This window comes from Eurytemora carolleeae, unplaced genomic scaffold, assembly GCF_000591075.1.
Source record: "Eurytemora carolleeae unplaced genomic scaffold, Eaff_2.0 scaffold754, whole genome shotgun sequence".
Classification (NCBI taxonomy): Eukaryota; Metazoa; Arthropoda; class Copepoda; order Calanoida; family Temoridae; genus Eurytemora; species Eurytemora carolleeae.
In genome coordinates, this window is record NW_019396640.1 from 1 (window position 1) to 72,089 (window position 72,089).

The 72,089-nt window shown below is 30.6% G+C and overlaps 4 protein-coding genes and 1 long non-coding RNA gene across 5 annotated transcripts; 3 read left to right on the forward strand and 2 right to left on the reverse strand.

The window, feature by feature from the left end:
• Positions 1-1,661: 1,661 nt before the first annotated feature.
• Positions 1,662-6,559, forward strand: LOC111706741 (fasciclin-1; the record flags this gene model as incomplete). The annotated part of the gene is given in 9 exon segments (XM_023479665.1): positions 1,662-1,704; positions 1,774-1,819; positions 1,939-1,998; positions 3,266-3,334; positions 3,445-3,505; positions 3,801-3,839; positions 4,895-5,002; positions 5,442-5,525; positions 6,193-6,559. Coding segments are annotated over 9 exon segments (711 nt in total), but the record flags the coding sequence as incomplete, so codon positions are not given.
• Positions 6,560-9,211: 2,652 nt separating this feature from the next.
• LOC111706743 (uncharacterized) lies at positions 9,212-9,915 on the forward strand. The gene is made up of 3 exons (XR_002766300.1): positions 9,212-9,274; positions 9,697-9,734; positions 9,830-9,915. It is a non-coding gene; the product is annotated as an uncharacterized LOC111706743 (long non-coding RNA).
• A 9,603-nt stretch (positions 9,916-19,518) lies between these two features.
• On the forward strand, positions 19,519-39,301 carry LOC111706737 (unconventional myosin-IXa). The gene is made up of 21 exons (XM_023479662.1): positions 19,519-19,939; positions 20,046-20,121; positions 21,599-21,734; positions 21,838-21,919; positions 23,472-23,578; positions 23,950-24,096; positions 24,577-24,690; positions 26,375-26,509; positions 27,326-27,535; positions 27,696-27,895; positions 28,489-28,660; positions 31,262-31,402; positions 32,900-32,999; positions 34,117-34,269; positions 34,546-34,659; positions 34,819-34,904; positions 35,021-35,121; positions 35,235-35,326; positions 35,514-36,445; positions 38,072-38,171; positions 38,622-39,301. Exons 1-21 carry the CDS (start codon positions 19,846-19,848, stop codon positions 38,768-38,770), a joined length of 3,441 nt encoding a protein of 1,146 aa, XP_023335430.1. The 5' UTR covers positions 19,519-19,845; the 3' UTR covers positions 38,771-39,301.
• Positions 39,302-41,212: 1,911 nt separating this feature from the next.
• Positions 41,213-58,378, reverse strand: LOC111706745 (uncharacterized). The gene is made up of 19 exons (XM_023479670.1): positions 58,142-58,378; positions 57,120-57,170; positions 56,212-56,243; positions 55,854-55,900; positions 54,924-55,001; positions 53,949-54,038; positions 51,085-51,122; positions 50,848-50,893; positions 50,616-50,679; positions 49,510-49,554; positions 49,150-49,393; positions 47,770-47,855; positions 46,802-46,929; positions 46,192-46,318; positions 46,011-46,059; positions 45,151-45,217; positions 44,846-44,916; positions 44,208-44,277; positions 41,213-42,485 (listed from the first exon to the last, which is right to left on the reverse strand). The coding sequence occupies exons 1-19, from the start codon at positions 58,150-58,152 to the stop codon at positions 42,252-42,254; spliced, it is 1,578 nt and encodes a 525-aa protein (XP_023335438.1). The 5' UTR covers positions 58,153-58,378; the 3' UTR covers positions 41,213-42,251.
• A 10,438-nt stretch (positions 58,379-68,816) lies between these two features.
• LOC111706736 (uncharacterized) lies at positions 68,817-71,703 on the reverse strand. Its single transcript, XM_023479661.1, has 4 exons — positions 71,568-71,703; positions 70,756-70,900; positions 70,551-70,703; positions 68,817-69,019 (listed from the first exon to the last, which is right to left on the reverse strand). The coding sequence occupies exons 1-4, from the start codon at positions 71,591-71,593 to the stop codon at positions 68,963-68,965; spliced, it is 381 nt and encodes a 126-aa protein (XP_023335429.1). The 5' UTR covers positions 71,594-71,703; the 3' UTR covers positions 68,817-68,962.
• Between the last annotated feature and the right edge of the window lie 386 nt (positions 71,704-72,089).

Consider the following 72,089-nt stretch of genomic DNA (forward strand, 5'->3'; position numbering starts at 1 on the left):
ATTGTTTAATCTCTGGATAAATGGGATTGAAAAAAATTCAAGAATTTTACTAAGATATAATTTATTTTTTACACTGCAGTAATATAAATGCAATCTATACCGTCGCATCATTGAAAAAATTAGGTAAAAATAATATTTGGCCATTGAGAATTATTTTCTTTAACTTTTCTCGCAGTGAAAATAAAATCCCTCCGGTGATCTCCAGCAGAATCGAAATCTTACTACAAACTTCTTTGAGTCCAATCTCTTAGATTATTGTGTTTATTGGTAAAAGTTTAGTTCTTTAGCTAACATTGCGTGGTATATATATTTGCACGTATTTGTACAAACTCTCAGCCCCGGGTTCAGGAACATTTTAAAAATTTGCTAATATTGTATGAACGCCCTTTTGACTAGTATTTGCTCGCCTGTAGAAAATTTCTAACGTGTCTCTAGGTTTCTTTAAAATCTAATTTAAAAATTAAGCAGTATTGAGATATCTACTTTACACTGTATCCCAGTATCACAGTATAGATCACTGAAGGTCATTTTCAACCATTTAGAGATTTATTTAGACATTCTATTAAATAAAGCAAATGATTTTCAAAAACAAAATTGTGAAATTTTTTTCCAACAATTGTGTATATTATTGCTTTATTAGTTGTGAATGTTCATTGTTAAAAAAGCATAAAGCAAAAAATAAGAATGATTGGAGGATTTAAAATGGGATTAAATAAATGAATTTTAATATAAAAAGGGTATATACCATAATTCATTCATAAAATATGATAAAAAATACAATATAAATTGTGTTTAAGGAGGAGTTATCTAAAAATCTCCAAAAATACTAGCCATGAGAATATATTTCCCCAATTGTAGATTTTTATTAATGAAAAACCAATTTAGAAAAAGTAGGCTTATATAATATATATATAGAAACAGAACGACCATATTGCTTGTATGTATAAAAGTCTCTCGTTCAAAAATATATTTTATTTATGTCAGAAGAATTCTGACTAAGGCTATAATAATAGTTTCCCCTGGTAGCTTTACGTCTCGATAACATTTTGCCTAGATTATATTTTGTCTATATAGACTTTTCTTAGATAACAATAGTTTGCCTAAATAACATTTAGGGTTGTTAATCGTTTTAGAAAACGATCGTTTTTGAAAAAAAAAATTATGTTAATGCTCGTTAACGAAACGACAAACTTTATAAAAACGGTAGTTTTTGGAAAAACGATCGGTTTTGAAAAAAAATGCACCTTTATTGAATGTCGTCTTACATAAAAATTAAACATTAAACTCGTGAAAATAAAAACTTCTGAAATACAAACTCCATAATATCAAATTTTAAAAACGCAGCAAATTATATCAAAAATCAAGACGACATTCAAGTCGTCCTGCATACTGTCATGTTTCGTGGGACACCCTGTAGTACAATAATTATATTAAAAATAAAATTTCTGACAATCTTATCTTGTTTTTTTAACTTGAACATTTTGAGAAAATAAGAAAACTTTAGAATTGTTCTACAAAAAAATAATATCATGGCTAAAATTATCCCTCTATCTTGGCAAAATCTTTGCAAACTGTGTGTACGCAAAATAATTTCTATTAATAAACACTTCTTAGATGTATTGATTGTTTAAACATTAGATTAATTAGATACAAATTTTAAGTCTTTGACCGTCGAAGGAAGAGGTGTCAACGCATCAGTTTTAGGTAACAATATCATATTTTCAACTTTCATACTAGCCAACCATTCTAAATGTCAAAATTTATTTAATTTAGAGAAAGATATTGGAACGGTGAATGGAGTTATACATATTATAGACAGGAAAACAGAATTATCATAAAATTAAAACTATGAATTAGTTTTTCATCAAAAGTACATTTTACCGTAAATACGTTGAAAGTGTACCTTACTTAATAAAAAAGAATAATTCTTTTAATAAGAATACTTGGTGTTCCGTTTCAGTCAATTGGAGATAAGATGGCTGCAGACCCTGGAATGAGGTAATTACATTGTTTAATCTCTGGATAAATGGGATTGAAAAAAATTCAAGAATTTTACTAAGGTATAATTTATTTTTTACACTGCAGTAATATAAATGCAATCTATCCGTCGCATCATTGAAAAAATTAGGTAAAAATAATATTTGGCCATTGAGAATTATTTTCTTTAACTTTTCTCGCGCACTAAGTACTAGAATACTGTTTCATGGTTCATCAAGCTAGGACAGAAAGATTAAGAAAATCGGGTTTATCATTCTATACTACTTGAAGAGTATAAAAAACATAATGTGAATTTGTTAATTAGCAATGTGACAAATTAAACAAATGTATACGTTCTTCTTTACATATCTCTAGACATAATAATTAGCTTCAACTACAAGCAAATAGATAAAAAAAAAACCCAGCTTAACTTGAAAACCTCAAAATCTAATTGAGACATCACGTTATATAGATAGATACTTAGATAATTATTTGTTTAATTGTTTTTCAATTGAAAAATCCTTGAAAAAAAAATCCTTAAAAAAATTATCATATATTGTGCATATATGATAATTTTTTTAAGAAAAAAATTATATGACCTTTAAAATACAGTTGCAATTTTCTTTAAACCTCCCAATAATCTTACTTGTTTCATTTGAATTTCATAAATAACCTGGCTTAGAATGAAGGGAATGCAGTAAAAAAGAAGATTTTTTGATTGAAATACAACTTTACAAGAATCGATGAGCAGTTAGTGAACTTTACTGTGGATACTGGATATGCCAATACAATCTAACACTTAAAATACATCGAAAATAATACTTTGAGAAGTTTGTTTTATGCAGATTACTGCATAACATTTTTATTTCAATATCTTTCTTTGTCTAAGGCTTTGAATAATTCGATAATTCGATAATTCTGGAATTCTCACTAATTCTTAACCAATTATAAAATCGATTTATTCCAAAAATTCGCAGAGTTTTGTTTTATAGCTCCTTAATTCGTAGAGACACGTAGTTTTAGAGAGAAATATAGTCCAGGGGTTGGGTACAACAAAAAGTCATAATTTTCATTAGCCCCGCAATATGACATAATTTTACGCCGATTACATATTTTGTTGCACATTTTTGTCTGCATTTTTCGTGCAAAATACGTTGCCATGTGCCAACATTTTTCTGCGTAAACTACGAGCAAATTTACGAAAAATTTGATGAACAAAATTGATTTTACATTTCATGCTATTTCAAGTTTTTATTTCATTGAATTATCTATAACTTCTTTTATTTAGTCATTCTTGGAGTTTGGCAGTAGCTACACGTCTTTCTAGTTTACTTTTAAGAAACTCACCTGGGGCCAGGTAAACACAACGCATACTATTGGGGGGGGGGGCAACATAAAAATGGTTCGATACCTTTAAATTATTTGAAAACATACCACTTGTGTGAATAAAATACAATTTTCATTAAGGATAACTATGATGGTTCCAACTAATGCTGCTTGGGAAAAGGTTAAGAGAGATTTTACGCAGGTATAATTATTGCCTTGTCTTTTTTTCGGCTTGTTCAAAAAGATAGAAACAACTGAACCAAATTGAGCACAATTTATTTCTATTGGTTAAGGAATTAAGATATGGCCTAAAAAGTATTGTCCTTGGAAACTTTCTCAATAAAAAATGCAAAACTAACATTTTTCAGCGTCGTTTAACATTAGCAATTAATGGTTTAGTAAAGTGCCAATTAATTTACAAAATTGCATTAGGATTATAATATCCTAAAAAATCTTAAGTTTTATATTAGTGTAGATATAAGAATTTGATATTTTAGGCATTTCGAAGCTTAACAGACATAAACACACCCGACTTCGTAAGTATTTGTTTGATAAAAATAAAATATGTTGTTAACTCTATTCCTATTTTTCGCCCCTTACTTAAGTCTAAAAGCTGAGCTTTTATACTTACTGTATGAGCCCCCTAAGGCAGTAGGTATAAAAACTGAGCTTTTATACCTACTGTATGAGCCTTCAGGCAGTAGGTATAAAAACTTTGTAAAGAAAGGTATTGAGCTTTTGTCACAAACTCTGATTTTCTTATCCCTATATCTTTGCATTTGAATGTCGGTGACCTTAGATATTTCAAACTATGAATCATTTTAGATCAAATAATGATATTTTGAAATATCAAAGGTTTGCACCATCAGGTTGAAAAGATATGGCGATTGTAAAATCATAATTTGTGGCAAAAACTCAGTTCCTTTTGAACAATCATTTGCACTGCAGACTGCAGAGTGCAGACGCCACGATTTGACCTCCTGGAAATAATTTCTTAAGTCCACATCAAATTGTCATCAATAACCCTATTTATTAAAAAGGTTTGCTGGTTGAATTTGGGACTTGTTGTACAGCAAACCTAGATTTTAAATTGTTATGTCTCAAATCAAGTCTCCAAATTTTTTTTTTGTGTCCGAGGACTGAATAGTGAATAAGCATTTCTTGAAGAGATCTGTTTGATGATAATGAAATGAAATTTATCTAACCACGCATATCTGAATAATAAAACTTAAAATTTGAAACTTACGAAAAATTTAAAATTCGGAATTTAGCCACAGTTAAACCCAGAATTTTGGAGTCATCAAAAGAATTATAAAATGGCGTCTTTTTTAATGGGTTTTAACTTTTATACATAGATCTTAGTAATTGTAAAAATAAATAAATATCCATGAAATATGCGGAAACAGTTTTAAAGAGCTCCATATAATTATTCAATTAGAAAAAACTAAATATCTGCAGCATTCCATTATTAGTATAATTGACTTAGAATACAACATTTTATACATTCTTTTCGTTGTCTCCGATGTTTTGGGTTAAACTGTAGTTAAAAAAGAATTAATATACAATATCACATGCAAACTCTTTTTTATAGGCAACAAGAATTCTACAAAGGCACTTGATTATATCAGATAGAGACTTCACAATAGAACAGTTAGTGGAAAGAAGTCTAAGAAATCCAACAACTACAGTTCCAACGGAGGTTGATAATTAAATCTTAACAGTGCAAGGGTTTTATGAGGAATATGATTAAAACGTAAAATTACTAAACAAAGCCATTTTTGAAATTCGTAAAATGGTTTTATACACAAAAATTACATTTTTATCAGAAATTGTAACTGAATCTCTCATTCTAAGCTAAATTGGAACAAAAATATGAAAACATTTTAATTTGAAAAGTTTTGTATTTGATGTGGTTTGGTTGGATAGATTTGATTTGATTTGTATTTTTGGTTGTGGGATAAAATTGATGAAATTGTAACTGTTCAAAAAATGTGATTTAGGCTTCTATTGTTAATGTTTTCTGTTTTCTCGTTATTCTCCGGAACAAAATTTACCCGCTCAACATAGAAAACCAGCTGTTATGGCTGTAAACTTTAATAGTTTTATCATTGCTGGAAATCGTACGATAAATATTACAGGGTGGAGAGCTGACCATAACAGGAGTAGGAGAATTTCAGTTTAACGCATACAAAGATTGGTATGTCTCATGGGACAAAATAAAGGTAATATATATATATATATCATGCTAATGAAACTGTTTAATGATTAAAAGTAAAATAATTACAAATTCAGTCAACTGAAAAAAATGTTTGAAAGTTTTAATATTGATTATTTAAAACAAAAGATTATTGAAATTCCTTCAGGATGTAATGATAATCCCGACAGCAGCGTGGCCCAAGGATTTATCATTGAATCCCAAATACATTCCTATATAAAAAGCTGTTTTTTATTGCGTAACAATTTTAAATGAATCCAGCTTATCTAAAATAGTTTTCATGCACTATAATGCAGGTTCATGATGAGTTAGAAATGTATCATTAACTCTCAGAAAAATTTTAATTAAAGGAAATTTAAACCCAGGGATTCTTCACCCTAAAAGGATTTGAGTCTAAGCCCCAAACTTAGATTTTCTTGTCCCTATATCTTTGCAACCTAATGCCGTAGACCTTATATATTTCAAACTGAGATTTCTGGTAGATCAAATAATCTAAGTTTTGAAATATCAAAGGTTTGCACCATCAAGTTGCTAAGATATTGGGGTTAGACAATTTGAGTTTGAGACAAAGACTCAATTCCTTTATTATTGAATTTCTAGGTTGTTTATATTTCAATTGTTTCTAACTTTCTGAAAGTAAATAATACATTATTAATTGAATTATATTGTTTCAGGGAAAGGTTGTAAGACCAAATATAGAGTGTATAAACGGTTATATTCACCTCGTGGACACAGTTATGATGGATGAGCGTCAAATATTTGAATTTCCCATGACTAGCGGAAACAGCCGGCCGGTCAGTTTGTGGCCAGTTTTTCTCTTATTCTTTGCATTCTCGATGCTATTCTCCCATTCCATTGACGTAATGTCAAGTTAAATTATCACTTTTTATGATCAAAGATCGAAAATACTCATGGATAAAACAGAAGTTCAGAAATTATGATCAAAAACTAAAATAGAAAAGATAATTAATATAGTATAAAACATGTGTAAATAAATAAATATGCAAAATGAAAATATACTGCAAATTACGTTGTTTTCTGTTTAGAACAAGAAAAGATCTTTTTAAATATTCCTGGTTTCATCCACTGTAAATTGAATTCCCATCCAGTTTTCAAAGTGCCTTCATTTTTTTAAGCTCAGAAAGTCTGACAATAATGGTTTTTACTCATTTGACATGTTGAATATATTGTGAGAACCAGAAAACTCTGGAATAGGAAGGCGACCCTAAGACTCAAGTCATGGTTTTAAAAAGTGCCATAAACATGAGACATAGCAAATGACCAGAGTAACAGACCCATTTTATTTGAAAACTGATTTAAACAACTACAAGTAAGATATTTGCTTATTAACAACATCAAGTTCACTTAATTTTCACTTTAATGTCGTCTTCCTATTCAATAGTTTTATGGTTTTCACTGTAAAAATGTTGAAAATTAAAGGTAAGGAATCACGGTTTTGAAATTTGAATTTGAATCGGTTTAAGATGAATTATATGTTTCTGTGTACCACTTTTAAAACATTGTTTATAATTGTTAACTGAATATCTTATAAAGGAAAACTGCAGACTTTTATATTTTACCCTAATATCCTTAGATTTGTACAAACGATTTATGTTCATCACGAATAACGAAATATCCTGCAAAACTTCTGCAAACACAAATCAGAACTGGTATTACAACGATGCCATTTAGTTTGTGCTGCTTTGGACTAGTAATCTCTGTTTTTTTGTATTTATGTCCGATCATAACACTTGAACCCCTGGACCGAATTGCCTTAAATTTTATTTGGGTAACTTAGGAGAGCCACGGAAATGTTCTTAGCTTGGTTTTGAGATTCTAAGTTGAATGGGTCGACATTTAATAGTAAAGAATATCTAAAATCGTAATTTAAGACCAGGTGCGGTTAAACAGCGGGAGTAACTATGAGTGCACTGGGCAACGCTGGGTTCCCAAGCTAGTATCTTTATAAATAAAGTTGTAATCTCTTTTCGGATGTTTGGATGTCCGATCATTTGCTGAATGTATACCATAAAATCACTATACAAATAACTTTGTAAGTAAATCTGAAAGTCGTCTTTGTTATACAGGTGTCGATTCCTTTAGCGTTTGGTTGGTGATATAAGCAAATAATCAACAATGATCAATTTCATAATATTTTTTATCCTTACACTTGTTAAACTAGACTTCTTAGAAATTTTGTAATTCCACAAACATTAAATTAGGTTTATATTTTATAATTATAGTTACATTTAATACTGGGAATATAAGTAATATTAGTTTTCAAAACAAATGATTTTAATGAGAGATTTACAAGCCATATTTTCTTTGCAGAGATATTACAGTGAAACCCTTAATAACGAATAAATCGAAAGAATTCATCAAATGTCGTATTCTTCACTTTCTGATAATGGAATGTTGCAGATATTTAGTTTTTAATAAAATGATTATATGGAACTCTTTACAACTGTTCCCGCATATTCATGGATATTTATTTATTTTCGCAAATGCTGAAATTTAGGTGATATAGTATAAAACTCATTGAAAAATTGTCAAGACGACATTTGATAATATCTTCCGATGTATTCGTTATTAAGGGTTTCACTGTATAATTTTGATGTTGATGTCGATATTGATGTTTTTTAGAGAAGTATTTAGAATTGACAAAGCTATGTTATCTGTACAAGATAAAATGTAGGAAGACTTTTAAAAAAGAAAATTTATGATTAATTCTTCATTGAGTGTTGTCTTGCCAAATATTGCAAGAACTTATAGGATGATAAACCAATATGTAACAATTATAAAACACAACTTTGATGCAATGCATGGAAGGTCGGGATATAAAAACAGAAGTAAAGCAAGTGAAAAACAAGAATTCCAAAGCCGTCACTTGAGCCTTGCTTCTAGTGATCATTCCAGGAATTGACCATGAACCAGCATGTTTGTAATGGGCATTCTAGCTGTTTAGATCCAGTGATGCAGGATTTCATTTTTATGATATTTTATCAAAGAAAAGTGTATTTGTCCTTTTTGAGTCTATTAATTATCGGTAACGGTTCTTTAATCTTTGTGTCCTTTTTGTTTTTATTTATTTTATTTAAAATCACTTCTTTATCAATTAAATCGATGTCGAATGAAGATTATTAATAGCCAGTTGTAAAAAGAGGAGCCAAGCAGAAAAGCAATTTTTAGATTTTGATTTTTTTCTTACTCTAACTGAAAGGCCCACTCCATGAAATTGAAAGGTAAGCTTGATTTGGAATCCACAACTATCAACAGATTGGTTTATACGTACTTATTCATGAATCACGAAATATACAGAATGTCTCAAAAAAACGGGGAATAAGGGTCTACAGATTCGTTATAAAACTTCAGGAGCCTACAGTGAAACCCTTAATAACGAATACATCGACAGAGTTCATCAAATGTCGTATTCTTCACTTTGTGAGAATGGAATGTTGCAGATATTTAGTTTTTTTAATTAAATGATTATATGGAACTCTTTAAAACTGTTCCCGCATATTCATGGCTATTTATCTATTTTCACATATTTACGTAAAATAGTATAAAACTCATTAAAAAATTGTCAAGACGACATTTGATAATATCTTCCGATGTATTCGTTATTAAGGGTTTCACTGTATAATTTTGATGTTGATGTCGATATTGATGTAAATACTAATGATAAATATTTCTAGGTTCGCTCAGCTAATTAAAGATAAAGGGGGGCTTTTCGGCGAAACTATTCTTGAAAGCAAGGTTAGTATCAAAGAAACCTGAAAACCAGTCAGGAATCATGTTTGCAGCTTTCACTAGTTTTCTTTAGTTTAGTGAAAACCATGCAGTTCAGAAACAATTTTCCTATTAGTTGATAAAGAATGCGAAATGAACATCCTCCAATTTTTTTTCGAATGCAGAAAAACAATATACAAGACAATATACAAACATGCTGCAACTTGTAAGTCATGTACTAACATATTTAGCACATTGTGTAAATCCCGTAATTAAAATTGTTTAAATAGTTTGTTAGTCATTTTCTAAACTTCGCTCCTTCTTATTTGAAATTAGATAAAATTAGTGAATGTTCATTGTAATCACTATGCTCATAATTTGAATTGAAAATGACTAATATCTCTAAATAAAATCTATAATTTTAAATAAACAATCCAAAATATTTGTAGGATGGAACCCTCTTAGCTCCCTCAAATGAAGCTTTTAGGTATGTATAAAACTTATTGTTTGCTAAGAATAACAGAATTAAAGATAAAGTTTTAGATAAATATTTTTAATTTGTTTTTGATATTGTTCTCTTAGAAATGTTGACATGAACAAGATGAATTATATCCTCGCTCATCAAGCATTGAGGGAAGAATTTTTTGGACTTCATTTTACCAGGAAACTTAGAGATACTTTTTCTTTTGACATATCTTTCCATTAAAAAGAATTTTTAAACATTTTGATTGAATAAAGTAATGATTTGTATCTCTATTCGCCAGAGAACGAATAAGCTCCAACGAAATTAAACTGCAGAGGTAAAATATCAGAGACACATTTTGAAACAGGAAATAGCCCTCTAAATCCTAATATTTTTGAAACAGAAAATAGCCCTTTATATCCTAATATTTTGAAACAGGAAATAGCCCTCCATATCCTAATATTTTGAAACAGGAAATAGCCCTCTATATCCTAATATTTTGAAACAGGAAATAGCCCTCTATATCCTAATATTTTGAAACAGTAAATAGCCCTCTATATCCTAATATTTTTAAACAGAAAATAGCCCTCTATATCCTAATATTTTGAAACAGTAAATAACCCTCTATATCCTAATATTTTGAAACAGGAAATAGCCCTCTCTATCCTAATATTTTGAAACAGGAAATAGCCCTCCATATCCTAATATTTTGAAACAGTAAATAGCCCTCTATATCCTAATATTTTGAAACAGTAAATAGCCCTCTGTATCCTAATATTTTGAAGCAGGAAATAGCCCTCTATATCCTAATATTTTGAAACAGGAAATAGCCCTCTATATCCTAATATCGAATCGGCCCGTCTTACTCTTACCACGCGACCTTAGGGCTTTACTGACGGCCTTTATTTAACATTGACGATCTTTAAAGTGCAAAGTAACACAGATGACGATGACATGAAGGACCCTCCAACCACAGTAAGTATAAAATGCCCGTTTTTCAACTTTGAACTGTGTATCCTTCAGGAAGAGGGTAGTGCGGATAACATTTTTATCATGCTTTCATTGTTAAATAAAATGCAGTACAATTATATATGTATGACTTTTTTCCTGTATAAAACCGTACCGTAACTTTAGATGACAATTCATGACTTTATTTCCTTCAAACCAATTCAATACATGCTATGACTTTTTTCCTGTGCCTAAATAAACTTTTGCACAGAGTTTTGGACTGTTACAGACAAAACCAAAACCAAAAATGCGTATAAAATTATTTTTAAACTGAAAAAAATAAGCTTTAAATTATTCATTTTCTGTTTTATTTTATTTTCTTAAAGAGGAACCAATTTGTCCATGTGTCCAATTTCATAATGTTCAATTTGCAATCCCCTAAACCTCTTACCTTTCTTGCAAAAATAATGTAAAAAGTAATTATCCATAATTCTCATTATAATTTATAATTAACCAGATTACACGACCAAATACAACACATCTATTTTCAGAAATATTTAAGGTCCTTTGGATATGAAATACAAAACCATCAAAAAAAGACAAAATTCATAAATTTTATATTTTATGTTAAAAGTTAGAGTTATTCTTTAAAAAATGTAAAACTTAACCCCTGAATGGGTATTAAATGCAACAAATGGCGGTTAGATGGCAGTCAAAAACCTTTTGTAGGAGAGTAGGCAGGTCTGTGCAATCCCAGACAAAAATAGCACAATCGGCATAGATATAAACGGAAAATGTTCATGCCAGAGATTTTACAGGTGTTTACATCCTTTATAGTAGTAAAAATAATTTTATTCTTTATCCTTATTTCTGGAGTTAAAAAGGAAACATTAAAAAGCGAGTATTTGTTTTGATGCAAATAGCTTCTCAATAGCTCGTAAGGAAAAAAAACTAGAATTCCAAAGTACCATATAACCCCTGCAGGAAAGAATGAAGCATGTAAAATGTATGTAAAGTGTAAACGTCCAAATGGGCTAAAAGCATATTTGAGAAATACTAATGTAAAGGTAAAAAGTCGTTGTCATTAGTAAAACACTGTAAGAGCGTGATAAGACGGGCCTAATCGATTCCATCTTTTATATTTATCATATACATAAATCAAAGAAACTAGAAAGTTCCTTTATAAAGTTCATTAACGCTACTTGACATATGTTCCTTGGTTATAGGGCTGGGCAAAGTTTCGTAAACAAAACAGAGGTCTTCGAAAATTAACGGTTAATTTTTAAATCGTTTACGAAACGGAAGCAATTAAAAAAACTAATATGTTGAAAACGAAACAAAACGAATTTTTTAAACAGTAAATTTCTGATTAAAATTTCATTAAACTTCTTTAAAATTAAATTACGTGTTTTGAAGTTTTTAAATGTCGTCTTTTGTGTTCGCAACTGTCAAAAATTTTATAAACCGTCGTTGTCATTTTCATGAAATCCCTAACGGTTGTTAAAAATTTTCCGGTAACACCATTAATAAAAATTGGGATCGTTAACTACAGTTCAGTAACTTTAATAAAAAACGAAAGATGTCGTTAACAAAATGAAAGTTCCGTTCTAACCTTCAACATTAATGGCTACCGGAAATTTTTCTTTTTTACAGATGGAACTAACCTATAACGAAACGAAAGTTGGAACGTGCCCAGCCCTACTTGGTTATAATAGTCATTGTACAATGTATTTACATTACACAACAAACATTTTCTCAGAAGCCAGGATAGAATGTACTCTGTACCTGCTTCTTGGGCTACAAATAGACTATGGTTTCACTATTCGAAGCCTTTACAGGTATGATGTCGAAAAATAAACTTCGAAAAATAAAACTCGGATGAATTTGAGCAACGTCGCTAAACTACCAACAATCGGTTTAAATTTGAACCACCATAATTCAAAGTTAAAGATTCAGGAAGGATTTGAATCGGTGATTCAAATTTGAACCGGTGGTAGGAAGTTCAAATTCATTTAATTCTATCCATTAATTTTTTATTTCCACTTTTTCCGTCTTTATTATAATGAAACTTTCTGTACTTTCTTTACACAAGAGAGGTGTTTCTTCTTCTCAATGCAACAATGAATGAAATATCAAGAAATGAAATGAAAGTAAAAAGATTTCTTTTAAATCATTTTTTCTCATAGATAATATCCTTAAACTAGTTCTTTATATTTCTAACAATTCTGCAATCTCTTGAGTCACGGAAGTTCGTAGTAAGATTTTGACTCCACTGGAGACCACCGGAGGGAATTCATTTTCACTGGAGGGGTTTGAAAAAATGCTTTTTACAATTTAAANGTTTTTGCGTAATATGCGCAAAACCAGAAGTATTGGTTTTTTATTTCAACGATTTGAAAATTAACGGTTTTTGCCGTTTGTTTCTGGACTCTTTTGTTAATTTTCGAAAAATGCCGTTTCGTTAACGGAACTTTTCCCAGCCCTACTCGAATGCATATGATTGAAATATCAAAGGGTCTCACATGAGATATATAGACAACCCTGAGTTATCAAATTTATATACAACCTCAACTATAAACTTTGAAGTTGACCATTTATTTGGATTGGTATAAAATAAAAATACTTTTAAAATGTCTGATGCAAGTGCTACAATTCAGAAAGTACCGGAAAACACCTTTTACGTTATTTTCGACGGATTTCCTTCATAGAATTTGATTAGAATTTAATTTACAAATAGCCAAATCATTTTATCAAACGAAAATAAAAGCGATTAGTTCAGGTAGATTCGCAGAACATGAAATTTCTCACGAAGATCTCAGTTAAAAAAGATAGAATTTTTGTTCTCATCAAATTCCACCACCCTTTTCCCCTGGCATTTCAAATGTCTTCATTTGGTACAGGGACACCATAGGCCCGTTGATTCTATTCAAAACCCATACTTTCAAAGAGAGAAACCACTTATTTGGCTATTTGGTCAATAAATGCACTGGAACCATTCAATTACTTTCATTTAAAACATCTTTCAGATGAAAAAAAAACACATCGAAAATCTACCCACCCAGTTGTCAGTATGACCTAAAATACAATATAACTAAACCCCCTCCCATAAACGCTTCTTTTTCACTTACATTGGTCCTTATGCATTGACGTTTGTATGATCATTCATCATTGTCCACCTGATATATACATTTTACATAGCTGCACAATATACATTCAACACATGAAAACATGCAGTGTACATAAAGAAATCTACATATACACACTTGCACATTGCTGAGATCTAGCTTAACAGACTAAGAAGGTTTAACGTTAAAGTGTTTTGAATTGCGTAAGAAAATGAATAATTTAGATAAGCCTTTGATGGTTGTAGCGAGGTCATTATATGATTATGTGATGGAAGAAGGGTCGGATCCAAATAACCGACTATACAGGTAATTCTATTTTATTTCAACAATTATGGGAAATATTTTGTAGTATTTTAGAGTTGTTTTGGGTTTAAAGGGAGTGACTGGCAATGTATAGTAGTTGAACTAAGATTGCAGAATTATTGAGAAATGTTTTAGGACTCATTTTAGACGTTTTTACGGTACATATTTTTACAGCAAGAGCGCAAATTCAATATTTAAAATCTTCATTGATTGTCCATTTTGGAGGGATGATTTTGAGGATCGGTTTTATGACAATTTTTCAAAAATGACGCAGAAAAATGTAACAACATTTAACTAATTAGTTGTTTAGGAACATAAATTTTATAAGAAATTTGACAATAAATCAATGTTGGAATCAATTGTTTCTTTTTATACTTCTAAAATCAGGTTGACAAATAAACACAGCAATGTATATCAAAAATCAAGACGACATTCAAGTCCTCTTGCATACTGTCATGTTTCGTGGGACACCCTGTATATTAGCTATACAAGATAAAATGTGGAAATACTTTTAAAAAAAGGAAATTTATGATTAATTCTTTATTGAGTGTTGTCTTGCAAACTATTGCAAGAACTTATAGGATGATAAACCAACATGTAACAACTATAAAACACAACTTTGGTATAATGGAAGGTCGGGATATAAAAACAGAAGTAAAGCAAGTGAAAACAAGAATTCCAAAGCGGTCACTTGACCCTTGCTTCTAGTGATCATTCCAGGAATTGACCATGAACCAGCATGTTTGTAATGGGCATTCTAGCTGTTTAGATCCAGTGATGCAGGATTTCATTTTTATGATATTTTATCAATGAAAAGTGTATTTGTACTTTTTGAGTCTATTAATTATCAGTAACGGTTCTTTAATCTTTGTGTCCTTTTTGTTTTCATTTATTTTATTTAAAATCACTTCTTTATCAATTAAATCGATGTCGAATGAAGATTATTAATAACCAGTTGTAAAAAAGGAGCCAAGCAGAAAAGCAATCTTTAGATTTTGATTTTTTTCTTGCTCTACCTGAAAGGCCCACTCCATGAAATTGAAAGGTAAGCTTGATTTGCAATCCACCACTTACAACAGATTGGTAAATACATACTTATTCATGAATCACGAAATATACAGAATGTCTCCAAAAAACGGGGAATAAGGGTCTACAGATTCGTTATAAAACTTTAAGAGCCTATTAAATTGTAAATTTTGGATCTACAAGCCTAAAATTGGTCTCATTAAACCAGAAATTGTAAATAGATTTTAAAAATGGTCTTAGTCTTGAAAATTGGGTTACAAACGAGTCTTTAGACCCAATTATTCCCCGTTTTTTTTTTGGAGACACTATGTATATTCCGAAATTTAATTTTATAAGAAAATTCAGGAGGAAGTTGGCACTTGGGTATTAAATGGTCTTTAAAAAAACAACGATGACAAGAATGATTAAAATAAATATGTTTTGTATAATAAAGACGACTTTTCTATTCAAGTCTTGATTTTTTAAATTTACAAGTTATGAAGTAAACCAAGGGAAGCTGTATATTGACAGTATATCTTTTTTCCATGTTTACGTGTATCTGCATGCTGGTGAAAGCTTGTTTTAAGAGGTAAAAAAATTTACCTCTAAGTCGTCTTCATTGTATTGTTATATATACGACAAACCAGAAATTGTAAATAGGTTTTAAAAATGGTCTCAATCTTGAAAATTATTCCCCGTTTTTTTTGGAGACACCCTAGCTGTATATTCCGAAATTTAATTATATACAAGAAAATTCAGGAAGAAGCATGGCACTTGGGCATTAAATGGGCTTTAAAAAAACAACGATGACAAGAATGATTAAAATAAATTTGTTTTGTACAGTGGTTGGCGTTACTTTTAGTACAATAAAGACGACTTTTCTAATTAAGCCTTGATTTCTAACAAGCTTTTTTAAATTCACAAGTTATGAAGTAAACAAAGGGAAGCTGTATAATGACAGTTTATCTTTGTTTCCATGTTTATGTGTATCTGCATGCTGGTGAAAGCTTGGTATAAGAGTTTAAATTTTTTTACTCTAAGTCGTCTTCATTGTATTGGTATATACTACAACCACTGAATAATCTATACCTAATGATTTAAGAAAAAAATCAAATTTATAAAGAAATTAATGTTAAAGAAAAATGTTTTAAGCGAATCTTCCAGCATATTAATCTGAAGATTCAAGCACTAAAAAAGTTTGTTTTTATGAAATATTATTAACAAAAAAAAACATGTTTTTAAAACAAATCTTTTAGTGTATTATTTTAAAGGGTAAAAGTGTTTTGTATGGCCTTTCTGTAAATCAGGATTAATTGATCATCATAATAAATTCGCATTCAACATTTTTTATCTTAATAGCATACCATGTGATATTAAAATAATACAATACAGTTAAACCCTAAATATTAAATACATAGAAAGAATTTATTAAATGTCGTCTAGTAGTAACAATTTTTCAATGGGTTTCATACTGTTTTACGTAATTCTAAGTATTTGCGAAATATAGCCATAGCCATGAATATGCGGGAACAGTTTTAAAGAGCTTTGTATAATCATTTAATTAAAAAACTAAATATCTGCAACATTCCATTATTAGAAAGTGAAGAATACGACATTTGATAAGTTCTTTGGATGTATTTAATAATTGGGGTTTAACTGTATAAAAGAAAGGTATATGCCGGAACTTTTAAGAATAAGTATTCTAAACCTTCTTATTCTTCATGCTAACTTCTTTAGACAACTTTAGGGTTTATTCAAAAATGTTTAGACTGAAGAAAAACCTTAAGATCATCATCGTATGTCAAGTGTCTAAGCAAGATCTGTATTCAACTATCGTTTCCAACTACTGTGTTTATAAATAAGTCTAATGTTGTACAGTAATAAAATATGCCTAACACATTTTTATCTTTTATCATTACAAACAATGATCACAACTAAGGTTAGGATCGATAAGTTGATATTATAATATGCCTAACACATTTTTATCTTTTATCATTAGAAACAATGATCACAACTAAGGTTAGGATCGATAAGTTCATAAACAAGAACAAAGATACAAAAAATGATCTAGCAAACTAGTTGGGATTAAATAATTGAGACTTGGGAGAGTGAAAAGTAAAGAATTGGAAACGATAAATTAGGAATATATTATAACAGAATGATTGTGAATGGATCCAATGAATTGGGAGTTAAATAAGAAAGATAAGAGGAGGTATAGATAAACTATAGAAATAAAATAATTGGTAAGATAATTACTAATTGGGTATAGGCAAAGCACATTAAAGAAATTGTAAGTGTAATTTCAAGTAACCCTCTTTTTAAGGCAATGCCCGATTTACAACGGAACCTTTTAAACCTTTTACTATTCATTGAGCACAGAGAGCTTTTTGTTTAAATATCTTGAATACCACTTGAATCACTCTAAAATGCGGTGTACGCTGTGTACAGTTTGACCTCAAAACATAAAAAACGGTTTCCAATAATACGCAAGAAAATATTTATTCTCTGCCAATTCTAGAAAGTTAATATTAATATTTTAAAAACTTAAAACAGCTTGAAAATTTAGTGTACAACAATTAAACGCGTTTTTATAGATTAATGAGAATAAGTCGGCCAACATGGATCAGTTGAAGGATTTAAGGGTACCGTTGTGAATCGGGCAATGCGATCTTTGTATGGAGAGTCACATGAAATTACGCTTACAGTCCCTTTAAAGGAAGTGTTTACGAAAAATAATCGCTTTTAATCGCTACTAATCTTACTTCTATCTGTTGCATCTATCAGGAGATAATTGTTAAAAAGACTTTACTAAAGAACGTAGCGTCCATACAAATTCAGAAAATTACAATATACGACTCGGATCATAAAAAAATCAATTTAATTTTAAACAATTCATTCAGATATTACAACCTATAGTTATCGATTATTTTTCGACGCATTCGTATATAGTTAATATGATTTGTATAAAATAAAACTTTTAGGTTTAGAAGGTTAGAATTTATGTTAAGAAGTCGTAATTAGAACTCATATTACAGGCTGAGTCAGTGGTTTGAATTGTATATTCTAGATGGGAAAGTGATTGAAACTAAAACGTTAGGGTGAGCATTGGAAACATATTAATTTCATAGAGCTTTTGAAATAGTATCCCAGGCTTAATTTTTAAAAGAAGAAGGTAAAAGTTATGCGACATTACCATGGACAATTGATGGCGTTTTAATCAACAAAATGATCAAAAGGCTAGATAAAAATTAGAAACTGTTCAAACAATTTTGAAAAGGGACTGTAAACGTAACTTTAAATGACCCTCTTTAAAGAGGTGCATGTCCGTTTTACGATATGGTATCCTTTAAACCTCTAAAAGCATACCTCAAACTCCCTTTTCTCTTCTCTTCTCTTTCCCTTTCCTCTTTCCCTACCAGAGTATGCATATTGCACAATGATGATAAAAATATAGGGCTTGTGAAGGTAGAAACTGTTCGTTAGAATTTATAATCTTGGAGATTATAACAAATTACTACAACGCTCAAAAAAATATGTAATTACACGTTTTTTTGGAAAAATTTAAAGCTAATTTCAATAAGATTTGAAAAATGATATGAAATTGAAAGCTCACCCTTTCTTGATTTATTTACTAGTTCTGGAAAATTATAATCTTTATTAGTAAAAATATACGATTTTTTAAGGAAAAAAAATCGTAAAATCTTTCAGACCCAATCCGTCCTTATTTAAAATTCAATTTCAAATACTTCTCCACATCTTCTTTATATGGCATCACTTAACAACTCGTATATGACCCCTTCTTTTATTTTGAGATAACAAACATCTAAAACGGCCTAATAAAACAGAACTTTTTATTGATAGTTTCACCACTGTCTTATAGTTTTACTGAATAAAAACAGCTTTTGGTAGACATAACTTTAGCATGTCTATGGAAATTATGTTTGTATATGTAATATATGAATGTTATTCTTGGAGAGTTTAACTCCCGGCCTATCTCCCGGTAAAAGTACAGGGGTAAATATTTTCTTTCAAATCAGATTATCCAAATAAGAAGCATGGTCCACTATCTTAAAATAGTGTCACAACAAAATTTTACCGAGAATATCAAACCTTAAAAGACCATTCCCGGTAATAAACGGCCCCAAACCATTCAACAGGGTCTAGGAATAAATTCTAGGGGAGGTATATGATAACCCTTTTCTTTTTAAACGCTTAATATTTTGTTTCAATTATAAAGAAGTTTTTAGCTTTTGGAAAATTGGTCAAATATCCCAAATCTCAACAATATTGAGTTTTTTTTCGTTCTTGGGCCTAGCACTATGGTCATCCTATATGATTTTCAGTGTTTTTAGGTATTCAAGAAAATGTGTTATACATATTTTTTTTAGTTTTTCAAACATTTCGTTTAAAACTCTAAAAAATTAAATAATTGTAGTTTCCCCCTGTTAATGGTGAGGTAGGTACCCGGCACCGTCTCCTCTACTGGACTCCTACCAGTGCCCAGTTGTGCAGTGAAACTAAAGCGGGTACAAACCATGATGCGCTAACCTGCTCAAAAGATTCTAGACTATGTCGATTTTATAATTATTATTATAAAAAGTCAAATTTAGCAAGTTTATTTTGGTGTAAAGTGCTGCTTTGGAAGCTTGAATGTCCTCCAGTTAATCATGAATTCGTGAAGATAACTGTTCATTTAATAAAATGAAAATCATATATCTGTTGTCCACCAGCAGTGGACGAGGTTAATATTAATAATGAGCTCAGCAATGGGGACAAATAAAGTGTTTATTTTGGATAAATATTTTAATGAACTGCAGAAATTTTGGGATACAGAAAAACGGTTACAAGGTAAATACATATGCTTATGTTTTCTATTTAAATATCATAAAATATCATTTTATATATTTCAAAGTTGAAAAATTTATTAAAAGTTTGATGAAAAAAGATTATTTAGATGCAACTTCCAGTGGTGAGGCTGTGAATCTTCAAACCAAGTTAAAATCCCTTTCTTCGGAATTGGTTACTCTAAGGCAAGTGTTTTTACTGGAATTTCCCTTGCACTATGGGATTAAAAATGTCAGTATTGATTGCTTTAATTCAGGGAGTAAGGAATAGAAGGGAGATATAACTGACACGGTTCGCCCTACCATATGATTACACATGCTTTGCAGACGGGTACTTCATTTGTATATGAAATATTTTTCTGATGTACATTTACGGCGTATAACCTATTCTGAATATTTCATATACAAATGGAGTACCGGTCTGCAAAGCATGTATAATCATATGGTAGGGCGAACCGCGTCAGTTATATCTCCCTTCTGTTCCTTACTCCCTGCTTTAATTCAACTTCTATGTATATATAAAGTTGTAATCTCAGTTTATTTGTCTCTCTGTTTGTTTATCCGATCATAACTCAGAAACTCCTGGACCGATTTGCCTCAAATTTTGATTATGGAACTCGACTTAGCTTGATTTTGAGATTCTAATTTAACTAACGTTTAGTAATCTGGGCAGCGCTGGGTTCCCAAGCTATTACTTAAATAAAAAACTACATATTAAGAAACTTTACTAGGTTTCACAAATTATTTGATTTGTAATTAGTTTTTAATCTCGCAGTAAACAAAAATGGTAAGAATGGAAATGGTCAAAAGATATTCATTGATTTTGTCAAAAATGATGCCGTATGACCCTAAAAATAGTCTTTTTGACGCTAAAACATTGGCCTGCAAACATACGAACAAATTTTTTCTTTACGATTGTTTCTTAGTATCTCAATGTTTGGTATTATTTTGCGTCAAGAAGGTTTCAAGATACTGAAGGGCATCGTTTCAGGCCCGTTTTTATTTTCAAGGTTTTTTGGCTTTTTAAAGGCTTAACAAGAATATGTCAAAGTTACATTCTGGACAAGTTTGCTTTTATTGCAAACAATAAAATTTTTACTCTAATTTAAGATATTGACCAAAACGATTTTGCTTTGTGTAAGAAAAGAGAAATTGTCTAGCATGCCATGCATTTTAAAATAGAATGTTTATTCCATTTAAGAATCCGCAAAAAAAGTTTTATTTTTTAATTGGTTTTGATGTCAAAGGCTGAAAATAGGAATGCATCTGTGATTATTATATTTAAATGGAATGTTTAATGTGACTTAATATTACATTTTCCTAATCCCCTAAATACAAAAAAGAGAATTGTAAGTTTCAGCATAAAGTTGTATTTTTTGTTTTATCTTCTTCATATTTACTTTGCTTGTAAGTTTTGGTATTTGTTTGTATTTCATAAACGTCTAAACGGCTGAACCGATCGGGCCCAAATTTTGTGTGGGACCTCACATGGCCACGGGGAAGGTTTTTGGATAACCCAAAGTCCCAAAAATTAGCTTCCAACAAAATTCGATCATCATTAAATTTTAAAAAACCCCTACTCCACAAGCGTTTGTTAACAATTAAAGTACAAAATGCAAACTTGTAAATCTAAATTATTCCTAGTTCTAAATCTGTATTGCAGGAGTAGATTACATGTACCAGGAGAAGGCGAACAAGCCAAACTGTCTTTAGAAGAACCACCCCTTCCTTCTCCAGGGAGAGGATACCTAGATACTACTGCTGACAATCCTCCACCTCCTCTCCAATTTTACGACCAGGTAAGTGGTTGTAAAGTCCAGATTTTGGTTATAAAAAGGATTAACAATATTTATGTTTATATGTTTTAAGGTTTTCCTGAAACGTATAATCTTTTTTTTTCAGCAAAGTTTACCAAGAAGTACAAAATATTTTGCTGGGGGTGTTAACGCTGGACTTCAAAATTCCTTACACAACTCATTCCGTGGTAAGTTTTTTTTCACTGTTTGAGTACATACTTTTTGATTTATGTTACGCAAACCAAAATTATCACACCAACCGGACCTTCGCCTTCAAAGCTCTCCTTTAAATTTCTGCCAAAAACTTCAAATTTGGAAAAAGTACATTTTTTACGAATCCAGTTATTGAGAAAAAATGTGCAAATTCATTTACTTGAAAGGCGTCTTTGCTAAAAGTTGTGCAAGATCTATTTACTAAAATTGTAGTGCAATCTATTTCCACCATAGTTTCAGTAGAAGTCAATATTTCCATTTACTGATAGCGCAGATTGAAGGATTCATAACTATAATTGGATAATGAGATAAATAGAAAGATAGATATGTTACCGCCATACTATTTCTATTGGTTCAGAATAGACAACAAACACATGACTGAACCCTGATTGGATCAGGCGCTAATGAACTCTGCATACAGGAGTGCGTCATAGACTTTCCAAAGAGCTGTAAAATTTTGAAATCCAAATTCATTGACGTTAAGTGGGTCTAAGTATAAATCTAGTCTGGCGTAGGTAAAAAAAACTTTCCGTCATCAATAAAAGTCCAGCATAGCCATGAAATAATTTTTGAATTATGTCCATAAAACGTTAGAATCTAAAAGGGTTAACTTATGTATCTCCCTTGTCTAGAAACCTGAAATTCTGATTTTCGGATCCCCTACGTTTCTTTCAACCTGTGGGTCTACCCAGATATTTTTTTATTGTGACGGCAACTGGAAAATTTAACGGTTTGGCAAAGAGCGTAGAAGAATGGCTGATGTAATTTTAGATTTTGGCTTGAGCAAACCATGTTTTGTTCCTTGCTTTGACCTGTTTCTATCCGGATGTGTGTTTATCTTTAAACGAATTTCTAACTGACTTTAATATTTGAAACATTTAAAAACTTTTTGCATCGTATTTAAAAGATGTTCATAGTATGTATTTCTTATCCCTCTTCCTACCTGGCATACCTATAATTTACCAATAACGCTCTCAGAGCGTGTTGAAACTTAGATCCGCCCAGATCCTAGTTTCAGTCGTCTGTAGACTTACAGCAGGGATGCAGCCATCCAATACTTCTTGAATACAAATGAAGATTCATAATGGGAATTTATTGATTCAAATGTACAGTATTTCTGTCCTTAATTGATTAATCCTTTTAAAAGAGTAAGGGACTGTTAACTATTATAATAATTGATTGCTTAAGTTTAATTTGAAAAAAAAACAGTTTTTTAATGTTCAACCTAACTCCCTTTTTTAAAGGTATTTCTTGGGTCTGTGATATATAAGCTTGTTTTGACGCAGATTTTATAAAAAAAAAGTTTAACCTATCTTTGAAACATGTGGGTGGGGGATTATTAAAAAAATGTGCGGGAAACTTTTGAAATCAGTTTTTATTGAATAATTTTTGGTATTTTTAATTCATACTCGTAAGTCAGACCATAATGAATTTAAGTTTCACATTCTTAAAGTTTAAAATTATTTGATAAAAAATATATCAATTTAGCTAAAACTTATTTTTATATAAACTTAACATTTTTTCTAGATTTCTCCACCCTGCAAAGCGGTGGCACAAACATGACTGGTAGCTTGCAGCACAACTATTCTAATATTCAAACAGGGATCTCGGCACCTTCATCCATAGTATCAGCTGTAAGTTTAAATTAAAAACAAGATAAATGAAAATAGATTCAGATTCAGAGATGAGTGCTAATAATTTTTATAAATATTAATTTGTGACCCTAAACAAAGCAAAAATTAAATTTTCGGATAACATTTTTGTTTTAAATTAAGAAATACTTTTAAGCCCCCCCTTTTTTCTCTCAGACTCACACACACACAATCCTTGGGCATACTTTTGATGAAAAGATATAAAAGTCTGATTTTGGCAGGCATACTACTCTACCCCCTGCAGATTCCTAGATATAGAATAGATGTTTCTATTTGAATGAAGTTCATATTATACATCTCATTCAGTAGATATGATACTTCTATCTATTCATGTATCAATTTTTTATTTCTAGGTGAGTATTCCAAGCTTATCCTCATTTCCTCCGCCAGTGCCATCCTCCTTACCTCCCTCGGAGGGAACTATTCGAACAATTGCCTCCGCTCCTCGGACTCCACCGTCTGAGAGACAAAGAAGAAGAGAAAAATTTATGATAGACGAGGTAATTTTTCAAAAATCTTGTCAACTTCTCAATTATAAATAATTAGTTTTTATTACTAAGCAATATCAATGGCCAACGTTTTACGCGAGCAGATTAAGTCACAGACTTTTTTTAAGATCTGTATTTGTTTATTCTCTTTTGGTCGAAATTCGAAAACAGTTTCTTAATGGTCTCAAAACATTATCAAACATGCCTCGCTTTTTTTGTTTTATTTTCCCTCCTTAACATGTTCTTCGATTTTCTCAGATAAAAATGCCGATTTTTATATATTTATCAGTTAGACGTTGCATATTTAATAAACAGTGAACAGTGAACACTGAACATCCATTTCGCTTTTTCTGATTGTTCGAAAATTTATCTTATATATTACAAAAACATATCGGTTTATAGAGATTGGCGTTTTTACTGTAAAATTGTAAAATCACATTAAAAAAATTTGTTCTTAGTTTTTGTCAGTTCTGAAAATGTTGATTAACTTAGATGAAAAAGAGTCGACTGGCTGATGTTGATGATTTGATAAGACTTGAAGGACCTTTAACCGAGGACGCTGTTCTGAAAACCCTTCAATCACGATTTTATAATAGAAAATACCAGGTAATAAATATTTTATAATAGAAAATACCAGGTGATAAAGATTTTATAATAGAAAATATAAGGTAATAAAGATTTTATAATAGAAAATACCAGGTAATAAAGATTTTATAATAGAAAATACCAGGTAATAAAGATTTTATAATAGAAAATACCAGGTAATAAAGATTTTATAATAGAAAATATCAGGTAATAAAGATTTTATAATAGAAAATATCAGGTAATAAAGATCGCTGTTAGCTATCTTTTTATGCAGGTATTTGCGTATCAAATTATTTATGTTAACGCAAAGCGATAGTTAACAATTCATAAACCATATTTAATAAATTTTAAATTTTGCTATCATTTTTCACGTTGCAGTTATGAAAGAAAAATTTTTCAAATGTAAACTCTCTTAAAAAGTTAGCCGATGCCACTTTTACTCCTCTACAAAACTCTCAATACAATTTTGATATTTTTTTTGGATTTAGCTAAGAACCCACCTTTTCATGTCGATCTGTATTCGTGTTAGCTCGTTTTTAGAATTATATTTATATAAAGAGAGACAAAAAGGAGAAATATGTTTTCTTTAAACCTTAAAAAGACTCGAGTTGTGGTTCTTCTTGTTTTAATTTCGGAAGAATTTTTTAATTATTTTTTTTGGCGTAGAATTATGCAGTGTCGAATATATAAAATATCTGAAAAAAATGTGAACAATTAATAATTCTTAACATCTATATATAAATTTGGCTTGTCTGTCTGTTTGTTTGTATCCAATAAACGTCAAAACGGCTGAACCGACCGGGCCCAAATTTTTGTGGGACATCACGTGTCCACAGGGGAGGTTTATGAATGATAAAATTTTTTTTAAAAATGTGTTTTAAAGGTTCTTAATTTTGTAAAAAAAATTTAAATTCTTGAAAATCCGCGAATTTTTTTTTTTTAAATCCGCAAAAAAATTTTCTTCTTTGTTTTAAATGTAAACAAAAAGAACACGTTCACAATTTAAATAAAAGATGGCGTGAAGCGCCCTAAAAGCCTAGTATAATATAAATTGCTATAAATTGCAGGGAAAATAAAAAATAATGAAAATACATGATTTTAATACAATTAAGTTTATGTTTTGAATTATTTCTGAAAGGAAATAAGTGTTTGCTACAAACTCCGATTTTTTTTAATCCTTATATCTGTGTAAACACTATTAGATATTATAAACTATGAATTCTGTTAGATCAAATAATCTAAGTTTAAAATAATACGCCATCAGGTTTCAAAGATATTTAAATTTGCAAATTTTAGTTTGTGGCTAAGACTTGATCAATTCAATTGCTCTCATGCAAAAATTTACTTTTTCCAAGTTCCAACCAGGAACTTATTTGTGAGGGGGTTGCTGAAATCTTCTGTTTTCGGTTTCTCTCCAGATCTCTGGCGTTTTTGGAGTATACACTAAAATATTTTCTTAGCATGATTTTTATTAAATACTGGTTTTCAGAGAGGTTTTTTACTATTCGATGTAGTTGCCGAATTGAATTAAAGCATTGAATTTAACAACAACAAATTGCTGAAACGATCCCTTCCCTTCTAAAATTTAAAACTATTTTTAGGCACATTATTGTGCTTTTTAACAGGTTTTAACGACTCCCTATTAAAACAGATTTTGGAAACTGCATGGATAAAATAATTAATTTTGATGACATCATTAATTTAGACTAACATTGGTCCCATCTTGGTACATGTGAATCCTTACACAGACCTTAAGAACCCAATAACCCTAAATTCAACCTTGGAAGCCGCAAGGACCTCTCAACTTAGGAGGGTAGCAGAAGAAGCCATAAGAATTCAGGTATAGATATGCAGGAAGAAAATTTTTGCTTCAACTCACAATTACACTGTCAAACTTTTCTGAGACCAATTGTTTGCGAAAGATGTGAACTACCAGCGCTTAACAAACTTGACTCTCCTAGTTGTGAACAAAGGAGAATAGAAAACCATGGAGCTGAGTTGTTTTGGATTATGATAATTGATTATGGATTATGTTTTATAGAGACATATACTGTAGACCAATTTTTTCGCACCCCAAAATGTCTTTATTTTGCGTTATTCAGCATATTGTTTCTATATAATGTATATAATGACCTAATCAATGTGTCCAAAACTATGTTTCATCATTTGTCTGAGAAGATTTACAAAGGTTTTTTTTCTGCAAGAGACATGCATGTTAATAAGAGATGGAATATAAAGATTTCTAGACAAAAATGTTAAGCTTTGTTGATAAAGAATCTCCAAGGAGTATGAAATAGAAGGGAGATACCACTGACGCGGCCCTCCCTACCATATGATTATACATGCTTTGCAGACGGTACTCCATCTGTATACAAATTATTTGTCTGATGTACAATTACCGCGTTATGAATATTTCTTATAAAAATGAAGTAATGTCTGTAATGTAGGGCGAGCCGCGTCATTTGTATCTCCCTTCTATTTCATACTCCTTGAGAATCTCACACAGGGCAAGATCGGTGAAAAAAATCTAACCTTAAAATTTAGAACTTAAACAGACAAAAGCGTAAATTAGAGCGGGATTTTTTGGATCAAGAATTTGTTAAACTTATTTTTTTCAATTTCTATTTCTTGCTATTATATATAGTTGTATTTGTAGGGAGACACAGGCTATCCGCAAGCTATCATACTGTCAGGAGCATGTGGGTCTGGCAAGACGTATGCCAGCATGGTTCTTTTGCGCCAGCTATTTGATTTAGCTGGCGGAGGTCCAGAAACCGATGCCTTTAAGCATTTAGCCGCAGCATTCACAGTGCTACGAAGTTTGGGGAGTGCTAAAACAGCTGCTAATAGAGAATCCAGTCGAATTGTAAGCTTTTCAAAGATAATTCATCATTATAATTTCTCTAGCTTGTGAGTAGTGAAATTTTTTATATTGGTCATATGATTTAATTGTTTTTGAATTTGTTCGAAAAAATCCGTTTCCATTTTTCCCATGTGATATAAACCTGCTATTTTTGTTCATTTAGGGTTACTTTATCGAAGTTCAAGTGAGTGAAGGTGCGCTGTATAGAACGAAGATTCACTGTTACTTTTTGGACCAGAGTAGGGTTATTCGTCCTCAACCTATGGAGAAGAATTATCATATTTTCTATCAACTTATGGCTGGGTTAACGGGGCCAGAGAGACGTCAGCTCGGTTTAGCCGGATATACAATTAGAGATCTCAGGTAGTTTTTTTTTTCGGTTTTTAGGGTACTAAATATCTATGATATAAATATGCAAAATATTATTCTCTACAAGTTTTGACTGTGAGAAGATAAAAACAACTGTATAATATGATAAAATCAAACGATTGTAGAGAATCAGATTTTGCGATATTTATAAGCCTCTTTTACAATTTAAAGTATGTATATTTCTAGAAATAAAACAGTTTTAAACCACCACCAGTTTAGAAAAATATATTTTATCTAAAAATATTTTGGCATAGATATAGTATAGATTTGATTTGATTTGATAACCAACTAAAGGACTTTATGAATATTTAGTATTTTAATTTTTAATTTTTTTAAATTGTCATTCTATCGCTCCTTCCCTCCCCCTTTAAACTCCATTTAAACTAAATTATCTTCGGTACAGATTATTGCAACATTGATTTTTTAACAAAATTTTTTTTGTATAATAGTAAAAATACCCAATTCGAAAAAAAAGACGGCACTTCAAAATATTCTTTTCTAAATACAGGACGGGGCAGCAAAAAATAGAGTGGTTGGCAACTCATCAGAGAGACCTAAAAGTTACTTTTAAAACCAATATATTTAAGATACCTAAACTGTGGAGATACAAGGACGGATGAAGTTGAGGATGCAGCAAGGTTTGAGGTCTGGAAGGGAACTCTAGGTATCCTTGGTATACCTTACATGGATGTGCTGAGGGTCCTTGCTACTATACTTCTACTGGGCAATATAGAGTTTGTCGAAGGAGAAGGGTTAGAGGTAAAATTTAATATGTTCAATATTATGCTTACAAAGGACTTAGTGCCAAATTCAATAAATACTAAAGGGAAAGAAACTAAGTAAAGACGACTGGTTGGGCCATAAGCCCTTATTTGGTTTGGTAAACTTTCAAAGTTATGGTCTCGTTGGCCAGGGCCCTAATCAAGAAGTAAGGGCTTTAAATGGTCTACGAATCTTATTGTTTTCTTGTTATAAAAACTTGCAATTTACCGCACCTCAAAAAAACCCTCATTAAATTTGATATTATATGCATTGACGATATGCAAGTTTCGTTCTTAGCTACAGGTTTCATCATGTTACTCATGTATAGTTTGACATCTTTTAACTCTCTTTAACGATTAATTTGGCTTCTGGAATTCGGTGTTTGGTCATTTCATAGAAATATATTTCATAGAAAGGACATTTCATAGACATGACAATTCATAGACATGACAATTCATAGACATGACAATTCATAGACATGACAATTCATAGACATGGCCATTCATAGACATGGCCATTCATAGGCATGACAATTCATAGATGGGACCTTTCATTGATAGGACATTTCACAGACAGAGAATATTTTTCATAGATTTTCTTCCAAGTGATCTTATCTAAACAATCATACCCTTTTATTTCTACGATCTCTCTGATGTTTACTTCACATATTATTCATAATTTTGCTTTAAACTGATAACATATTAGTGTTGATTTCTTTTTAGTCACATTCTCTAAAATTGTGACACATTTTTCACCTACCCCAAAACTTAAGTTGTCTCTGAAAAAAAAATTAGTTTGGTATAATTGAAATTACCTATCTATGAAAGTTCTTCTCTGTCTATGAAAAATCTACTCTGTCCATGAAATGTCCTGTATATGGAAAATCTTATCTATAAAATGTCCTATCTATGAATTTCTTTTTCTGTAAAATGTCCTATCTATGAAATTTCCTGTCTATGGAAAGTCCTATCTATGAAATGTCCTATCTATGGATTTATTTTTCTATGAAATATCCTATCTATGAAATGTCCTATCTATGGATTTATTTTTCTATGAAATATCCTATCTATGAAATGTCCTGTCTATGAATTGTCCAATCTATGATTTTTTATCTATGAAATGTCTGTACATGAAATGACTTAACACGGACAAAATCACAAGACGTAACATGGTTTAATTTTCTCACTACTAAAAAAACACGGATATGTCTTAACAGAATATGCACTACAAAAAGAAACAACAATTAACATATCTGTGACTGTGTTGTCCAAGTCTTCGTACTTTTGTTTTTAACATTTATATACTTCATTTATTTGAATATCACGCAAGTGCACCATGACTCCTGCTTGCTAACGTTTGTAAACAAATGGAGTCCAGTTAACTTATATTACTACTGTACACGCAGATTTTAAGGGCTATCCAATTCCAAATATTAGCTTGGACCACTGTATTAATCATTCACTTTGGCCTAGTGCACCTCTTAATACAATTTTTAGTAATATTATTAGACTTTTTGTTGCTGTTTTCATAATTAACTCGTGGCGGATTTTTCTGCTCTGTTCGTAGATTTACAAAAACTTTTTGGCAATGTTGGCCCAAGGGGTTCATATAGTTTTATGTTTATTAGTTACAAACTGACTAAAGGGACTGTAAAGGAAAAACGAAAGGGGGTATAGGATAAAACCTGAGAATCTCAGGCGTTGAACGATACATATAAGACATTCATCTGATGTTCCTGTCTCGAGAAATTGATAAAAAAAACTGTGTCAAAATTATACGAAAATCCATATATATAAAATTTTGTATAAAAGTAGTAGGTTTAAACAGATCATATTCAGCAAATACGCAAACAATCTGAAAACGATTATATCCAACAGAAACCTGAGAATCTTAGGTTTGCTTCCATTATAATTTTTTAATTTTTATTTTGCATTTTTATAAATAGATAAAAGATAACATTATTTAAAAGTCCGTATTACGTCACAAGAACTTCCGCCAATGAGAGTGCAGTATACTGGTCACGTGATTCCGACGGAAATCACATGACCATCAAACTGCACTGCCATTTTCTGTAGTTGTGGTAACGTAATACCTAATACTATATGTAAAAATATCGATTATATCTATTGAAAATGCAAAATAAAAATTAAGTGATTATAACAGGAGCAAACCTGAGATTCTCATGTATCTGTGATATGGAATATCGTCGTTTTCAGATTGGTTTCGTATTTGTGGAATATGATCTGTTTTATACTACAACTTTTCTACAAAATTGCTTATATATTATTTTCTTATTAATTTGACACAATTTTATATCAATTTCTCGAGACAGAAACATCAGATAGATGTCTTTTAAGTATCGTTCAACGCCTGAGATTCTCAGGTTACATCCTACACCCCCTTTCATTTTTTTTCTTTACAGTCCCTTTAAATTAATCAAGTTTATGCTTCAAAGCCAGTTTTTCAATAAACTCGTGCTTTGAGTTTTCCTTTTAAAAATGTTAATACAAAATAGAAACAGACTTTATATAAAGAAATCATAATAGTATCCATATTTAGTTATTTTTTTTTGAATATTAAAGTGATCTATATATTTAGGTCGAGATAATAGGCACATCTGAGCTTGAATCCGTGTCTGGTCTTCTTGGTATATCTCCTCAGCTCTTAATCCAAGGATTAACGACTAAAACTCATAATGTGAGGGGTCAGCTGGTCAAATCTTCATCTGATGCAAATATGGTAAGATATGGATAAGAGATGATTAAGGAGTATATTTATGTACTGTAGAAATATATTCAAGGTATCAAGTGTTATACCAGATCAACGCTTAATATTTGACAAAAGTAATATATGGGTAAGGAAAGAAAGTAGTGATACACAGTGAGGGGGGCGGGGATTACTTAAACTGACATAATAGAGATAGAAAATAAAGGTATTAGGACTATGGGGGTCTTAAATAAGAAGTCTTTAGGTCTACTAACGACTACAAAGATCTGTGCATGACTATGTTATAGCCTTATAGGCTGTGCAAAGTGCTGTAAACTCTTTACCAGATACTTTTTTATTTGTACTTCATGGGATGCTGCAAATGAGACTGTTCTACTGCTTTAATAGGTGTCAATAATTTTTTTATTAGGCATAACAATTTTACTTCTGTCAAATATAGACTTAACTACTTAAAATTAACAATCTTTACTTTTTGTGTAGATCCATGAAGAGTATGAGTATACATCACACACTAAATCAACGTTAGTCGAAAGACGCAATCTATAATATTACCCGTGTGACATCAAAAAAGAAAGACGAAAATGGATCACTATATTAGAGTGTGTTATGTTATACTGAGTATGTATCTTTACCCCTTTAACCCTGACTGAGCAGTTAAATTGAGTTGTCTTCTAACAATCAAATCGTTTAAACCTTCATTTTTCATATTCAATGCACAGACCACAGTATATGTTCAATGTTTATGCTGCAGCTGCTGCTACAAGGGTACTACGTGTATAGGGTGTCCCATAAAACATGGGAATTAATTAACGACTGCTGTATCGTCTTTGATCCACGCCGCGTTTTTTCGAGAACACAAAAGTAGCATTATTCTAATTAAAACATTAAACAACGGAACCTCTTAGTCTGCTGATTTATGAAATATCTACAGAGAATTACCCCCTGTATCCGCCCCTGTCGTTAGTCCTTCTAATCAAAGAAACTCACAAGACGCGTGACCCTATAAAGACTCAGAGTATTCATTAATCACTAATTTAAAATCAAAATGTTTATGTCGTCTCTAAATTTCCATGTTTCTTTATAGAATTGATTAAGGTAATCATATGATTTATGCTGACGGGCAGATCCCTTATCGAATCGACCCTTCAGCTATGCGCGAGTTTTTATTAAATAAATAAAATGATCAACCATCATTCCGTGGAAATGACTCGAGTTAAGCTCTCCTCATACTGCACCACCTTCACGTCTGACACAAGCTTTCCAATGTTGGGATAACGTCAAACTTTGAGCCCATATGAAATTATATGAACACAAATGAAACTAAATGATCGCATATGAAACTAAATGAGCACATATGAAACTAAATGAGCACACATATGAAACTAAATGAGCACATATGAAACTAAATGAGCACATATGAAACTAAATGTGCACATATGAAACTAAATGTGCACATATGAAACTAAATAAGCACATGTTAAGAATAATTTAGAGTAAATTTTTGTTTAGTCAAATGCAACCCGGGACGCGTTAGCAAAAGCTTTGTACTGTCGAACAGTCGCAACAATAGTCAAACGAGCGAATAGTCTGAAGAAACCAATGGGTTCAGGTAAATCATAATTATAACCTATATACAATATACAATAATACTATATTAATAAAATGTACTCGTTATTTTCTTTTCTACTTGGCAGCAGTTATTTTTAAATTAATATTATTATACTTTATTAATTTAATACTTTTATGATATTTGTTCACTTATTTTGGGAGATGACTCATGAAATTATATTTTCTGTACATTTTTCGTCATCGTTATTTAATAATTTTTTTTAAAATCGGTTCTTTAAATGTTTTGAAAGTCGACTTTACGCTCAAACTCATTAATTATACATCATTAAAAAGTTTTATATGTCTCAAATAAATCCTGAAAAAATTATCCACAATACTAGATTCTCCCTTCAACTACCATACATTGCCGGTCACTCCCTTTAATTTCCAAAAGGTTTTGTATTTTTAACATCAGAGGGTCATTTCTATAGTATGTGCAATGGTTATTGATAAGGCAAAATTCACAGAATAAATATCTGAGACGGAATTCCGGTTTTCCTTAATTTAATCAAATTCGATCGTTTTTGCATCAACACTATGGGTTAGTCTTTTCGTTTTTGTTTTAAAGTCTAATATTTTGATTATTTGCTTTTTTAGAACGTTGTCTATCCCAAAACTATACCTAAACCTTGACAGTAAGCGTTGATAAAATAGAAAGAAAAAACGAAGAGCCAAGTGTTATCTAATAATCCTTCTATATATTATATATATTAATGCAACTTCCTGTAATTTTCTGTTTCGAAATTATGTCTAAAAATATACTTATGGATCATATCTTTCTTAAACGTAATTTTACTGAAAAATTACTTAAAATGTCGTTTTGAATTGTTTTTCTTAAACATTAAAACATATAAATTATACATTACTTTATTTTCATTCTCACACTTACTCAAAGTTAAAAACAGCGGATCTGAATTTTTCTTCGGATTAACGTAAGTCCAAAAGAAAAAACTAAAATTCATGCCAGGAGAGTAGATATTGTTTTACAGTGTAAAGTAAAAAAATCGAAAAAAGTTTCTCAGTGTTTTTGGTTTAATTATAATTCTGTCTTTTGTGATTTTTTTTTTCCATAGGAAGAAAGGCACAAAATTAATTTTTTTTCAACTCAATTTTTGTAGGTTCTATGAGTTCTAATGAATCAGTACATCATGAAGTGGCATCATTACATGCCAGTACGGTTGGTACAGCAGGTTCTAAAAAATCTAGCAAAAGTCTTGCAATCCTCAACAATGCACTCAGACATGCAACAGACGGTTTTATAGGTGTTTTAGGTAAACAATTATTATTATATTATTATTTCCATGTAATAATGCCTTATGAAAAAAAGTTCCGATTTTAAAAAGGATGTGTTCATTAATTTTGTGAAGCCATGCCTGTATTTGTAAAAAAGCTTTAGTTTTAATGATTTAGTGAAAAAATTGTCAAAATCTAGAAATGTTTAGTGCAGATTAAAAAGCTTTGATCATGAGTTAATTGAATTTTGCAAAGTCTTCCTTTATTAAGAGATTTTTTTAATACTTTTAATCAAACAAAATTTTCAAATCTAGATATGTTCGGTTTTGAGGATAGTAAACCAAGCCAATTGGAGCAGCTGTGTATAAACCTATGCTCTGAAACAATGCAACATTTCTTTAATACACATACATTAAAAACATCTATAGGTAACTTAAATATAATTAAGCATTACATGTTATGTTTTTAAATTGTTTTAAGCAATGATAAATTTTTTAGATAAAAAACTTTGATAATGATGTTTATGATCATTGATATTTATTATTTTGATATTTGATGCAACTTAGATATATTGGCAATAATTTCAGAGACCTGTAAAGACGAAGGTATAAGCTGTGACGTAGTGGTGGACTATAATGATAATGCACATTGTATTGATCTCATATCTAGCCTGGTAAGCACAATAAAAAGAAGAATAGTTGAAAAAAATTCAATATTCAAATGTTTGAAAATATCTAAGATGTTATTTTATCATATAATTTGATCCCTTTGCTACTAACTCTTCTTTAGAGAACCGGTTTGCTCCGAATGTTAGATGTTGAATGTTCTGTTCGAGGGTGTCCTGAAACTTATGTACAGAAGCTTAAAGTACAACATAAGGACAACACTAGGTATTAAAAACGTTTAATTCTTGTCGAATTGTATTTGCTGATGTTACAACTTTAAAATATTCTTATTGATATAATATAATTAATAAATAGCGATGATAATTACGAATTCTTAGATTGTTTGAGCCACCTCTATGTGATGTGACAAGAACTTTTGGTATTCAACATTACACTGGGAAAGTAGTGTATGATGCTGCAGACTTTTTAGGTAACAATTGGCAATATTGACATAGTGCAATATGCTGTAAACAAACGAAATATTTAAGTTAAAAGTTAATGTTAATGATTAAAACGAAAAATGTAAAGTTACATATGGCCCGAATGTCTTTAACCTATTTTTATTATTTGTAGCATTTGAGATTACAATCAAACAATTTAACAACTTTTTAATTTAGATACCAATCGTGATGTAATTCCTGACGATCTCGTTTCAATTTTTCACAAGCAATCTTGCGCTTTCGGCTTTGTTACGCATCTTTTTGGGACGGAGATAAAAGCTCTCTACTCAGAAGAAATAGTACCCCGAGGAATCACCTTTAGGATATCTCCTACATCATACTCAGAGCTCCTGAACGGAGATGAACCTGTTTCAACTCTGACCCAGGATTTCCACACTAGGTTGGATAATCTTCTTCGAACCCTGGTTCATGCGAAACCTCATTTTGTTCGGTGTATCCGACCCAACGAAACAGAGTCCAGTTCTGAGTTTAAGCGTGGGTTTGTGGTGGAGCAGGTCCGGAGTTTACAGATTCTTGAAACCGTGAATCTGATGGCGGGCGGATTTCCACACAGAATGCGATTCAAAAACTTTAATTCACGGTATAGAACCCTTGCTCCTATTCGAACCCTCTCGAGAAGTGATGATCAAGCTTTAGAGGATTGTCAGAGGATTTTAGATCACCTGAAAGTATCTTTAAAGTCTTCCGAGCTCGGTGCTATCTCCAAAGACTGGGCTCTTGGGAAAAAGCACATTTTTCTTTCCGAGGGTGCACGTCAGCATCTGGAAAAACTACGGACAGGGAAGCGTGCTCAAAGTGCGCGTCAAATTCAAGCGATTTGGCGAGGGTACTCTCTTAGAAAGAAATGGCCGTCTATGAGATCCACCCTTCAATCACATCTGATAGCTCAAAAATCTTCTAAGACATCACGTCCCCGTCCTCAGCCCATAACGGGAACTCCTCCTCCGGATGCCTCTCTAAATGGACTTTTTCTTGTTAATAGCAAGCATCCTCTTGGTGATAGAGGTTCACCTAACATTTTAAATTCCGGAGATAGATGTGATTTCAAGACAATCCAAAAAACCTGCTCACTCTTTGGATTAGACTTGGTAAGTGTTTTATTCATTGCTAACCTATTTTAAACTTGGCCATCTATATATAAATTTAACTTGTCTGTCTGTTTGTTTGTCTTTCTGTTTGTATCCAATAAACGTCAAAACGGCTGAACCGATCGGGCCCAAATTTTTTGTGGGACATCTAGGGACCCCAGGGAAGGTTTATTTCAAATATTTGTCTCCATCAAAATTCGATCTTCATTAAATTTTTGAAAATTTTGAAAATCCGCGAATTATTTTTGTTTTGTTTTACGATGTACACAAAGAGAACATGTTCACAATTAATTTAGAAGATGGGCGCGAAGTGCCCTCTAAGGGTAGTTTCTGTAAAAAAATCCTTTAAATTTAAAGTTTGATTGTATTGCTGCAAACAACCTAGTAGAAAATATTTGTAAGAAATGCAAGAAAATAAAAATTTTCTCCTATATGGTCTAGGTTTTATGTTATGACAATATCAAAAAATTTTCACCTTAAATTATTTTCATTGGCAATTTTCGAAATTTAAGTTGATTCTTATCAAGTCAATTTTGTTTAAATATTACTCCTGGAAATTAAAACTGTAAAGGAATTGAGTCTTTGACACAAACTCTGGTTTTCTAATTCCTATATCTCTGCAACCCATTGTCGTAGACCTTAGATATTTCAATCTATGAATTCTGTTGCATCAAATTATCTTAGTTTGAAATATCAAAAGTCTACAACATCAAGTTCCATAGATATAGGGATTAGAAAATTTGAGTTTGTGACAAAGACTCAATTCCTTTTGATTAACTTTTGGCAAAGAGATACTTTTTGGAGTCTATTATTTTTTCTATAAATACGATGTGAATTTTAGCTTTTTGTCAGGAATCGGCATTTAAAGACGGGCATTATTTTTTGTTCAAAAAGTTCATATAAGTACATTTAAAATCTAAAATCTTTAAAATTGATGAAAGAGAAAGTATTAATTTTAAAATATATAAATTTTAAAGTATATAAACGTGCACCATTTTATATAAACGTGCACCATATTATATAAACGTGCACCATACCCTGCTATAACCTGATGATTTGCGAGAAATGAAGAGGTTAAGCACTAATCTCTATTCAATATCCTAGACAGTAGCGCAGAACCAATGTTCTACGTGAGTCTAGTTTTTTAAGCATTATGTGTTTTTGTTCCATTTAAAACTAACTACTTCTCCAACAAGCTTTTTCACATTTAACAATCGTAGTTCCTGCCGTATTGCATACATTGCCAGTACACCATTGTTTCATAAAAACTTTAGAATGCTTGCTCAATCTGATCTTCCACATTAAATGCTCAAATTATATGCAGACGATTCTTAAAAAATCCTCGTCACCGACTAATTATATGCAATTTATTCTATGCACTTTCAATTTTTGCACTCTTCAATTTGTATGTTTTGCAGGATCCAAGTATCCCTAGATCCAAATTTCTAATGAAAGGAAAAAACTGTATCCGTATGATTTTTTATTATTTAATTTAAAAATATATGTACACAATAGCATCGTAAAATAGTTGTATTAAATGCATATGAACAATTTTGTACAATTAATATAATCTCGATACGGAGATAATAAATATCTAGATCTCAAAAAAAAATTTAAAAATTTCAGGAGAGACCTCCACCAGTACCACCCAGTAGATCTTATACGGTCCGAGGGAACAGTAAGATTGCCTATCCACAAGCTAGATTTATGAGACAATCCTATCCAGGTCAAATTTAAATTTAGTGCTTAAAGGGAATGTAGACGTAATTCCAATTGATTTCCCATTTTATAAAAGTGACATGCCCAATTCACAACGTTACCTCGAAAACCTCATCTGATAATAGGTATAGAAAAGTGAAAACTCTTGTAATTTCCCCCCTATTTTTGGGGCAAGAAATAATAAGTTTCAAAAATCAAAAACATGGTTTTCTGATTCATAATTGAGCAGACTAAGCTTTATGAGTACAATTGCAATCGTGCACGGCATTCTTATCAATGTAAGAGGGTCACTTGAAGTGACGTTAACAGTCCCTTTAATCGTACGTTTGTTTTGCTTAATATTTTGCAATTTTGGCGACCCCTTACTAAACTCTAGGAAGGTGTGCTAAATCAACTATTTGAAAACTATAGTTAGCCATGCAACGGTTACAATTTCGTTATAAAACTTCTATTTTAGATGAGAAAACCGGAGATACAATTTTATTGAAAGGAGAACAGGTTCTGGTGATCGGAGCATCAACACGTCGAGGACATTTAGTGGTGGAAAAATATAAAAATGCAATGCATGTTCCTTTTCAATACCTGGAACTGAACAACTTAGGATAGATGACCCTTCATACTTTTTCTCTGACACAGAAGTAGGAAATTATTGTAACTCTAAAACTTAAAAAGTTACAGAAAAACTTCAGATAAAAACTTTGATGCATAAAAGTGATATTGTTTCCTATTTACAGTCAGGACCTAATTTAATTATTTTTTATAATATTTAATTATTTTTTGATAATATTTAATTATTTTTGGAAGTATTTTCCGCTCGAGTTATTTTTCCCACAGGTTTTGCCATATTTATAATTGTTATTGATGAACTAGTCAGCACTGAAGAAATGTTTTCTAGACCCAGTGCTTATCAAATAAATTCATAGGACTTTTGTAAGCCCTATGCAAGTGTAAACTAGCAGATGCAATATATGTTATTGTAGTTTTATATGATGGTTAGTTAATTGTAAATGTTATATTTGCAGTTCTACAAAACTAAATTGAAACTTCGTTATTGTTAACGTTATTTAACAGATGAGGGTTAAAATCATCCAATGAGCAAGTTACAAAATCCTGCAAATAAAAATTTCTATTCGCGTAGTTGAATCAAAAAAAACAGATTTTACGTTAAATGAAATCAAACTAAAATGAAAAGTTTGTCAAATTAATCAAAATAATGAAGCGTTAAATTTCAATAACGCGATCTAAAATTTGGAATGTTCTAGAATCTTTTCGTTTTCAAAATAACATTACTTATTTGTTTTACTTTTTCTATATTGATCCAAAAAGATTCAGAAAACCACCCAAGAATTTCTTTCTAGTTTTCTTCATCTTATTTGATATGTAGTGTAATATTTTTAAAAACCTCCATTTTACAGATGAAAAATAGTTTAAAATAAATCTGCATCTCCTTCTTCATTGCATTTTATGTTTTAAAAAAAAAAAATTTATCATGTTATAAGCAAACATTGTGAAGAGACATATAAAATTGAGGGAAAATGTGCTAGATAATAAATTGTTTATTAGAAGGATTACTCTAAAGCATATTAATTTTATTTAATTCCCGAAAATCTATATTGCCAGTTATAATTCTAAAATGAATTAGGTAATTTTGGTAACAACTTTAACTCTTGAACCAGATTAGCCGATAGAAAAAACTTTTCGTCATAGTTATCTTGACTTAATGATTGCAATTAGACCGAGACTTGTTTATAGTGAAGAACAAAGAACTCTATGTGGCAATCTGAAGAGAAACCTTAGATTTAGAGACACCGAAAGAATTTATAAAATGCGGTTTTTCTGTTTCTATTGATAATGACTAATAATTATAAACTTTTAAAGAGTTCATAGTTTTAATTTTTTAAATCTTCTGACATTGAAGAAATATCAACCAGCGAAAGAGTAAAACCATCGAACTTCATTTCCGTATTCCTTTTTTCATGTTTAGCTGCAACTTTCTACGATAAGATATAGATTTGTAAACTGGATTAATATATTGGGGGTTAATAAAGAATCTTGCTCTTGGGCCTGTACTACTATATGAGGCAATCTTTTGTTAACAAATGAAATTTGATAAAGGTTTGAGATAAATTACCTTTATAATCATTATCACTATGAAACTATAGTGTACTTTATCATTCTTGCTCACTTCATTGTCAAATCCATAATGAACGTGCTATAAAGTAATCATCGTTCTTTAAAGTTAAATTAGCTCTACAAGGGCGTACGTGTGCTATTAAGTTTTGATTGGTTCCCGGATTTTCTCTTAAAAAAGGATATTTCCAAAATATTTATTTTCAATTGAAATGAAAATAAAATTTAAATCAATTTGTTTCAAAGCTTATTTGATCTAGAAATAGCCATTGAAATAAGACAAGTACTCGAACGTTTCTTTAAATTACCTAAAGTGAAACCCTTAATAACGAATACCTCGGAAGACTAGTATTAGCCTACGAGACCTAATGGATCATAGCCATGAGTGGGATCAAATTCACGAGAAAATTTTTTGCGAATTAGAAATGTCAACAGAGAACAAGAGAATTTAGCAAAAAAAAGGTATATTTTTGCACCAGACGCAGTTATTCCTCCTTTTTTACTCATCATGTAATATCTCGGTTTTGCACATTTTGAAATAAATTTCAATAAGAATTTGTCAGGCAGATAGGGATAAATCAATATCGTAACTTGTCATCAAACTTGTGAAATTTCTATTAAAAACTTTCGAATTTTCTTTGAAAAGAACAAACATTTTTTTAACATACAAAGGAATTGAAGGCTGCCACTGATTTTCTAACCCCCATATCATAGCAACCCAATGGCGTAAGCCATAGATATTTCAAACTATGAATTCTTTAGACCATTATGTTTCCAAGATATAGAGATTAGACAATTTTCATTTTGTATTCGGAGATTTTGCACTCCATTTCGGAAAACAACATTTTTTTTTTAAACTTAATTTTTATTTTTTGAACTGTAATATTATTGGATAATACTAAATAATATGAATAATAATTATAATTGATTTTTACTATATTTTAGTTGCTTCTATCGGAATAGGAAAAAATTGTGACATTTAAACAACATTTCTGCAGAAAGCAGGAATAATTAAGTCAGAAATTCAGATTGTCCAAATACTGCAGTTTACCCAGCAGCTGTGTACTTCATTAATTTTTATTTTATTTTAATATACTTCATGTTGTTGTAAAAAATCGTGTACTTTATATCGTACACATGCAGTACAACTAAGTGTCCCGATTAACCAGAATCTGCATAATGCAATAGAATTCACTTTTTTATTCAAATGTCAAAACTAAGCCACGAGGTTCTAAAAAGTTTCTGAAAACAGGCATCACATACACATTCAAAGCAATATAATTGACATATCCGCTGTCTAATCCCTTTTCATTTTTTTTTTGTCTTGGCTACGCCACGGTGTCAATTTATGCCAAAAAACATCAAATCTTTATCGAACAACTGTTTTCATAATAATCAATCCCCCCCCCGCACAGATATAGTTCCCACGCCTATAACATATATATTTTCCTTAATTTAGTAATATATTAAGTTCGTACTGAAAATAATCCCATTATTTTATACTTATGTTTACATTCTTTTTCTATACCAAAATTTATTAGAACTATATCCTAAATAGTTTTTTTTTGTTACAATTAGGGTGATTGTTTACATTACTACCTAGTGTTCCCAATGCAGCGCCAGTTTTATTTCGGACAGAACGGTATTAGGACAATTTGAATTTCTTATTAACGATGATTTTTTTTCAAGTTCAACTTCAAACATCATAATATCTCTTATTATATTGCTTGAAGTTGAATACATTCCTAATGCATGCGATGCGAGATCAAAAATTCTACAAATAGTTAATTCTGACAAAATTTGATAAGGCCGTAAAACAAAAGCAAGATCATTAATGAGTATTAATTAATCAAAATTTAGACATTCCGCGCGTACAGGGCTTTTTTCTATTCTTTCTATTACTTGACCAGAATTTAAAATTTAACCAATAAAGAATTGAGAAAATGTAGTTAAAAGGCTAATCACTGTATTCATCAAAAGGGTTAAAATTTATTTTTCTTTTTGGGTTTTCCCTATTGTTTTTACTATATCTGGAGATTGGAGGTGGGACAACTAAGTGAGTTTTAATAAGTACTTCTTGATGCTTTGATTCGGTTGCATTAGAGATTTCAAGGATAGTATCGCCAGGTAGAGGGGAAGGTGAGGATAGGGTTTCTAAGCTTGCCAGGTATCTCTCTCTACTTCGTCGAGCCTAGAAATAATTTTTTTTAGTTGTTTAGCTATTTTATTTTCATGTGCTTAGACTTTTCCTGGAGATTGATTATCTCCACTTTGTCACACGACGAGAGTTTGTAAAATACATTAATTCATGCATACATTTAAGATGAATAATAGGCAGAGCACAATGCATCAGCAAGTTTAAAGTGAGATGTGCAGAGTGTTGTCAGAAGGGGTAGAGAAAGTAAAGACCCCAGAAAAAGTCGGCAAAAATGGTATTTTTTTCAAACCAAATTCGCAAGGGTATGCTTGCCAATGAGTTAGACGTTTGGACATAATATGTTCCAAAGAGGCACTGGGAAGATATGTTAATTTGTTTGCTGAAACGTAGATCAAAATTGTAAAAATTTTCATGGACACTAACCTTCTACAAAAATGATATGAATAAAATTGGAGTCTACAGATGAAACATTTCGGCCAAAAAAATTTTCAGGAGAAAACTTATGGCGTCCAATACAGCATCTGATTGACATTAGCTGATCAGAAAAAATAATCGGTATGAATATAGTGAACTTGTAAATTAATATTACAGGGGTAAGCTGTCTAGTAGCACCCCTAAATAAATTCTAAATAAATTTAAGCAAAACTTAATAAACACAACTAATTTGTTTATAACTCGTTTGTTTATAATTTTATTTTGTATTTGAAAATAAAAAACAATTAATTATATTTGATAATAACATTGATTTTGATTCTAGGCTAAACATTCTAGTTACAAAGTTCATAACCGTGAAAACTGCACTTAACAACAAAAGTTGAAATTTTAATTCATAATTCAAATTTTCACTACCATCGATACATTGATTATATATTTATTGAAAATATCTAAAATAATTATGCTAATTGTTTCAAATATGTTATTTATAGTAAAACTTTAATTTTAAATACCAATTCTGGAATTTATTGAATACTTTTAAGTGTCCAGTCGTACTTAATCAACAAAGTGTTTCGAAGCGCAGCTAAATGCTTTTACATCAATTTCATGTTACAGTAAGATTGGGAGAAACTATAAGATGGTTCTTATTTATTAAAGGGACTGATCTATAAAGATAAATTGAGTGTTTTTAGACAGTCTTATCTTGAATGGTGAAAAATTCTCCCGAATTCTATCTAAAAACCAGGAAAAAAGTTTGTGTGGCCCTTGCTTTTGTGGTACTTAAAAGCAAAGAAATTTCTTCCCTGCATTGAAAACTAAGGTCATGCGGTTCTTTAGAAATAGGTGCGCATTTTTTATATTCCTTTCTAAGATTTGCATTTTTTCAGACCTTAATGAAATTCTATAATACGGTAAAATTCAAAATAATAAACTCAACACGCGAACTTAACGGTTTCCAGAGAACTGCAGACTTTCGATCACTAGTAGTTAACCTATTAAACATTATTATTTCCTATTTTATACGTTTTTGTCGGCATATGCGTTTTGAATGAAAAAGTTTAATAAGACAAGTTTAAAGACTGTTGAACCAAGACAAAGTCCAATTTCAAACTATTATCTCTTGTTCAATTTTTTGCGCTGCACCTCTAATTGATATCAATAGATTGGAAATAATCCATGAAATGTAAAAAAAAAATTTAAAATTTAATCATGGTGAGTGCTACAATGCATAAAAGAGCGTTTTTGGTACACTCTGTGTATGTTGTATAGTTCCAATTAACTTAGATAAATGTTTAATTTGATCAATTTCAACTATCTTACCCCTGTTTTGTTGATTCCTGCATATTTTGTCGTTTTTGAATTTGACTTTTTACTAACAGGTCGGCTGGTACTAAAAAACAATTTGCTTTTTAATATTATGGTAAAATCAAATATTACTGGAATATAAGACATAATTATCAAAACTTAGGTATGTCAATCAAATACAATCTAATGCGATATATAATCATAAAATATAGACTTATAATAGTTACATATAACATTGTTATCAGATATTATACACGAATGATACATATATATTATTTTTGAAGAAAGTTAATCTATAGAACCTAAAAATTAATTGTTAAGTACGATTGATTGATGAATGAAATGTGAACTGAAAAAGTATGTATTTTATTACTATTTTATAACTGTTATCTAAAAATCGCCATTTTTAATCGTCCGGAAATTTTCGCAGATTTTTCTATTTAAATTTGCACATTTTCTAAAATGATAATAGTAGTCACTAATTTCACTTTGCCCAGCCATAATCCTACCCTATGGGGGGAGTGGGCCTGATCGGTATAACCGTTTATTGGATAATAACAAACAGACAGACAGCAAAATATAGAAATATTAAGTAATTATATATGTGAGTGCGTACTCATATTTGAAACAAACGTAAGAAATTGTTTTCATTCCTTGCTTCTCTATTATATTCAGTCATTCCACTAGAATCAGAATAGTCTGATGTTTCACTATGAACTCTTCCCTAAAAAANCGCAAGATTACGATATAAAGATTAGTATTTTTACAAATGTCAGACATTTAAATTAGGTTTGCAATAATTTATTGATACATAATCTTTTTTCTTGATTTTCTCCATTATCCCATTATTATCTTTAAATTCCATTTTGCTGTTCTTTACTTAACTTTTTAAACTATTGCAAGATAATTTTTAACCCGCCAACTATTTTAATTTTCCCAATAAATCGACAGTATATACCTTGCGTGTAGTTTTTTCATTCTCTAACGGTGATGACCGGACAACTTGAACCAGCGGTGTTGTCCTCCTAAAAACATTTTAATTTTACAAAAATTATATATTACGAAGATTTGAAAATATTGTACGCTCTGATATTTTTCACATTTTAAGAATTAGAAAAGCTATTAGCTTGTGCAAATTTTAAAAAAAACATTTTGCAACCATAGCTTTTAAACAAAAAATAAAAATGTAAAACGAGTTACGAGCTTGAATCCATAGAGAAACTATAACTGTAGGGGTATATAACATCCAAAATTCTTCAACCTACTTTTACATGCATTATTCTTCTTGAAACAATCATTACAATATTGAAACAAACATTCAAAAATGTGGTTTGTCTTTTTGTTTTTTTGATATTAAAGAAGAAATTAAGAATTATATTTATTCATCATTAGATATATCTATTAATACTAAAACCAAACTAGTTAAAATATGAACAAAATTCTTTACACTTCCAATAATTGTAAAAGCACAAAAAATACTGACCACATCTTTGAAAATTTTGGAAAAGAAGTATTATGTGATTATTAATTTAAAAATTCTACCTATAAAATTACTGCATATTATTTTAAAGATTAAAGACGACATTCAAGACGTCTCTTAACTGTTATGTTTCATGGGACGCCTTCTAAATTGAATCGGATCTTTTTGATGGATCATATGATCCTGCAATATGATCCTTTCAAAGGTTGGTTGATTCTGTAATCTCAATATCCGATGGATCAGCTGATCCTGTATTTGCTTTCCGAACGAATAAGTTGATGGTGTAGATTACTGTGCCATAATTTATGAGAAAGTACTATATTGACTAAAATATTCACCTAATTTCCAAATATATTTCCTCCTCATCTATCATGGGCTTTTGTCGGCCTATATATAAAAAAATAAATTCATAAATTTTATATAAACCTATAAATGTGGTAGAGTTATTTAGCCAAAAAATTCAAATCTTAAAATCTATATTTCTAAACATCTTTTTTCGTAAAATAGTTTGAGAATAACCTGAAGATGCCTTTCTTCTTTCTGGTGTATCTGTCTTAGATCGTCGGCTGTCATCTGTTCCTATTCTTGACTGTCTGCTATTGTTTGTTCCTGTTCTGGACCTGGGCTTCATATGGTCGTCTTCATTCTGAACCAAAGTGATTTAAATAGCTTTTTTAGTCATATGACAATTAAATTGACACAGTGAAAACTGAACTATCACATTACTTCAAACAGTGAAAACTGAACTATCACATTACTTCAAACATCTATATTAAGAAAGGATTGCTAATCAAATACAAATGTGCGCCATATTACTACTTTTACAAGTAACTGTGATTTCTGTTAAGATACAGTCGTCGTCGCAAATATTAATACAATGATGACCAGTTTGGATATCAATTTTGATTTATATCAAGCTTTTAAACAACATAGATAATAACACACATAAACGTGAAAACAACAAGAAGCTGACGAGTTAAAAAAAAACTTTCTTTGATTACTTGTAAGCTTGTAATTCAAAAAAGCTTGTAAATATATTGATATAATCGCCTTCCACTGTAAAATAGCTAGAAAGTAAAAAAAAACTCCCTCTCTCTTTATGAAGTGTTTACAGTTTATATTTATTTACCTTTGCTGAACTATAATAAGATCTGATGGATCCCAGAATAATAATAAACCCGGCAACTGTTAACAATGAGAGAATGGGTTGAAGAAGAGCATTCTCATCTGCAGATTCTTGAACACCTTTCTCATCGCCTAGAATAATCCTTATTCACCCAAAAGGCAATTAGCAAAAAAGACGTGGTGTCTCTTTGGTCTGTACATTTTTTGTAATTTTTATTTACCTTGACCGCAAGTGTACTTAAAATTAAGCATTTCATTTAGGTTATAAATGCATAGCATTCCAGAGGTTTCAAAAAAGTATTTCAATTTTTTTTTATTAGGGGCTATAAAAAGCCTAAAATCTTCATTCTAGAATGTTTAAAAGCTGTAAATGCCTAATACTAAAATTAAAACGTATTTCTTTAATTCATAAAGAAATATGAATTTGTGTTTTTAGAAAATAATAGACTTTAAATCTTAAGTATTATCAAAGACGAGTTAACATACAGGGTGTCCCAAAAACATGGGAATTCAGTGACGAATTCGATATCGTCTTTGTTATGAGTTAGCATTGTAATACCTAATTTCAACAGCCATAATATTATAATGTCTGCTAGAATTTATCTTATGAAAAGGGTAAAAGACTGTAAAGGTGTGTCTATTATATCTGCGCAAGTTGAGCAGTGAAGACGGACAAGTTTACTCTGTTTGTATACTGCAATTTTCTTGTTTTACTAAGTACAACCGTATGCAGTCAAAACATAAACAACCCAAATGTGAACATAGCAGACGAAACTCTTACAGATTACAGCTTTCTGAGTAGGTATCACTATACTAAATCAAAGAATTTTTTGAAAAGACGATATCGAGTTCGTCACTGAATTCCCATGTTTATTGGGACACCCTGTATTAAAAATGAAAAAAGCGTTGCATTGCATAAAAAAAAGATAAATTACATGATCACTACTTGTTTCAATGTTTGCTATTGTTTACTTTTTTCCATTTGGATAATTGATGTTGGTAAGGATGGTTCCAAGAGAGACTGAAGTGGGTTGGGTTCACTCAAAGCTCGACCAGGCCTATAAAAAGGGTTTATTATAAGGTTAAATTTGAAGAATTCTCAAACGTGGTCTTAAAATCCCAAAATACCCAGTCATTTTGTAAATTCCACAAATTCCCTGAAATACAATAAAAAGTCCAAAAAGACAAAAAGGATTTGTGATTTTGGAAAATTACCCAGGCATTCAGGAGATTTATACTTTTTTTGCAGATCACACAAATAACCAGGCATATGGGAAACAAAATTTAATCGTTTAATATCAGATTTCGTAAGCAATTTGGGACCTTTGGAAGATTCCAAAATACCTTGCGGGCATTTGGGAGATTTCCTGAAACCAGAGAATTTGGGATATTCCTTAGATTTCATTTTCCTTGACTTTGACACTAAAAGGATATATCTGTCTCAAATACCTTCCCCCCTCCCTCCCTCCCCACCCACTGAGCACTGAGCCTTTTTAGTGTTTAAGAAAGTTAAAATGTCCCTCTAACAACGGTTACATGATTTTCAAGTTTTGCCTTTACCTTTTGATTTTCAAAGGAAGTTTTAATGTTTTGATTAGAACTACCCCAAAATTAATTTATCACTAAAAGAAAATGTTAGCCATAAACTTAAAAAACTTCAAACTTTGATATGACAGCCTAATGATTTTGTCAAACTTTGATGAAATAACCAAGCAACATTTTTAGTACAGCGAAACCCTTAATAACGAATACATCGAAAGAATTCATCAAATGTCGTATTCTTCACTTTCTGATAATGGAATGTTGCATATATTTAGTTTTTTAGTTAAATGATTATATGGAGCTCTATAAAACTGTTTCCGCATATTCATGGATATTTATTTATTTTCACAAATACTGAAATTTACGTAATATAGTATAAAACTCATTAAAAAATGGCCAAGACGACATTTGATAAATTCTTCCGATGTATTCTTATTAAGGGTTTCACTGTATGAAATATCAAAGTGTTTTAACATCAGGTTCCAAAGATATACGTAATAGAAAATCTTAATTTGTTGCGATTTTCAATTCCTTTTCTAAGTTTGATAATTATTAGTACGTAATTCTGGAAGAATTTTAGTCCGACCACCGTTCTTGAAGACCTAACCTTCTCACAAACCCATCAGAGTGGTAAGTAACTTTAATATTTTCGTTGCACATCTCGCATTATTAAGAACTAGCGGATTCTACCTTAAAATAAAGCGGTCCAAAAATATAAATCTAATAAGCTTAGGATATATTCTACATCGTTTTAACTCAACCAACTCATAGCTACTATTTGAAAAATAATATTCTAATTTAAATTCTTACGTTAAACTAGAAACCGGTGTGGAGAATTCATTGTTATAAAATCCCTGTTGGTCATTCTCAGTGTTCTCTTTATAACCAGTATCATCGTCGTTCTTATTTCTATAGTCTTTCCCAAACATATTTTCATCCTCTAAATCATTCTCAAACATAACCTCCTCGCTCAAACTTGAATTTGCTAAAGTCATGTTAAGACTAGAAGTCGAAAGTATCTCATCTGAATGCTCCACAGGATCTGAGAACAGCTCTAAATAGATTTCAAAATACATCAACGCCGCATGTACAATGTACATCGACTTTTACGTGTTTGAAATTTTCACAAATGTGACTAATATTAGTTTTGAATCAGTTTTGAATCGTTTCCTTTAGAAGATTCCTCTTTTGCATCATCTTGAAATCTATCATAATCTGAAAAATTTAAATCTTATTGTTTTTCTTTGTTTTTGTAATCAAGATACTTAAAATGTATTATTTTTCCGTAGTTGAAAATTTTAAATTAATTATTTTAAAATCATTTTGGAAAGTTTATATTTTGAAGAAAAAAAAATTTCTCATCTTAAAGTTCGCCATAATCTAAAAATCTAAATCTGACCTTTTGTTTGTTTGTTTGTCTATAATACTTTAAAAAGTTTAGAATTGGGATGAATCAAAATTATATTCTATGACTGTACAGAAGATTAAACTTGAACCAGCTTCCATTCTTTGGCACCATTGTATCGGAATCGATAATACTCTAAAATACTGCAGTACACTTTTTTTGTACATTTCGAGCTTCATGACTTATGCTTATTTTTGGTTGACGCTTAACAAATGGAAAACTAAGAATTTAATTTTTTTAATAATGGGTCATTAAAGAACCGGTTTCATTTTACATCAGAATTAAACACGCAATAGAAAATTCAACCGAAGAATACAAATAGAGTGTCAAGTACAATAGATCGCAACGTAGAATTTGTACACTGTTCAGTTCAGATATATTCTTACGTCACAAGTGTCCACTCTGTTTTGTGTCTGACAAAATTATTAATGATTGTGATAATTTTAGATTAAGTGCTTATCTTACAGTGAAAAAAGTGTGTTTTTTTGTGTTCGTTATTTTCTGTTTTTAAACTTTTTTATTTAATCTTGGAAAACATGTCAACTAATGTTGAAAATATTTGACACTTGTGACGTGTCGTGTATAATTGGTCCATTTCTCATTTGCCACCTAATTGTACTTGATAATATAATCTATTTGGAAGAATAACTTTCTTTAAGATAATTTAAGCTTGAATATAGTGTTGACAATACACAGAATTATGTTCTCAATATATTCGAAATGAAGAATGTATCCACCTCTACGGTCTTAGACAGGGTTTTTAAACCGTTGAAAGTATACTTATAAAAATACTAATAGAAGCCATCTGTAATTTTTTACATAAATATTTACGTAAACGAAAATGTAAAAAATTGAATGATCAAAAATTCACCTGGCAGGGAGTTTGATGAAACGTGTACAGTAATATCCAGGGTTGTCGCTGGTTCCGTATTAACCTGTGAAGGCGATATTTAAAAATAACAAAATGTGTTTGTTTGAGTATAGTGTTATGGGTTCCACTATAAGGAAAACTTTCCAAACTTATTCTTTTTCTGATTTAGTCTGCAATGCAATGCAAGCGATGGAAACCCTTGGATGAGGAGAGGAGGGGGGGGGGGGTTTACCTGACACTGGTATACCCCTTCATCCTGCTTCAATACTTCTCGAATTCTTAAACAAAAAAAAGTTATAAGAATAAGTAAACAATTTTGAATACTATAAATATTTAATTGCAAATAAAATCAATCTGATGTTACCCCACTTACCCTCAATTTAAATCTAAATTCAAAAGCAAGGCACGAAAGTTTGCCTTAATTTTTTCTCAACTAATAATTATAAGTGAAAAACAAAATATTTCCTACCTAAAAATCCAAGTTCCGGATCCAGGTATTTTCGACGACTGAAAGAAAAAAAACATTGAAAATTTCTCAGCAATCCTTTAAAAAATTAATCAAGCTATTGCTGAAAACTAAAGATTTATAATTTTCATAAGTGGAATAATTCTTTTTTTAAATTATGATATGTCGCTTAGAATTAAAAAGGTCATTACAAGCTCCGAATTGGTACAAGGATTTACTCGTTTACCAGCCCGTCTTGTGTACCCAGTTTGTGGTTGATCCAGTGTGTTTTATGCAATAAAATTGAAGAATATTTCAGTTATTTTAATTTTGTTTACAATTTATTATAAGTATTTATTCATAAAAGGTCAATACACAGTTGTACAATTGTATTTAACAGTATTCTCTTTGAACATTTTTTGTGTACATTCGTGTTTGCTTTTATTTTGCATTATCGTTGTTTTTTCTTAATTTTTCGATCATATGTATTCTGTACGTGTGCTCAATACTCTGGTTTCAATAAACAATATGTGCTGAATATCCTGGTTTCATTAAACAATTTGTGCGGTATACTCTGGTTTCAGTAAACAATATGTGCTGAATATCCTGGTTTCCTTAAAAAATATGTGCGGTATACTCTGGTTTCAGTAAATAATATGTGCGGTATACTCTGGTTTCAGTAAACAATATGTGCTGAATATTCTGGTTTCTGTAAACAATATGTGCGGTATACTCGGGTTTCAGTAAACAATATGTACTATCCTGGTTTCAGTAAACAATATATGCGGTATGCTCTGGTTTCAGTAAACAATATGTGCTGAATATCCTGGTTTCAGTAAACAATATGTGCAGTATACTATGGTTTCATTAAACAATATGTGCTTAATACTTTGGTTTCATCAAATAATATGTGCTGAATACCTTGGTTTCAGTACCAAAAACGATATGCAATGAATGCCCTGTTAGCAGCATATTGTTATACAGGATGCCTCACTCATGAGTCACATCGCGTGTAGGGTGAAAATCAAATGAATAATGTGAACAACACTTCTCTCAAACAGCAAATTTTCTAATCCCTATATCTTTGCAACCTGATGTGTCAAAGTTTATCGCTTAAAATATCGAGGCTCCACGACATTCTTATAACATAATGGTAGAAACCTTAATTGTTAAATCTTTTATAACAATATTATTGCTCGCAAAGATATATGATTTCAAATATTAGAGTTTAGGGCAAATGTTCATTGTTCCTTTTAAAGTTATTATAAGGGGTCAAATTGTTTAAGAATTAGAAAACTCTGGTTTTCTAATTCCTATCACGTGAATTTAACGGTTCTGTCAATATTTCAGAAAACTGTGAATTTCGATTACAATATGACCCCTTTTACATAGTTTTATAGCCTTTTATCTAAAATATTTTTTTGTTGGCATATACATATGAATAAAAAAGTATAAAATAAACAAATCTCTAAGTCTAAAGACTGTTGAGTTATAGACAAAAACATGTTTGATTTCAAATAAAAGAAACCGAATGCTTCTCTCTCTCGTTAGTTGAGGGTGATATGTAGACATATTTAGATATTTCAATGAATAAGCTCTGTTAGATTGAATAATTTAAACTTGAAATTCCTTCGAAACAAAATTCAGTTACATACTCAGTACTAACACGTCTGATTTTACCCTTTATCGTCGAAACTTAACATTTTTTATATTAAGACAAAATTGTTGAAGAATAAGATTTGTACGCTAAAATAGCTGTAAAGGAATTGAGTTTTTGCCACAAACTCAGATTTTCTAATTCCTATAACTTAGCATACCGTTTTCCTAGACCTTTGATATTTCAAACCATTAATTCTGGTAGATCAAATAGTCTAAGTTTGAAATATCAAAGGTTTACACCATCAGGTTGCAAAGATATAGGGGTTAGAAAATGCAAGTTTGTTGCAAAAACTCAATTCCTTTAACAAACATTTAACAAAAATATTTTGATTGCAATCATTAAAGAATTATCTTTCAAAAAAGAATAACTTTTTGGTAAACTGTTCTCCCTACAACATAGCCCGTAAGCCAATAATTATGTACAATTTACATCCTAGAAAACCAAAAAAGCACACGGATAGGATTTCGTTGTACAGTGGATTTTGAATACAAATAAACAGGAAGTTGAGAACTTTTTTCAAAAGATATTTCATCAAAACAATATGTATATGTCGAAAAGAAATGCTTCATTGCGACGACTTTAACACAAGTTTCAGTACATTTGTAAACACTTGGTTTATAGTCTCGATGCTTCTCTCTCTTTTCTATTTTTTGCCGGAGCTATTCTGTGAAGTACAAACATGGTACAAATCAAAAACTCTAGCAGACAAACACTTTTGCCAGATAACTTTTTTTGAAATGAAAAACGTCGATTATTTCCTTATCCAATTGCACAAATTCTTATTTTTTTGCGAAAACATATAAAAGAATTGAGATTTTGACCCTTAATAAAAAAACTAAAAATACTTATTTAGCGCCACTGGCATATTATTTTTAGTTATATACCCCAAATCAAAAGTTTGATTTAAAGTACGACTATAGGCCAAACAGCTGCCACCTCTTTTGAATAATTTTTCTGGTAAAAATGCCTGACAGAAATTGTTGCACAGTAATTTGAGTGATTCGATTGTCTCAGAAACCGAAGGCTAGAAGTGTTGGTTTGGAGAGCGTTAACTGCTTTAAGAAATTATGCGAAGATAGCTGAAGTAGATGACTGTTCGACAAATCATGAACTTGCCGCGATACAAAGGATTGGAGGAAGGTAACTAAGTATTTAGCAAGGATGGGTTCAGATTACAAAAGTTTTTTTTTGTATATAAAAGGAGTTCCCTGTATTTTTGGTGTTTTACCTTCACATCTATTTGAATTCTTGGATCCGAGCTGAATACTAGACCTCCAACGGTTAAAACTTGCACGTCTGATACTCGTAGCCAGGATACCTGTATAGAAACTAGAATATTCAAATATATAATACATATATGTACACATAACTAGAATATTTAAAAAAATTGACGAATGCACCATGCTGTCCCATGTATTGGAATCACCCTGAACAAACTAAGGTTTATGCAATTTATAAACTCTGTCAACATTTTATTTAAAACCATAAAACAATTAGCAATACACATCTTTTTAAATACTTTAGCTAGTGCAACAAAAAAATAGAAAATGTTAAAATCTACATTTAATTGTTTTAAATGAGTTCGAATTCTAGTTTTGTTGTAACTTATAAGATGAATGTCGGAAGAGGAGAAATATCTAAGCAATATTGATTGTACAGGTAAACGTAGTCAGTGATTTGTACATAAATTCATTTAAACTTCTTTAAAGTAGTTTAGATTATAAAAATTATAAATAAACTAACCGTTTTTAGAAAAAATCGTCACTCTTCCACTTTATCATCGTATTATGTAATAATATCATCCTCTTATTCCTTAGCTTTTCATCTTATATTTCTTATAGTTTCCCTCAAGTATTTTATATCCCCTGTATGGTGTTCCCATCTGTTACTCTAATATCCCAGGTTCTTCTTGTTTGTGAATGTTAATTAATACAATCCTTCTAATCCTTCAAGTACAATACATGATCATTGCTTATCAAGTCTATCTTCAAATATATATATATATATATATTCATCAATTTATCTATAATTATCAATCCAAAATTCCTAGCAATATGTTATAAGCACAGCTAAATTTACTAAAATATTCATTGAATTTTTTATTCTAGCATAAACATTCTTCAGAAGTAGATATTTCAAAAATGCATAGATAGAAAAATACATAGATTGAAAGAAAGAGTGTGTAAAGACGACATTATATTACCGTGTGATGAATTGCAAGATTGATGACTCGGCATTTTAGATGAAGAGTTTCTCCAGCAGTTATTTTCACAACTTGGTTCTTTAGAAGTATGAAAAATTAATATGGTATACCATATCTGACCGGGTGGGGAGGGGGTTGACCCCCCTGTTTTTTTTGCGATAACTTAACAGAAACAACAAACACGTGCCCCTTACTTCAGGCTAAAAGCTGGGATTTTATACCTACTGCCTGAGCCCTTAGGCATACTGCCTAAATGTCTTATTTTACTGAAACCTGACTAAATTTTTATTTAGACCTACTTCCAATCATTGGATTTCTGCATTATATAGCTCTTTGGAGAGCCTACAACAAAAGAAAGCAAATTGCACAATTTTTGCAAAGACGCTTTTTCAGGAAATTTGCACATTTTCAGTTTTTCTTAAATACACATTTAGGTTTTACAAATTTTGCAAATGTTTTTGTAATTTGAATTCGTTGAGTCTTAGGCTTTTCAAAAATTTATAATTTGTACATTTTGTTGGCACATTTTTTGCTTAATAACTAGATTTCGCAAAAAATATTTGGATTTTTGCAATTTGCCATTTTTTTGCAGATCATTGAAGTAGACCCCAAGGACTTTCAAAAACGAATCAAATGTTATAGATTGGTATTGCAAAAAGAAAATAGAGGGGAATGGGTCAATTCCCCCCCCCCGCAGCCAGTTAGTAAACCAGACGTCAAGCTAAATAGGGTTGTTATGACCATAAAAATGGCATTATTATTTTTTCAACGTTTTTGTATAATGAATTTTCTCAAAAACTCTGTCCTTAAATATTTTATCAGATAAAAGAAACCACTGATCAACTTTATAATCTCTACCTCTTTTTTAGAAACAGACTAACGTTGACATTTTTTTAACCAAATGCGTGGTTTGGAATTATCATTCTTTCCCTGATCTACAGTTAAAAACTCAGGAATCAGTGTTGATTTAAGAGAACCTAGAATGAATAGCATTATTATGAATGATATTATGTAGTGACTATTGAATTTTGTGACACAGATTAAATACAATGTGCGTTCTGAACAAAGAGGAGTTGAACTAATAAAATATTATTAACAGCTAATTAAAACTTTGTTTATTCTAGTTTGCTGAATGGACGAGCAAACAAATGCTTTTTAAATTCTCCACTGAAAGTTTTATTGCTCTTATGTGAAAAACTACATTTATTTTTTGCATGCACAGTTTACACTTGTCCTCCTGAGTGCAGTGCAAAAATGTATTTCTTCTTTATTTGCAAAAACATCTTACCTTCAATAATAGGCTTGTAGACCTCTAGGGCACTTTACCAAGATAACATGGATATTTCAAATTTTATGTTAATCAACATTTTTTAACAGATTTTTGTGTTCTCTTTTTAGTTAACTTTTAGATCTATGCTCTATCTATCGATATTAGATACTTTCCCAAAAGATTTTTACCAATAAAAAAAGGTTTAAATAAAAGGATTTTTCCATGAAATAAAAAACATTTTAAATCATTTCTAGTGAATTTTTCATCCTTAGAAGCCAAGAAGTTTCAAAATGATATTACCATCAATGATACTTAAAAAAATATATATAATACACTGAAAACAGAGGTAAAAAATGTATCCATTTAAAGAAAACTTCATTTTTTCCCAAACAACAACAAATTCAATGCCATAACAGTATTATTACAACAACAAATTCAACGTAAAATACCTAGTTGCAGTGAAAAAAAAACAATTTATATGTTCTATGCAGTTGGGAGTAGGTCCCTTAAAAACTACTTTTTGTCCATATTATTACGCTTATTGACCAGTTTTCTAGTATTTTTAGGATGATCCACTTTAAATCTTCGTCTATCTGTCCAGACCCTCAGATCGTTAATGAATCTATATATTAAAACGTTGTGTGTAATAATGTGGAACACAAAAAGTCACATAAAAATATTACAATATACAAAACATTTTACCATGTCTATGCTATCTTAATCTATAACTATCTATATTGTCTTTTTTATCTTGAAAACACAGCATGTCATATTTATTTACTATCTTTTTTATCTTATCTTAAAATACTTTTTTGTTATCAACCCATCTATTTTTCTTGTATATTCATTATAGATCTCAAATATATTATTAGATACAAATTCAAAACACAGTATATCAGAAATAAAATTTCCATGTTTGTGTTTTCCTCTTTGATGGTGATAGTAGGAAGAAAAGTTTCAACACCAAGATTTCAAATCTAGAAAAAAAATATAGTTTAGGGTTAATCAAACAAATAGCTGTGTATTTTATAATTTAAAAAGAGTTTTGCTAAAGTAATTTAAGGGAAGAAAGTTTACAGAAAATTGTTTTTACAGAATTTCTTGTAATTTGAATATGTGCCCAATCTTATTTCTTGATAAGACGTAATGAAAAAATAACTTTTTGTAATTTTGAATTAGATTAGCTTTTAAAGATTAATAAAATCCTGTCTCTTATAAATCATCTAAAAATTGTGTTCGGAAAGCAAAATTGTGGAAATGAATTAAAATCAATTTTAATTGTGATTACTTTAGATTTCATTAATTATACAAGAATAACTTGGCTTCAATATTTTAGAAAAAAATTTAAAACCCAAACGAAGCCAAGCCAAAAATCAGAAAGTACATTTTTCATTTGATTGTATCTTTTTAGTAGAAGTATGGCAGAAAGGAATTTTTTGTTATTTCCGATTTTAATCTTTAACTTGAGTTTCAAGAGTTTCAAAAACTGTCCAATTTAAGGGCTTGTTACAGCAAAATATAAAGATTTAATGAATTTAACTTTTTATCTTTTTAAAAGTTTGTAAAAATAAAAAGAAAATGATTTTCATAAGACTACTTTCCAGCATAAAAGTATTTAAGTGTTCTAAATATCTCGTACATTAGTCCTAGTGTTTTATATTTTAGTATTCTAGTTGTATTTAAGATTTTATTGTAAAATCCTTTTTTTAATTGCGTAAACCCCCTATTGTTCTTGTAGTCTAAGTAATAAACAGTGCACTTAAAAATCAAATATTGATAACTTTGTAGATTCTAAATATTTTAAATATTTTTAAAATGTGCATTGATCAAATCAAAAATGAGAGTTTTCGAATTTGAATTGTTTATTAAAAGTTAAATAACAATTTAAAACCCTAATCTGAAGATTAACCAATTTACGAATCAAATACAATTTAAATCGGAACCTTACCTTCCCCTCATCTTATTAGATTGCGATGTTAGATAATCTCAAACTCACTGATTTATTTTTTACTAAATAGTTACAAAATTTTGATAAACACTTTTTTTATTTAGTTGAACTAGAATATCACTTTTACACGTGCAATATTGTTTTTCGATTTACTCTTTCGCAACATGTTGAATTTTAAGAAAAAATCTGGGTTTATATGCAGTATGCACTGTTAGATAATATGATGCTGAGGGAACAGTGAGGGAATTACTGAAGTATAATCCCCGTCTAGCTCTCTCTCTCCCTCTCTCTCTTGAATTCAGTTTGACCTGAGAATATTCCCCCCCCCCCTGCACCTCCTGTCCTGCATTCTTTTTATCTTTCATTTATTCAGATATCTTTTTCTGAATATCTTTTAAACTATGTTTTCTTTTTGTCCTTTATCATTAAGCTTTTTGGGGTAAAAATACCAACTGCCAGCTCATCTTCATCTTAAATAACATAAACCAGACATCGGAACTATTGTGTTGAGTATTGTTAGGATTGAACGCTTGATCTCAATATCCAATGTGCGCACTTTAAAAAATGAGGATGAAAAATGGACTGAAATGCTTTAGTTTTTCTATATTTTTTATTCTCATAGTGATCTACCTTTGTAGATTATAGTTCTAAACTTTACATTTGTATTTGTGAGTTAAGGAGATAATATCATGAGCAAAGGCGGTGCTACACTTTTTATTTGACCCAGTCTTGAAAATGTATGCAACTTGTCATGTCAATCTGAATCCATTAATATTTAAGAATGTAAAAATCTGAACGTTCATTTTGTTTTAAGAAACAATCAATTAGGCGGGTAATTTACAAGAACTTTGTCGTTTACAAACTAACATTTGAGAATTCTTAAGGAACTTAACTCATCATTTGTTTTTGTGTTTATTTTGTGTAAATATCGTCCCAATAAATGTGACAGTTTAAAGGGAGTGTTCGCGAAAAATGAAAGGGGGTATAGGCTTAATGCGATAAAAAAGCGCTTTTGATCGCTACTAATCTTACTTCTATCTGTTGCGTCTGTAAGGAGAAAATTGTTAAAAACGACTAATACCTAAGAACGTAGTGTCCTTACAAATTCAGAAAGATGCAACATTCAACTCGGATCGTAAACAAATCAATTTAATATCAAACAAATCATTGAAATATTAAAATCTTTCGACATCGATTATTTTTCGACGCATTCGAATATAATTAATGTTTCATAATATTTGTTATTTGTTTATATGCAATGCATTCACTCACTTTTTCACTTCGTAATAACACAAATTAAAAAAAATGATGCCCATTCTTAGCGAACACGTACAAAATTAGTTATAAAAAGAATATAGTTAAAAGAAAGGACAAGTATAGCCTAGAGTTAGAGTGTATATGGAGTAAATATCAGGAACAAATTCTACAGTTAAATCACAAGAGAATTTAGTTGAAAGATCTCAAGAAAAATAACCAAAAAACCTGTCGCTTAAAATTAAAGAATAAACAACTTTATTCTTATTCACCAGGTGTTAATATTTCTTTTTTCTCCTTTTTGAGTGTTTTTCCCCCTCTGTTTTTTATGAATTGAAACCTTCTCTACTTAAAATTCTAGTTAGACCTTAATTCCTTACCAATTGGAAAGAAAATTAAAAAACTAAAAAGCAATGAAAAAGAAAAAAAAGCGTTTACACAAATTATCTCTTTAAACAAGTAAAGTACTGGTCCCCTCTAACATGAGCCAGTCTCATTTGTAATTTTTTCGTAGTTCTTATTTTAATTTTTATCTCCTCTTTTTACTTTTAAACTTGTTTAGTTTGCGGTTAATAGTATTTAACAACATGAAACCATGAACTTAGCGAATGAATTTTATCTTTTATACATAATCAATATATTTATTCTTAATCCTTAAAACTAGTAAAATTTGAATATAGTAACACAAAATTATGAGAACTTGAGAGCCTGCGAAGACAGTATGAGAAAATTGTTGTTCATTGTAGCACTACTCAATATCAGGTTTTAAGAATAAGTGAAATTATACAAAACAAAACTATTCATTGTATTATGTTAGCTGACCAAATTTACAATAAATTTACTGATACTGTTTTTCAGATCCAGGGATTGGAAATTGTGCTGCAAGATGAAGAAAGGAAACAGGAAATGGAGGAGATGAAAGCCTCTGAGAAACATGGTAAGAAGATACATTTCTCCTCCCAGAAGGAACATCTGAAATCAATGGAACAGCTAATAAACATTATCTCTCCTTTACTACGCAGAACTCCTTCCTTTCTGCAGGCTATAATGGAATCGAAATCATCGCTCTTTCTGGAGTAGCTATCCTCCTAGTTATCAGGTGTGGAGAGTGCTTATGGCTCAGAAAAGGAAACAAATAGCTAATGTCAAGAGATCTAGCGAGCTGGTTAATCAACCAATTGGAAAATATGGTGTCTTCTTTCCTTCTTATTCAACAATCAGGACAACAAATATAATCTTATGATCAGAAAAGTATCTATATGATGGAAATTAATAAATGATAAATTATATGCTTTGTGTCTCATTAAAATCAGGAAAAAAAAAAGAAAAGAGAACTAAGGAAGAAATGGAATTAATGAAGGAGTAAGAAATATGACAATATATGAAATCAGAGGATGTGAGTACATTATAGTAGGATAAAATAGGATTAGTCAAACAAAAAGAATTATCCCAACAAAGTAATTAATAATAAACTAACACTACTAACACATCCTTTCTGACTTTCTCCATCGTAGAATGTCTTAAATCATTTCCTAAATATCTCTAAATTCTTTATTTTCCTTTTTTCTTCTCCAAGAACTACATGAGAACTTAAAATTTAAATACTCCTGCTTCACCTCTATTAAAAAAATATAATTCTTTATTATCTCTTTTTCATTCACTTATTATTGTATAAACACAGTTACATGAAGCAAAAAAAAGCAAACTTAAACGATAAACCATTCTAATATGCAATGCATTTAAAACGACGTTTTTTTCCGCTAGGTGTCTCTGCCACGTGAAATCATTCAAACCATCGAGAGCAGAGACACCTGGCGGCCAACTATTTCGGCGTTTTAAGTGAATAACAAATAAAAAATATTATGAAATATTAACTATACAGAAATGCGTCGAAAAATAATCGATGACTGTAGGTTGTAATATCTGAATGATTTGTTTGAAATTAAATGGATTTTTTTACGATCCGAGTCATGTGTTGCAACTTTCTCAATTTGTATGGACGTTACGTTCTTCAGTATAAGTCGTTTTTAACAATTTTCTCCTTACAGACGCAACAGATAGAAGTAAGATAAGTAGCGATCAAAAGCGCTTATTTTTCGCCGTAAGCCTATACCCCCTTTCATTTTTCGCGAACACTCCCTTTAAAGTCAAAAAAGTTTAGTATAATTAAATATTGGTCTGTTTATATTATTATTTTTAAACTAGAAATACATAGTAAATATCATACTTGATTATCTTAAAATTGTCATGTTTATCGGAACACCCAAATGGGATTGGGAGCTAGAATTACAAATATATTCTTAGTTAGCTACTATACTCCTGTCTTCTCGCACTTGCCCTTTTAGTCTACTTTGATAACAAGTGTGTTCATAGCTACCAAGAATGATACATGTACACCAGAGAGTTAGGAATAGATTCATGGAGATATAACTGACGCGGTTCGCCCTACCATATGATTATACATGCTTTGAAGACGGGTACTCCATTTGTATATGAAATATTTGTCTGATGTACTACTACCGCGTATACACTAATCTTTTCTGAATATTTCATATATAAATGGAGTACCCGTCTGCAAAGCTTGATAATCATATGGTAGGGCGAACTGCGTCAGTTATATCTCCCTTCTATTCCTTACTCCCTGATGTATATGTACACCCTAGTGTATATACACTTCAAGAACCCCAATTTCATTGTTATATTTACTGCAGTTTCTGAGAGGGTTATATATTAGGGTGATTTAAAAAGGATTAGACTCAAGAAACGACTGTATGAAATTTTTCTAAGGTTCCCTGAAACTTTAACTTAGTTTTTTCTTCTTTTTTATCATTTTGTTTATCATTAAAAGCAGAAGACAAACTCTAGTCTTCAGATCATTAATTTGTGTCGTCATTACAGTCTCATCCTTTGTGGGTAAACCTGTATTTAGACCAAATTCAGTCTAAAAGGGAGTGACAGGCTAGATGTGGTGGTTAAGCTGAGAGTGCAGTATTAATACATTTTTGGGGGGATTTATTTAAGACCTAACCAAGACGTTAGTTTTTACAGTGTATAATTGCTGAATAAGAGCGGAAGTTCTATTTTGGAGGATACAATTAAAATATCAGGATTTTTGAAATTATTAAATAACGAAAACAAAAAATGTAACAAAAATTATACAGTAAAAGAATATGGCCTGTATAGGAAAAGGTTTAGAAAAAATGCACTTCTACAATTCAAATAAATCCTAAAATAGTATCCACAATATTCTCAGCTCAACTACGATGTATAGCTGCAGTTACAACCTTTCTTATCATTATTTTTGATTATATTCATCCCAGAAAAAAAATCGGACTCCTGGTGTATCTTCTTTGCAATGTTTTCAGGCAAAAATTGCATACAAAAATGTTAGTACTGGGAAAAGATAACAATTCGACGCAATTTGCTTCTTGTTTTAAAGCAAGAGGGTGGGGCATGAGGGTAAAAGGAAAGTGGAAAGTGACAACACCAATTACCAATACAAAAAACCCACATTATTTGTAAAGCATAAAAATAAAAATAAAAAAACTTGCAGAAAGATTAAGTCAGTCTGGCTTCCATCAAACCACAAAGGATGAAGTCTGTTGTAACTATTCAACACTTCTAATATCACTTTATCTTCTAAGTAAATTCTGGTTTTCTTGAAAAAAGAATTAATTAATTAAAAATACTCAAAATTATCCAAAAAAAGGACAATAAAAAAACTTTAAAAAACGACAAGAGATGAGTTTGGTAAAAAAAATTATGAAAGTTTTGACAACAATTTTGGCCTTCAGAGAAGCTAATTAAATTATAATATATAATGCTTTGAAAGAAAAGTGCGGGCGGAGGGGGAGGGATTTAGGATCAAAGTAACAAGAAATGTAAAGATTTCTAATTATTTAAAACTCGCAATACTGTGTTAACTTGCAGCCTGCAGGATGGAGTAAAAAAGTGCGAATGAACTACACTGACCAGATAACTCCCAGAGGCTGGAACTTTTGATAAATTCTTGATCTTTTAGAAGTACATGTATTGCTTCTAGTTGTAAATACATCATAAATAACAGGTGTATAAAGGAGAGGAAGTTGATTAGGTCTTCTCTGGTTCCAGGATCCGACACTTCTGAATTGCGGATTTCATAATCCTCGTTTGGGGATTTCTTCCTCAACAATCTTCAATTAAAGTTATCCCTGTAGGGTTTGACCACCACGGAAAGAGAAATTGAAGAGTAACTAAATGTATCCAAAGGTCTGCTTAATTGATGAAGATCCTTATGTAATTGATGCTTCTTTAACTAATGTTTCTGTAACTGATGCTTCTGTACCTAATGCTTCTGTAACTGATGCCTCTGTACCTAATGCTTCTGTACCTAATGCTTCTGTAACTGATGCTTCTGTACCTAATGCGTCGATAACTGATCCTTCTGTAACTAATGCTTCTATAACTGATCCTTCTATAACTGATGCTGTTGTAACTATTGCGTCTATTACTAATGCTTCTATAGCTAATGCTTTATATAGTAACAGATGTTAAGCAGGGCAAATCATCCAAGATTTTATTTCTAAGATCTTGTTTTTCATCAAATGTACGACTAAAATCCAAAGTAAAATTTCTTTGAACCCTTTGAAAAACATAGAAAATCTGCTTCCTTTTGTAATTGACTCTTTAAAAAAAATGACAGTTTGACAGTCATTTAGCCAGTATGTCTATAGGAATTAAGGCAGTTGGTATAATATTTCGTTTATAAGCCTGAAGTTAGGCTATACGATTTTTGGGAATTCGGAAAATGTTAAAAGTTTTAAGCAAACCGTTTGTGGTTGTGTAAAAAAGGGACCCCCTATAATGCAGGAAAAAGGACTTTTGTGTGAGTCACCGATCAAGCACTTTCTTCACCTCTCATGATACTTCGAGTTATAAACAATAGAATTATCAATTTACCATAAATTCTTTTGTCCCTGTGTTTAAGTCCGAGCTGATTACTATGTTGTCACATGATACGAAAGTCCTGTATATATATACTGTTTACTTCTCTTTCCTTGAATGACCTTGAATTGATTCTAACTTATTTAATTGATAAAATCTCAAACTATTTAAAAGAAAGAAAAAGAGGGATATAAGGGAGGATGGGAACGGGGGGAGCAAAAGGGAAAACTGACAAGAGAACATGAAAGACTGGGAAGAGTGAATGTTGAAATTAAACAATATTAGCTATGATAGAACAATAGAAACGGAAAAAAAGCAATCTAAAATAGATATCTTCTGAAATATCGGCAAATATTAGGAAAAGAGCATTAAAAACAAGATGTATTAAAGTAAAAATGTTAAATAGAAAAAGAATAAATACGAATAAATACATATATCCGTTAACTGCCGTTTTCAAATCCCCCATTGTAATTTGTTAATAAAGATAAAGATAAAGATAAGGATAAAGATAAAGATAAAGATAAAGATAAAGATAAAGGTAAAGATAAAGATAAAGATAAAGATAAAGATGAAGATAAAGATGAAGATAAAGATAAAGATAAAGATAAAGATAAAGATAAAGATAAAGATAAAGATAAAGATAAAGATAAAGATAAAGATAAAGATAAAGTAAAGAATGTACCTTGAAGTGCAAATTTAGAAGATCAATCATCTCTATGTTAAGCCTAGCAACCTTCAAAATAGATATTTTAAAGATATTCTTAAACATTTTCTTTTGACTCGTAATATCATCTTTTAAACATTTTGGAAAAGAAACTGAATTATTATCTTTTAGTCATGGATAATATTTCATTTTTTTTCATGAACATTGTATTATACTATAGTCTTTTTCATAATACCTGTATTTTCTTGTATTTTCGTGGGTAGATATACTTATTTTTCAAACATTTTCATGAGTACTCTGTAATATATTATTATCTGGAGAGCTTTTCCATGTTACACTGTTAAAACTTTTTCTCACGAATTTTGTTTTATTATGTATAAATTTATTGTTTATAAATAAATATATTATTTAATCGATCTTTTAAACATTTATGAGCATTAAATCAACTTTTTCACGGCTGGCGCTGGATTTTCGAACATTCCTGGAAAATATAAAAATGTCGTCTTCATTATCAAACATCTTCGAAACGGGAATAAATGTTTTCAAAAGTAACTCTCAGATCATAAAAAATATAAAAATATAATGAAATATTAACTATATACGAATGCGTCGAAAAATTATTGATGACTATTGTTTGTAATATCTGAATGATTTGTTTGGAATTAAATTGATTTCTTTACTATCGAGTCGTATGTTGCAACTTTCTGAATTTGTGTGGACGCTACATTTTTCGGTATGAGTCGTTTTCAGCAATTTTCTCCTTATAAACGCAACAGATATAAGTAAGATTAGTAGCGATCACCATCGATAATTTTTCGCCGTAAGCCTATATCCCCTTTCATTTTCTGAAACACTCCCTGTAAAGCTTCATTTTACAAGGTGTGATCATAAGTTTTTGCGGAATATACTAAATACTATCAATAGTGAATAAATGTTTCAGCTCAGCGCTGTATTTCGAAAGTTTCAAAAATAAATGATCAAAAATTTATCAATTANGCTAAAGTGCTTTGCGTTGCCCGTGGAATATTAAAAACACTATGAAAAAAATCAAATTTTAAAGAAAAAAAAACTTGTATAGCCTATGTTACCTCCAGCTAGGGTAAATGAATAGGTTTAAATAAGTATAAAGTGAGATTTGATGAAGTTTTTGATTATCCGATCGAATTTTAAATTTAAATTTTGCATGTTTATTGGGATATCCTGTTGATGTTCGGCTTTCCAGAATCAATGCCTTGCAAAATTCTCTACTCACATGTCAACAGGGGTGTACACTGTACAAGGCTAGGGGGGGGAGGTAAAACAAAGTGATGTGCCCCTATTTGTAAACTTTTTGGTGAGGGTATTACAAAAAAGTAAACCCGTCAAATAAAAAGATGTTATCTCTTGCAATCCAGTGTGCACCCCTCTGTATGTCATCTTTTTGCAAAAGTCTTTACGCCTTGCCAACTTCGGCAGTGTAATACATGAAGGAACATTGTTCAATTTGTCGGTCCATCCTTCTCGACTCTTCTCAGTTTATGGAATTTTTAAACGAAAGTCATCCGTGAATTCTAACATTTTCATTTTAAGAGCTATATAATATACTATAGCTTGGGAACACAACTTTCTCTGCAAACAAAATCTTTCACTATTAAAGTCAACCCACTTAAAGGTACTGTAAAGGAAAAATGAAAGGAGGTATAGGATGAAACCTGAGAATCTCAGGAGTTGAACGATACCTATACGACATCTATCTGATGTTCCTGTCTCGAGAAATTGTCATAAAACTGTGTCAAAATTATACCAAACCGTATATATGTCCGTATCACGTGACAATGATGGTTGGAGTTATGGTTACATTTTCGGGACGCATAAATAATATTATTAATTATATCTATTAAAATTGAAAAATTATTAAATTCAAATAATAATAGGAGCAAACTTTAGTTTCTCAGGCTTCTCTGGGGTATCGTTGTTTTCAGATTGGTTGCGTATTTGTTGAATATGATCTGTTTAATACTACGAATCTTATACAAAATCTTACATATATATGTTTTGGTGTAATTTTGACACTGTTTTATATCAATTTCTCGAGACAGGAACATCAGATAGAACTCTTTTATGTCTCAATTAACTCCTGAGATCCTCAGGTTTTATCCTATACCCCCTTTCATTTTTCCTTTACAGTCCCTTTAATTTAGAATTTTTAAACCTATAGCTCAGAACATTCCTGTTGATCTACCGAGTTCCACAATCAAAGTTTGAAGCAATAGCTCACGGGTTATGATAGGACATACAAACATCATAACAGATATTACTCCTTTATATTATATTTTTAATATACTTTGTTTACATTATTTGAATTGTAAATATTTATCTATATGTTACTTAGTATCAGACAAATTAATATGATTGAAAAAAATAAAAAAAAGTTGAAAGCAGGGTTTAAAGATAATATTTTGTTAACCGGGCCTACTTTCGTTAAATGTTAACGTTAAATATTACTTTTATCATTGAGATTTTCATTATATTAATAAAATGATAATCGTTTAGGGTTTGCGCCCCAAATTAATACCAGTTTTTGGAAAAATTCAGTGAAAGCCATAAGATTAAAACCAATAAATTTTAATCTGATTGGTAAACATATCACGGAGTTAGGTTCTCATCATATCAACCCCATTTTGATATTTATCAAAAATATATGTTTAACAATTAGTTTGGCGAACATCTCAGTATGAGTATGATCTTTTAGGCTTCATCAAAAGTCTTTTTAAATTGTTTTTTATCTAACTCCGATCCTTAAAAAAAGGTTCAACAAAAATTGTATTGTAGAAAAATTTTTACATCCAAATAGAAAAACTGTAAGAAATTTTAATATGTTAAGAGTACGCAGGACAGAGGAGTGTATACAGAAATCATACATTATCTTTATTAAGACAAAACAAGTTTGAAAATCAATAAATAACAAAATTTAGTAAAAATGAAATCTTTCAGAAATTAATTAGAGTCCGTAGGGAAGAGGTGTGCTGCAGAAATCATCCTTCTGAGCCTTGTATAGCCTATAAAAGCGAAATTACATGGGTTTAGATAAAAAGATTAAAAAATATAGATTACCATGCAACAATGAGTCTAAGCCCACGATTTAAAAAACCTCGAGAAAATACGACTCGGGTGTAAGCTGCCGTTGGGCATTATTTACGGCTTGAGCTTTCGGATTCAAACTGCATCTTGTTTTTCCACAGAGTTGAGTTCAAAAAATCGGTTTAATATCGTATTTGTCGGATTTTCATGGTAGGAATTGGCGCATTTTTTTTTATGAGAACAAGACTCAACAGTGAGCCTTATTCTCCACTAAGAATTTGGGGGTTTTAATCTCCGAATTTAAGTACATAGATATATAGATTAAATTTTGAACCGTTGAACGACGGTTTTTTTCTTCAGGGTTATGGTCGGACATTGAAATAGCATTAGAGAAAAAAATTAGATATTATGTAGTATTTAGCTATATCAATTCAAATTTCCCTGCATATCTAAAGTATTTCACTGATACTGATATTAAAAATAAAATAAATATAAAATTCACAAATCCTGTGGAATAAAAAACGTTAAATAAAGAGCTTTGTTTCATATTTAAAAATGATTTTTTTTATTTTTGGAAATGAGAGGAATGAAGGAGAAGGTTTATTTATCATTTTAAATATGATTTGTTGTATTTCCAATTTAAGTTTAAGTGTACGTCATACTTTACTAATTCAGAAAATATAAAAATTATTATGTTCACAAATAAAATAAAAAGACGAAAATCGGAATTCTTATCGAAAAATTTAAAAATTTAAATAAAATTCAAATCCAAAGAGCTATTTCTGTTTCTAAACGGGAAGTTTAGTATCGAAATGTTGGCAGCTTTAATCTGCAGGATTCTGTAATTTTATACTCCATATTCATATCAATTTTATACATTCAGACATGATTGCATATTTCTTATGTAATTGAATATATATTTACTTTTCGAAGCAATGTGATGAATCCAGTTCGTAGATTTGTGACATCGCTAGATCCTGATCAAATTGTTTAAACAACTTTTTTTTTAAATGAGAAGACAAAACAAGGGAACTGCAACTCTCTTGGTCTATGTGTGCTAAAAATTTTAAACCTGCAATCTGAAGTGCTTTCTCAGAACAACAATTCAAAGATGCAAGCAAAAATCTATCTGGATTTTTTAAAAACTAATTTAAAGCTGAAGCTTCAACAGTTCTCTTTGTTGTTTTAAAATATACATGGATTGGATAAAACTACACAAATCTATAAGCGAGTTAGTAAAGTAAAATCAAAGGCAACAAGGCGTTGAAGCACTTCAAAGTCGGCCAAGTCTTAAAATTGCTACACAATTTTTATATCTTTGTAACTAAACCAAAGCAAACCAAGATCGGTTGAAAATCAGGCATTGATTACTTTAATAAAAACTGTAATACATACGAGAAGAATTACCAAATTAAGTTTAACTTAGACAAATTCTGCTACAAACAAAAAAAAAAGTTTTTATCTGNTTCCATGAGCACCTTGACCTCTGGTGTCCCCTGACACCCAGAATAACCTCCAAGCCCCACAAACCATCTCGGTGCCTAGTGTCACGTCTCCAAGCCTGTGCGATTATGTTTCCACGCATCATAATATGATCTCCACTAGTATAGTTCTTATTTTTGTTTACCTATTATGGTTTAACCAACCTAATATCAAAATATATCTCTTCATAGTAGAATTCAAAATAGTTTAAAGAATCATAATCCGCAAATTTCAAATATTAATTCATTATATTAATAGTAACTTGTGAAAAGTTTACGCATAGCTTATGATAAAATCCTAAGTTCTTGTATTTCTCAAAAACTATTGTTTTTAGTGAATTGGAGCTCATACAGTTTGATGCTCGTACATGGTAAATTCTAATGGTAAGCCTGTTGAATAATAAAGGAATTGAGTCTTTGTCACAAACTCTGATTTTCTAATTCCTATATCTCTGCAACCCAATGTCGTAGACCTAAGATATTTCAAACTATGAATTCTGTTGCATCAAATTATCTTAGTTTGAAATATCAAAAGTCTACAAGATGAGGTTCCATTGATATATGGATTATAAAATTTGAGTTTGTGGCAAAGACTCAATTCCTTTGTCTACTTTTAAAATCGCAATAGTTTCTTACAAGTTCATGAATGTTAAAACAAAAATAAAAGTCTTAATCTCAATAATTTAGACTTTTTAATACAAATTAATTATATGCAATGTAATAAACTATTTAATCATGTTGAGATTGTTGAATTTTTTTTTGTGAATTGAAAAGCCAACTATGCTTTTATTAAGACCTAACTGCAGGGCGTGGAGACAGAATAGCGGAGGCTTGGAGGCGTATCGAGAGGCGTGGAGACGGTCATTCTGCAGATCAGAAGGCTTCTGAGGTCACTTCGCGGGGATTATTTAGTTTTTTAGTTTAGTTTAAGCTGAGTTCATTGGATATCATTTATCTGTGTTTCTTTAAATCAAATTTTGCTTTACAATACTTTTGAAAAGATATCTTCAAAGAAGTTTAGGTTTCCCTGAGCTCTGGTTTCCAACGCCTCAATGTTGACCGGAGAGATGGATCCACGTTGATAAGCTGATATATCCTGCTCTGGGTATTCAGAAATAACTGAGTTTGAATCATCCTGACTAAACCGGTTTGATTTTTCCATTGCTCTGAACTCGCTATTCTATAATTTAAAAATATGAAAAACTTTCGTTACAAAACTTTTTATGAAATACCTTCGCAATCCGTTTGTTTCTATAGAAATTTTGGGAAAGATGACCCTCTTCAAGTAGGAGCTGACCACCAGCCTGTGAGAGCCGCATTACAGAATCTCCAGTTGGCCTGTAGATTGCACACTCACTTATGGAGACACCAACAACACTATTTTACGATATTCAAATAATGAATAAATGAGAATATTATTTAAATATTAAAGTAGTATAATGGGGGCCGGAACTCTGAAGATCGATGAATTGAAAAATAGACTTTTTATGAACGAATGAATGTATCAACAGATTCTTAAGTTAAATATACATAGTTAATAAATTTTTTGTTTCTTGAAGGGGCTGTATGCGTAAATTTAAGTGACCTTCCCATTAAAAAGGGACACCTACGTTTCCTAACGGTACCCTTTAAATCTTATTTATCCAAACAAACTCTTTTAATTGTTCAAGACTTTGTTTGTGCGGTTTTGTGTTAATATTGTTGTATTAAATTTAAGGGCTATTATAATATTCATTTTCTAGTAGTGGTAGATTATAAATATTCACATTAGTATTCTTTAAAAACCACGTTTACCAGGATGAAATGTGATGTCATTCGTAATGTCGAGAAAAATGTTTAAAATTCTTCTAATTAAATTATGTTTAAAAAAAATGATATGAACAAACTATATAAATCTTTAAGTTTTACCAAATTTTATTTTGGAAATGATGAATATATATTGAAGATTTATAAAAACTTGTGTAACGTTTTCGAAGTTAAATAAGTCTTTTTTGTCAAAAGTTAATAAATTAGTTATTAAATTTATTGAATATTGAATATATTCCTAAGAATAAGAAGGACTAACACCATGTTGCCCTGTCTACAGCCAAATCTGGACTGCGCAAACACAAATGTAAAATAGCAATCTAAAAATCTAAAAATTAAACTCGGAAGTGAATTTACAAAATAAACAATTTATAACTACTATATTGTAGAAATGATATGATAACCAGGGAAAGAGATGAATATAAAATATAAACACTTTTTTGAATATTTAAATAATTTGAAATATTTAAATAATTTGAAATGTTTTTTTTGATCTCTACAAGGCATTATTGTGTGATAACAAGGCACGGATGAGTAGTTCTGTAGTTCCTACTATAGCTGTAAGGTATCTTCTCCTTCTTTACCTTCTTCTCCTTCTTCTCCTTCTGCTCCTTCTTCTCCTTCTTCTCCTCCTTCTCCTTCTTCTCCTTCTTCTCCTTCTTCTCCTTCTTCTCTTTCTTTTCCTTCTTTTCCTTCTTTTCCATCGTCTCCTTCTTCACCTTCTTTTCCTTCTTTTCCTTCTTTTCCTTCTTTTCCTTCT

Bases quoted from the DNA above. Each gene is read 5' to 3' on its own strand.
- LOC111706737 (XM_023479662.1), top strand. From the start codon at position 19,846: ATGAGCTCAGCAATGGGGACAAATAAAGTGTTTATTTTGGATAAATAT. The intron at 27,896-28,488 runs GTAGTTTTTTTT...AATATATTTAAG, and splicing joins TATACAATTAGAGATCTCAG to ATACCTAAACTGTGGAGATA. The intron at 34,905-35,020 runs GTAAGCACAATA...ACTCTTCTTTAG, and splicing joins TTGATCTCATATCTAGCCTG to AGAACCGGTTTGCTCCGAAT.
- LOC111706745 (XM_023479670.1), bottom strand. The intron at 50,894-51,084 runs GTAGGAAATATT...TTTTTGTTTAAG, and splicing joins TCCGGAACTTGGATTTTTAG to AATTCGAGAAGTATTGAAGC. The intron at 46,319-46,801 runs GTAAATAAATAT...ACTTTGGTTCAG, and splicing joins CTTATTATAGTTCAGCAAAG to AATGAAGACGACCATATGAA.
- LOC111706736 (XM_023479661.1), bottom strand. From the start codon at position 71,593: ATGGTGTTAGTCCTTCTTATTCTTAG. The intron at 70,704-70,755 runs GTATTTCATAAA...TTTAAATTATAG, and splicing joins GAAACAAACGGATTGCGAAG to AATAGCGAGTTCAGAGCAAT. The intron at 69,020-70,550 runs GGAAACCTAAAC...CAATTTGATCAG, and splicing joins CGTTGGAAACCAGAGCTCAG to GATCTAGCGATGTCACAAAT.